Source organism: Sardina pilchardus, chromosome 2, assembly GCF_963854185.1.
Source record: "Sardina pilchardus chromosome 2, fSarPil1.1, whole genome shotgun sequence".
Taxonomy (NCBI): Eukaryota; Metazoa; Chordata; class Actinopteri; order Clupeiformes; family Clupeidae; genus Sardina; species Sardina pilchardus.
This window is the reverse complement of record NC_084995.1, coordinates 42,462,925-42,523,872: the sequence shown is the minus strand read 5'-3', so window position 1 is coordinate 42,523,872 and position 60,948 is coordinate 42,462,925. Positions and strand designations below refer to the sequence as shown.

The following is a 60,948-nucleotide window of genomic DNA, read 5'->3' as shown; positions in this document are numbered from 1 at the left end:
GAGTCCAATAATGGCTAGGGGAAATGTGACATGAAACAGGATCATAAAATGCTCTGAAGCCAATGTAAACACTGGGAAAGCTCTGCTATCTGATGTGGAGATATTGACAGCGGTGAACTAGGACAACAAGCCCCTTCAAATGGCAGACAAGGCCACGCACAAAGGGGAAGCAGTATTTTATTGCTGGTCTGTATAGTAAAATCCATCATAGTAATATTTTTTTTCATTAATGTTTAACACAGCAAAGTCTTTCTCTGTAGCAGCAGTTTAGCAACTTACTGTATTTACACAAAGTTTTCTCCTCTCACATGACTCAGAAATACAGGAGCAAACACTAGCTTGGCGGGAGGGAGGGGAGGAGCGACTGAGAAGAGTAGGACTCTATAACTCTCGCTAACTATTAACACCATTGTTTACATAAATAGGAATATATTCGGTCGCATAAGCATCACACTTTGTTCAACAAAATTAACCTATTAAAATGAAATAGTAATAAAATAAACCTGTTTTAATGTCAGCATTGTAAATGTGGCCACATTTTACCAGGAGACACTGTGAACAACTGTTGTGGTTTCAGATGAAAGGTGGCAGTGAAAAAAAGATGAGAATATTGCCAGTAAATTCCCAGGTGCTACATATATTGCACGTGGGGAAAACAATGTTGCCAATTAATACAGTTTAGAATGTTTATTCAGTAAATACTTCCAACAGACTTTTAATGATCTGATTGACTATCCATATAGGCTACAGTATACAAACGATATAGTACTGGAGTCTTTTATCGTGGTTTATGTTCACTAATGTCCCATACAAAAATACATATACTTAATTTGTGACACAGTCTGTTGCATTTTTCTGTCTCAAGGAGCTGATCCGATTTGGGCTACAATTGTGGAGGCCAAAAATACTAAAACAAGACTTGTACCAGGAAACCAAACAGACTGAGTTAATTATAAATTGTGCATAACACATTTAGTACCAGAGTTCATTATTCAATACCTGCCTACTATAGGCCGACTTTTGATTTCATCAGTGCCCGAGCAATGAGAATGTAAGGTCGTCTGAGATGTTTATTCAACCTAAATGTTCCCCCGTATAACTTCTCCCATTTTGCTTTTCTGTAGTGTAAACAACAGGTCACACCCATGCTCAGGTGAAATCCCACATCACAGTCACTCCCTTTACTAGAGATCAGTAACACATAGCCTACACACTGCACTTCATGTGGAAACCTGACATTTTCCAGTTTTCTGGCACTGAATGTGCCTGATATCTTTTGTTTGAACAAACGGTGAGGTATACAATAAATAAGGGGAGAGATTCGTCTAATGTGGCTGTTTGTTTACCCAGCTCCAAGCACCGACAGCAGATAAGGGCTGCAGCACTCTTTGGATCTGCTGGCTTAATTACACACAGGGCATTATACTCTTCAGGATGTCCTGAAACTGATACATACAATGCACCATTACTATGGTGACCAAATAATCTGTATGATGCCATGTTGGCGCTCTCAGGGGGTGTTGAAATAAACTGAGCGAACTTAGAACATTAGAACAGTGTGGGACAGTCTATAGCTGCAATGAACCTCACCAGAAAATGCTGAAGAGTAAAAGCCTCCTCCAGCATTCATGTGCGCGCGCGCGCACACACACACACACACACACACACACACACACACACACACACACACACACACACACACACACACACACACACACACACACGAGTTGCATAATAACATTGGGGCTTGAAACGATCTGTCTGTAGTGTACTTTGGTAACACCAAGACATACAGATAGGCCAGTGTTTACTAAAGCCAGCACATGATGTGAGGAAAACAAACACTCGCACTTGTGCCACCACAGTTGTGCTGCACTCCTTTTTAAAAAGCCCTCTCTGGTTAAAAAGCTCTCTGAAGATTAACTTGAAGGCAGTAGTCCTTTTAGTGGGCTAATTTAATGGACTGGTAATTTAGGCTATGTAGGCTATGACATTGGCCTTAGACATTCTCTGGCATTGGTAATCCTTGCGCAAAGTCTAGTGTGACGATGTATCACGATTGTCACATTTTTATAGTGATTGCTATAGGCTACTGAGTTTATAAACATATTTCTGCAGTAGAATTTATGTTTCACAACATATCACGTTTTTATTACGCCACCTTCGTGTTTGTTGACGGATGTCAGCCATTTTCTCTTGGCAAAGGTCGCTGCTGTCTTCCATGTTCCTCTACTGGAAACATGTTCCACAGTGTAAAGATAGGTGGCAGTGCGAGCTTGAGGAAGCGATTGGGAAGTGTACCATGTGGAGGAAACTGTAACACGCAAGCAGGAACTGAGTGGACCTATAAAGGCTTGAATTATGCTTTTGTTACTACGCTCTTCGGTGAGGTATTCCGTTGCCGTTTTTAACGCACAGAACATTTGTAAAAACGAAGCTATTTCACGACTTATCTCCCCCTCTCTCAGAAAAATGATGCATTATCAGACGGAAGAGAGAGGACGGCCAAACTCGACAGACTACAGGATTTATTTTAGTAAGTCGATAGCCTAATGTAGAGAAATGCATTTCATTCATCGCTCCACTCGCAGATGCATGACTTGCTGACGAATGCATCCCACAAGGAATGGTATCTCTGGACGGAGTAGCAGCTTCTTGAAATGGCCACATCCACGTCGTCGAGAAAACGACCTAACAACTTGCTACTATCAACCGTTACACCATAGTGGTGGTTACGACAATGTCTAAAGATTTCGAGTTATTTACTGTAGGGTAGCCTACACATTGAACGTTTATTTCATAAAGATTAGCTGTTTGAGTAGAGTAGGCTATCTGTTCAGATGCTACAATCAATGACCTCAGGAGTAGGTTAGTTTGTAACCTACTGGTGAAACCAATGTTACCACGTGGAATGTAACTTTGTATCATTTCTGTTTTGGAGTGTAGGCCTATAAACCCAATTTCCAATACAGATTTAGCATCTTAACTTTGAAGGGAAGTTCAGCAGATCTTACAAAAGCCTACATTTCATATGTTAACAAGTCTTGCCTAAGGAAAATTTGATCAAGCTTTGGGTCAAAATGTCACTGCTCTGCATGCAGGACATATCAGCTCTTGATGCATATCCTTTCCCTTTCCAGAAACCTCAGACGGGAAGTACATCTCCCCTTTCCATGACATTCCACTTTATGTAACTGATGAACAGGTTTGTTCTTAGTTTGTCCATAATTGAGTGAATTTGCAGGATATATCTATATATAAATATAAAAAAAGACGCTGTGGAGTTGTATGGCTTTCCTTTTGTGAAGCCTAAGCTTTATCTCATTACAGGAAAATGAGATACCTACAAAGAAGTTAAAGACTGACGATCAGGTACTGCCCATGAAACCCACTTATGATAAGTCATGAATAGCGCTTTTTGGGGAAATTGTCAAAAGTCAAACCATTAAAAATGATAATCTTATATTAAACAGCTCCTGTTTAACATGGTCGTGGAAGTGCCTCGTTGGTCAAATGCAAAAATGGAGGTAATTGCAATACAAAATCCTGTGGTGTATTTTGGCTTCATGGTATGAAAGTGTGAAGTACTGTTTGATGTTTTATGGTTGATGTTTTCTGTACCTGTTTGTGCAGTGATGCAGATCTCAACCCCATTATGCTATTTGTGCCCCCTAACCCCCACCTGCCAAATGCATTCTCAGTTCATTCCTGTTGTTCTGACACCAACATTTAAGAAAGTCACTTTCTTGGACGTTTGCCAAAGAGAATGGATACCATTCACTCAGATTGCTGAAATTACAATGAGTAATCTGTTAAGAATCAACAGTGTCTATAAATTGTTTCTCTAAACTATTCCATTTTAATATCAATTTCATGTGATTTTGGGATCTAGGAATAAAGAAATATTAATCGATGTTATGATTGAAAAAAAGAACAAAAAAAAACTGTGTTTCTTTGGTTTATCAGATCGCAACAAAGGAAGCCTTAAACCCAATTAAACAAGATATGAAAAAGGGTAAGCTAAGATACGTGGCCAATGTGTTTCCCCACCGAGGTTACATCTGGAATTATGGAGCTCTCCCTCAGGTGAGATTACTCTCCAGCATCAGAACAGGGTTGCTATATTATTGCATAACTTTGGCTTTGCCCCTGTTTATTAGTAACGAGGGTGGCTGAATGGGGTCTGCCCTGGCATTATTTACAGTTCTTTTTTACAAGGTGCCTGTAGAGTGATTTGTCCCGGTCCATCTGGCAGGCAGTATTGGCTTTAAATATTTTCAGGGAAATTGAAGGCTGAGCTGAGGCTCTACACACCCTCGGGTTCACTTATTAAAAAGGGGCTGCTTGCACTTGGCCCTTTGCTTTTAAAATAGACATGCATCAAGGGCCCCCCTTTCCACGCCATGCCACATTGACTTGCACTTTACATTTGAGCTGTTTCTCATTTCGTTGTTTAAATGCACACTTTTCTTTTTACACACCTATCACTCTGTCCTTTTTGTGTGCCTGTTATCTTTGAGTCAGACATGGGAGGACCCCAATCACACAGACAAAGACACAAAATGTGGTGGAGATAATGATCCAATAGATGTGTGTGACATTGGCTCCAAGGTGAGTGTTCAACATCCTTCGGTGTACTGGAATTGTTTGTGTATGAAGCTCAAGAATTTTTCCATATGTGTGTTCACCGATTCATCTGTGTCCTGCAGGTGTGTTCTCGTGGGGAGGTGATCCAGGTAAAGGTGTTGGGAGTTCTTGCCATGATTGATGAGGGAGAGACTGATTGGAAAATCATTGCCATTAATGCAGAGGATCCAGATGCCCCAGAGTTGAACAGTGGGTTTGAGTAACACCTCATTGTAATTATGGTAAAGCCATTTCATTGTTTCAGTGTAGTTATGGCAATGTCCCTTTTTTCCAATGTGGGAAGGCATTTCAGATGTACGTAAGAAAAAGCCAGGTCATCTGGAAGCTACTGTTGACTGGTTTAAGAAATACAAAGTGCCAGATGGGAAGCCAGAGAATCAGTTCGCGTTCAACGGACAGTTCAAGGACAAGGTAAGAGGGTTCCATTCTTTTAATTCTGAGAAATCCTGAAGATTCTCTTGCTGTGCACTCTATCATCCCGTTATTTTGAGTCTCTCCTGAGTATGAAAACCTAAAAGGGCGTTTGCTGTCCTTTGACCTTTGCAGGACTTTGCCGTGCAGGTCATAGGCTCCACCCATGACCACTGGAGGGCCCTAGTGCAGAAGCAGGCTAAAGCTGGAGAGATAAACTGGTGAGGACTGCTGTTGTCATAGGGTGTTTCTCAAAATCAAGGATCGGTCCTTCCAAGCCACTTTTTCAAGGACTTTACGTCATCAAATCTCGTCAAGCACTGTTCCAAAGTCAAGGATGCTTTCAAATTCTAGCAAGTACTGAGTCCTTCGTTCTGAGAATTTCGGAGAATTTTGGAGGATGCATCGACTGATCCTCGGCGCAAAGAATTAACCCACAATCCTTTGCGTATGGACGATTAGAAATTTTCTGACGGTGTGATTAAAAAAAAAAAAAGGGAGATGGAAAGTAGATGCAAAGAAGCAGTGCGTTTTAATGTAGGCTAAATACAATTTCTCAAGTATTTTGTTAATGCCATCGTATATTTGCTCAGGCATTTATATAAATTTATTGTGCATATACCGCTGCCAATTACCGGTATAACTTTCCATTGACACTAACATAATTATAAACTACGGATTGTGATATGTGAAGACCAAGTCGAATGTGGAAATACTGTAGGCTACTCAAAAAAGTTTATTTAGAGGAAAGTGCATCTGCATAGTTGTCGGAACTCCTGTAAAAGCGGCACAATTTCCATGGTTCAAATGAAGCGCGCAGCCGGAACCGGCGTGCACTTCCACACTCGCTAGGCTGTTCCATTGCATGTGATCTTGACGGCTGAGGAGGGTACTGGGAATGTGTGTAGCCTTGTCTCTCTAGCACCCGACTCGAAAGAAAGCATTCTATGAAGGATGCTCTCTTGACTTTGAGAAACACCGATAATGTCATATTGTTGAAGTACTTTCACACCTTCATTTTGTGTTCCTTATTGAAGCGGTCAGCCCTTTCATCTGGCAGGTGTTTATTTAAGCATTGTACTTAACTGTGGGTTCGTTAAACATTGATGATTAAGCATTACTGAGTAATATAATACCTGAATCAGTAATTGGTTGGAATAAAATAACAATTCGTGATTATACTATATATCTGGTGTCACCTGGTTTTAATGTGATGGATCTGTGTCTCAAAACAGCCAGAATGCCTCTGTCTGTGACAGTCCTTTCAAATGCAGCCAGGAGGAAGCCAGTGCCATTGTCCAGTCGGTGAGAGAGGTACACATCTACACACAAATTCAGACCGGATGTTGAGGCACAGGAAGTAATGTTTGTTCTCTTCTGTCTTCCACAGGCTCCAGCACATGGAGAGGCCTTACCAGTTTCCGCAGAAGGTATGTGGAGATGTGCTACTTAACCTATGATGCAATGTTCATGTAGTGTTGGCTAAATGGTTTAAGACATAAAGATATGTATTAAGCGTGTGTACACATTCAAAATGTTTGGCAGAAAATGGCATTTCAGAAAGTGAGACCTTTTGTTTTTGACAACTTTTTAAAATATGGAACTACATCCTTGTCTTCAAGTATTCTCATGTTTATATTTAGATTGTCATTTATAACCCTTAGTGAATGTTGTATATTTAGTTAAAAGATGTGTATGCAAATATAATGCTGTGCCAATACGGGAACTAGTAAATGTAGTAGTAGTATTTGTGTACAGTAATATTTATGAGTGACTCCCAGTAGAATGAACACATGGGGTAATTACATCAACTTCTTTGTTTTGTAGTGGATAAGTGGCATTTTCTCTGAAATGGTCTCTGATCAGAGGACACAACTGGGAGAAAACTACGCAGAAGCACTTACTGAGAAGGCCGCCTAACACAAGGTTTAAGTTGAAGTACTGTATGACTATATAGTGTCCACTCACTGCACAGCGTTATTTGTATGCATACAATTTTGTTTTATAACGTTTTAAGTTGATTTTTAAACTTTTGATTGTCCGTAATTGCAGGTCTTGCATATTTCTGAAAAAAATCTGATCTTTTTTTATATTTTCAAATTCAGGAAAAAAAATGGTCTCAGTATCATAGTATGGAAATGTTTTTGTTAGTGAGTTTCATGAAGATTTAAATGAAAGCTGCCAAGCAGTTTTCAGTGTGCCAAGATGATCGCTCCGTATTAGGTTGATTCATTCATGTGTTTTGTTAATTTGGTGACAAAAACCCAATGGGTGTGTTTCGTTATCAACCAATAAATAAACAGTGCAATACATGTCATTTTTGTGACGTACTTAGTAAATATGCATTTACACAACAACAACAAAAGAAGCAGCACAGGTTTGAAATGCTTTAAATAAATATAAATTTTATTAAAAACACCCACATCTCAGCAATATCAGGAATGATATAATAAACAGCTTTCAAATAAACTGCATTCAGTACTTCAGTACATTACAATACTTACAGTATTTATACCCATCCATATTCCATTTTAAGCATACCAAACTTCGGGGGGAACAAGGGAAGCAGTTTTATTAGGGGAAAAAAAGGACCGAGGCAGAATATATCTTTAACCTTTAGTGTCTAACTGCAAAATACCAACACGTGTACATGAACTGCTAGCTTAATTTTGGAGCTGTGCACTCTTGTGCATTAGTCAAACTCATAAAGTCATTCAAGTAATGTTGACACCACTCAGAAAAACTCATAAGCTTTTTCAAGTATGGCTATGCTTGTCACCCGCTCTATCCTAAACACTCCTCCCCTCTCCTCCACAATCTGCTACTGAAGCTGGGTCCTGTTCACCGAAATTTAACATCAAATTTTCACTTTACAAAAAAAAAAATGGAATTTCTCATCACTATTCATTCTGTCTAGTTGACTTATAGCTAACAGGGCTCTACTGTGGGGACTGTAAAGGTAGTTGCTGTTTGACAGTTTGCTGCGGCCTTTACATCAGCCACCGTGGTCTACTGATCAGGGTCTGTGTAAAAGACCGAAACTATCCATAGATAGAGATGAATCAATGATTGTTTATGAAACGTGGGCCGTAGGTACATCTGGTAAACTACAGATTCTACACATTTTTATGTGATGACAGGGATTTAAAATGACAAAGATAGAAACCTCTGTGATACAAACGCATGGTATGTACAACACATTTACAATCTACCTTTTTAAATAAATGTTTGTAATCTTTAATTTCATTAATTTCCTGAAAAAAAGAATTGAAGTGCTTCCAGAAAATGTTTATACATATTAGAATGGGGGAAATGTTTCACACATAACTGTTACCCCACCAAATATCACATTGAATTGAATGGAAGAGAGGGAGAAAAAGTATTATATAAATGTTTAGTGGTCATAAATAAATTTACTTTAGCTATACACAAGCACGCAAATGTGCATCTATGGTCATAACTGCCCTGGCTTTACTCTTTTCTTTTTTTTTAGTAGAAAGCGAGTGCTTCACTCATTTAGTCAATGCCATACTTTCCCTTTAATCAACTCAGTGCATATGATCATACCATCAAATTAATTCTTTTTTTTAAAGTTAACCGACAATCTACTAAAACATAAGTACAAAATGCAGGTAATTTCAATGTTTCTTACAAAGTTACTTTTGTGTGTTTTGTAGTATGTACAAATAAATTCATAGGGATTCATGATGCAAAGGCCAATCCCTGAAGGAGAGGAGACAACATAAATGACACGAGCAATGTTTATGTTGTGATGCACAGAAATAAGCTGAAGTATCCCTGATTTTGCTATTAGATCAAAGCTTGAAGTTCAAGTAATACTTTCTAATCGATCAAGTGTGAAGAAAGCAGGTAATGAACTTAGCCTTGCCTTGGCCTAAAGGTTTTGTGAGACTGTGGTAGCTGTAACTGTATTCAATGTGAAGTGCTGTGAAGCCGTAAGAAAAACTGACTGAGAGAAATAATAAAAAGCCTTTGTATCATAATCCTATTGCCAAACTAGTTCTGAGGTATATGACAAGTAGGTACTGTACATCATTCATAAGCCTTCTCACTGCCCCAATAAAGATTCTCACATTATATGTTTGTAGCAGGTCGAGTAGCACCATTTGAAACAAAACTCAGTTGAAACCCAAACAAGAAAATTACGTTTTTACAGTACTAAAATCTAAAGCCTAAATTCCAGAAAAAAGAATTAATTTACTGTACAAATATCAACTTTTTAATCATACAGCTAGATTACAATTATTATTTGAGGACCCCACAGCAAGCCAGCTGCCTTAAAAACCATGACGCTAACATAGACCTAACCCTGTTCCTTGAGCTTCACCCGCATGCCGTGAGGAACGTGATCATCAACACAACAGTCACATGACTAAAATTAACATGAAAGAAACACCGACTCCAGAGTTGTTCAGTGGGCCATCGGCCTAGAACTCTCATTTCTGACATAAAGATTACTCTCAAGGAAAACATACAAACCTCCTGGCAGATTTACTCTGACTCCTAGAAATATTACTGTTGTAAAAAAATGCACCTTTTGAATGGCTCAAAACACAGTAAATAGAAAGTACATGTAAAGGATTTGTGAAACCTTTGAAAGCACCAGACAGATTTCCTTTTGCATGATGATTCTATCGAGTATTGCAGGCTAATTCCAACCATGTTATTTATTTATTTATTTATTTATTTATTTATTTATTTATTCAAGAAATGAAATTAGCCTTTTTTAGTTAGAGACCCAATTTGGAGGTATAAACCCTCATACCTTCAATATCAAAAGCACTGTAAAATATGAATGTCTTTGAGGATATTCTGACATTACCCACCAACGAATCATAAAATAACTGTTTAGTAGCCTTTGAATGACAGTGTGTATGCACCAATTTGACTATGAAGGCATTTTAACATAAGACACTCTTTACCTGTAGCACCGAGAATGTGATCAGTGTTTACTGCAAAAAATCATCTCTATTTTGAGATATTCCTTAAGATGGAAAAAAAAAGTAAAGCCACCAAAACGAATTTTTTTGAAACAAATTGTTTCCAGTAATATGTGTCCTGATGTGTTGGACTTAGAGAAGCACCAGAGAAGTAGAACAGTGTGAATCCTGTAAAAAGTAACCAAATATTAAATAAATACCTCCTTAGGGTTAGTCAGTAAAGCTTGATCTCTGGAGGGGTGACCCGATCTGATGCGTGACTATGTCGTCAGTGGATCTCTGAAGCCAGCTCCTGCTCCTGCTGTCTGTTCCGGTGATGTGGTGTTTTCCTCCTGGGTGACAAGTCACTCACATATCCCAGAGAGAAAGAGGGAGAACTATCGAAAGCTCATATAGGCAGCGACACCAAGGGCATGTTCTCACTGCATTGTAGCACCCTGTCCAGCACCAACGACGAGTGTGTGTTTCTGCATGTGGAGACTTCACACTACAAGGAGTCCCGCTTGCCTACATATAGCAGTTGTACGGGCCTGTGACCTTGGTGAAGGCGTAAGGCGCCGTGCCCACGTATGTGTTGGTGGTGGAGGACATGGACCTCTCGGTCAGGGTCTGGATGAAGCGCTTGTAGGGGGGCTCCACCAGGTCGGAGTGCTCCGGAGGCTCACGCTTCACCTTCTTGTTGCTCTTGCTCGGTGTGCTCTCGATGCCGCGCTCCGCGTCCTCCTCCTTCTCCCGCGCCTTCTCCGCCAACTTGGCCTCCCAGAGAGCCAGTCCGTGTTTGGCCTCGTTCATGTTCTTGTGCTGGTAGAAGACCAGTGAGATGCGGGTGGGGTGGGTGCGGTTGGGCTGTTTGAGAGGCGTGGTTGCATGCAGCTCCCTCTTGGCGCACTCGATGAGGATAGAGCCGTGGCTGGGTGCCACGGCAACCCCACCGATGTCAGGGTCCAGGAAGTTGTGTTCATTGTCTGACCACACAGCCTCCTTCTTTGGGGTGGTGGGAATCGGGGCTCCAGGCTCCTGTTTGACCATTGCGCTATGCATGCTGCCATTGGGCAGCCCAAATGGAGGTTGGCCACCAGGCGTCAGGCATTCACTTCCGAGCGGTGGAAGCCCCTGAGGCATACCATTGACTCCATGCAAGCTCATTTCAGGCTTAGCTTGCATACGCAAGGGGTCCAGGCCTGGAGCAAACATCTGAGGATTCTGTGACAGGTATGAATTGGGGTACCTACTGAACTGATTGCCTTTGCTCACAGCTGCATAGTCCAAACTGGGATGGGATGAAGGAGGCCGGGACATGGCCTCCAAAAACTGGGCCTCAGGTCCCCCACTAGGAGGGTAAGAAGGGTATGGCCCTACTGGGTGAACCCCGGGCCTCACAGCGCAGTTGCCAAAGCCATTGACTTGCAGGCCTGGCTCACCGTAGCGTGGGGGATAGTTAACCCCATAACGCTGATGACCCCCGTACTGCTGCTCAGGGTACATGTGCGGCCTCTGCTGCCTGTACATTTCCAGGTGCTTTGGACTGCCGGGGTAGTAGGGATGATAGTTCTCCATGGCCATCCCCCCATTGCACTGATATCCTGGGTAGAGGTTGTTGGGTGTAAGAGCGTTGGGATAGGGGCTGGCTGGGCTTCCTCCGTTCATGTAAGCATTTGGTACATGTAGAGGTGAAGGGTAGGGACTCGCTGAGATGGGTGACTGCGGGTACAAGCTGCCCGGCTTCGGAGTGCTGGGGAAAGGGCTGGGAGAGCTGGGGAACCGGGGGTATCCTGCAGCGTGCGGAGAGCCGGGGTAAGGGTGCGGGGCGGCCTGCTGGTGCTGAAGAGGGTGCGGCTGCTGCCCGTGCTGAAGGGAAGCACCAAGGACACCTGTGAGGGAGGAGGGGAACACAGTCAGAAGAGAGAAGGCCGCACACCAGAAAATGCTCCTCAGTTTTTTAATGGTGAATCACCACGTAACGTTTTGGGCCCTAGCCCCTTACATCATAGAAAAACAGTATAAGAAATGTTAAAGGTGCCTCTACCACTATCTATGAAGTAGTGATACTAGATGGAAAAAAGGAGATGAACACAGAACAGTGTCAGTCATGTGATGTAGGCAGTGCAAAAGTATTATTAACCAGCACACCTACAATAATTTGGCAATTTAAACTCTCTGTGACGTTGAACACTGAACACTGTCCCACGATGGCACCTCCCTGCACATACCTGGTATAAGTGTGTTCTGGCCTGCAGGATTCTCATAAGTGCTCTGTTTCTTTGCTTGAGCGGATTTGTCTCCCTTAGAGTTCGGCGTGTCGGGGAGGCCGGCCAGTTTGTTAGCTGAAGCTCTCTTGGCGTCCAGTTTTTTCTGCCGGCAGGACTTGGCAGGCTCGGCAAGCATGCGCACTTGCCGGCGAAAGTTGCTGAGCACCTGGATGGCGCCGGTGCGGGTCTTCTCCAGCTGTGCCTCCTCACTGCCAAACTCATCAGTGTTGGAGGCTTTGTACAGTGGCAGCACATGCAACTGTTCGTCCTCAGGGATCTTTGAAATCTCACGATTGTCCTCCCTTGTCAGTGTACAAACCTGGGGAAGAGGAGCAAGTTAGTTCAGCCATATGCTGGTTTAAAATATGCAGATGAGGATACTGTCAGCTAGAAGTAAATGGATGAGTCGGGCGGGTGATTAACCAGACCAATTTAAAGGAATTTTTTAAACAATCAAATATGTGAGTAAATTAAGCCTATCAACAGGCAGGTGAGTAAATGAAGCCTATCAACAGGCTGGTGTATCTGTGGGCTGCCCAGTGTTGTTGCTGTGGAACACCTGATCCACACTCTGCCCCTTGTGTCAGTTAAATTGCCAGCAGAAATGACTCCAACCAGAACTTTTGGAAGAGTACAACAACATTATTCCTGGGAGACAACTGAAGGACTTAAATTGTAATCTTATCATTATCTATCATTCAAATAGAGGGACTAAAAATGGCCAAATATCGGCACCGAATATTGGCCATCGCCTGACACAGATCTCTAAAGATTGGCGTCACCCATAGAAGAACCCATCTCGGGTCAACCTCTGCGATTGGCTCTTTTTAGTCAGATTCTAGGCTATGGATGTATGGACCTAAAGAGAGCACTGTTGCTGGCCATCTCTGTTCATCTCCTGTTTAGAATATATACTTTTTTGATCCCGTGAGGGAAATTCAGTTCTCTGCATTTAACCCAATTTAACCGAATTAGTGAACACACAGTACACAGTGAACACAGTGAGGTGAATCACACAACCCAGAGCAGTGAGCTGCCTGCCCAACCAGCAGCGCTCGGGGAGCAGTGAGGGGTTAGGTGCCTTGCTCAAGGGCACTTCAGCCGTGGACTGGTCGGGGATTGAACCGGCAACCCTCAGGTTACAAGCCCGAAGCCCGAACCAGTAGGCCACGGCTGTTTAAGAAGGTATTACAAGTTTGAGAAGAGCTTACCACAGTGCTGCCTCCCTGCATGTTGTGTAGATCTCTGTGGGCATGCGCACAGAAGTCCAGGCAGGCAGTGACCCCAGAGAACGGTCGCCCCTCCTTTACCCCGAGCCGACAGTCAGGAGCCCGGTGCTCATGTTCCACCTGATGAAAAGCACACAGGTCAACTTTACCAGCCTCGACTGGCGTGTGCAGAGTTGTTGCAAACCTATCAGTACCCTGAAAACATTTTGATGTAAGTGAGTATTAAGTGCCACCACACCTGGTTGCTATAAGCATCTGGTGCCATCTTCTTGTACATGGGGCCCATTACCGTTGCCAGGTTCTGGAGGTTGTACTCCAACCTTTCCTCCTGTGAAATAATAATAAAAAAAAACTTTAGACACACATCCTGGAGACACAGTACCCTCCAGAATTATTGGTACAGTATCTCTGCTAAAGTTAACTAAAAACCGATATCAAAAAAATATTCTTTTGGTGATTTTATTGAAAGGAAGCAAATTTATTTTGAGAGAAAGGAAAATCTCATAAAGAAATAAATATTTGTAACAAAAACACGTTGCTCACAATTATTGGCACCACTACTTGTAATACCTTCTTAAACCTCTCTTTGCCAATAAAACAACTTGTAATATTCTTCTATGACACCCCATAAAGATGGAGAATACAAAACAAGGGATTTAAGACCGTTCGTCCTAACAAAACCTCCCCAGGTCGTCCAGATTCCTAGGTCCACACTTATGCAGTCTCCTCTTTGACACACCCCACTGGAGTGTAGATCAGGGGATTGCAATGGCAATGTCCGAAGCTTGCTTTTGTTTGCAGTAAACTATATATGTTTTGATCTGGACCTTTTTGGTTCACTGACCTGATGAATGATCCAATCATTACCAACTTTTTGGGCCTTGACAGAGATTGACAGATTTCCTTTGAAAATTTTCAGGTTTTTCATGATACCATGCACCTTAGTTAGGTTCCCATGGCCATTGGGAATACAAACAGCCTCACAATAGCATAGCTCCTCCACCATAATTTGGACTAGGCATGGGATTCTTTTCAGTATAGTCATTCCTCTATGTACGCCAAACGCACCTAAAGTGTTTTTAGTCAAAGAGCGCTATTTTCATTTCATTTTCAATAGACCACACTCCTAGACATTGACATTGTAAATTAACTGTCTGGACTGGCTTTAACCTGACATGCTATCTAAATAATTTATTAGCAGTGAGGTCACTTTTGAAGATTTTGGGGGACTTGGTGACCCCAAGATGATACCTTTGTGTGTAACTCTCCAACAGTGGTTCTCATGGAATTTTTCATAATCCTCCATAATGTACGTGGGGGCAAGATAACCATGGATCTTTGTCCAAGCATGTTGGTCACATTTTCAGAGTTCACAGGCATGCTCATTTACTTAAATAAGGTGCTATTAGATAGTAAAATGCTTCTGTTAGATTTTGTATGTAAGATTTTTCAGGGGTGGCAATAATTGTGAAAAATGTTTATTTCTTTTTGAGATTTTCGTTTTTCGTGGAATGAATTTGCTTCCCTTCCACGGTGGATATTTCCTCATTGTTTTCATTGTGGGAGTACAATAAATCACCAAAAGATTATATTTTATATTGGTTTTTAGTCAACTTTACCAAAGATGCCAATCATTCTGGGGGTGCTGTAAGCTTCAGCCTTGGTAGAGGCAAAGATGTAGATACAACATACCTCTTTGGGATCATCTCCGAGAAGCTTGAATTTGCGAGGTATTTTACTCCGGGCAAATTTACAACCATTGTAGTACATGCTCCAGGAGCAGCCGAAAGAGAAGGAGGCTCCACAGGCGTCAGGGTCAAGCCCTTGACACGCACACGTTCTCCTGGAAACAGCACAGAGGTCATATTTGTAGATGATCACATTAGTTTAATGCCCACTCCAAAACAGCTACAGTGAGAGTCCTCCCCACCTTTCAAATATATATGAATAAAGTATATATGACTGCCAGCATTAAGGATGGCCAGAAATATATAAAAAACATGCTTCCCTGGTCTGCCACATTAGGTAGCTTGATCATGCTGCTTTGTGGTAAATGATACAGAGCTAAGAGACATTAGAGTAGGTAAGACTGTGAGGTTAGGGCAAAAGCCTGACACATCATCTCCCACCAGAGCCTTTGTGGTGAATTATTCATGTAAAGTCGATTCTGATCTCAAAAAAAGAAGCCTTTGGTTCTTTAGTTAATGAATTATCTGCTGTGGACCATTTAACACCAAACTTTTCTTATAAACATTTTTGTAAGATTTTGGTTTGAATATCACACCAGAAGTGTTTTCTTCTGTACTTGAATGAAACTGTTTATGCTTCTTGTGTTCTTGTCTGGAACTGACACTATGTACAGTAGATGATCATTGGATATAAATATATGGATTGTGGTTGGTCTCTTACTCTTCATTGAGAGCACATCTGCGGTTGGTGAGGGCACCGTGCTTCGTCAGTGTGCAGCTCAGCTCCGAATACAAGCGGTCGGCCAGGTTGATTGAGATGCCCTCCCAGACCAGTATCACTATGACCAGGCAGGCTGTCTCACACTTGTGGCTTGGACGTTCTCGCACCAGCACTAACAGCTTCTCATCCACGTTGGCTCTCCTAATAACCTACAGACACAGAACACACACTCTTTATGCGTGTTTATGCTTTTTGTTAGCCATTGAATCAGGTGCAATTTCCTATAGTTTTCCATAGGAGGTGCTATTGATGAATTAACGCATATCTTATTCATAAAGTTGATTCCAGACCTACCCATTTGGCAATAGGGCACCCTTGTGTACTCTTGCCTTCCTTGCCTGTATACACAACTTTTTCAATCCTTATGGCGCTGCCAGTGAAGCCAGATCTGTGGGAGAGGAGGACAAGTAAGTACAGATCACACTGTAGAGACTTGAGACTGAGATGGGTAAATTATTCGAAAAAACGGTGAGATTATGGTTTTGAGCAGTTCAAGCAAAATTAAAGGTGTACCTCTTTTCCATCATTTCACGGATGCCGGTGATATTGGAAGCTGCCCCAAGATGAGTATAATACGGGCCTTCATCCTTCTCACTGATTTGCTCTGGAAAAATTTGGCAATGATAAATGTAATTGTCAAGATGATACCATGATAAAACATTTTATTTTATCAACAGGTGAGTTCAAACTAGACTGATTTAGATCAGACTGGTTTAGATGACTAGACTGGTTTAGATTAGACTGGTTTAGATCAGACTGGTTTAGATGACTAGACTGGCAGTTTGGTATGTGACTGCAGTGACCGTTTGATTGAATAGAACAGCACAGCAGTAATGGACTCACCCAGGCAGTGGCAGGGCGGAATCTCGTACTGTGTCTTCACAGGCGTGTCCAGGAGGTTCTTTATGGGTGTATCCAGCAGCTTCATGGGTGACTCCATAAAGCTTTGTAGCCCAGGCTCTCTTTTCACTTCGGCTGGCTTCCTGTCCTCACTACCGAACGCGCCAACGTTTGTTGAGAGCACAGTCACCCCGCCTGACATCTCCACCTTGACTTTATTTGGGGACTTGACCACCAGTGACTTCTTTTCAAACACGGGCGAGAGCTGGTACTGCCGGAGCTGCTGCTCCATGGTGGCGAGGATGCTCCGTTGCTGCTGCTGCTGCTGCTGCTGCTGGCTCTGCTCGCAGGTGGATGGCCGCTCCTGCTTCACCATCACTGGCCCTCCACCGTTGGGTAGCCTGCCCTGCTGCTGGGGCGGCATGTGAGGGGCCTCAAATCTCAGGCCGTTCTCTTGCTTGATGGCATGACGGAGGTCATTGGGGCACTGTGGGACACCGTGCCTCTCCTGCTTCTGCAGAAGGTGCATCCGCAGGGCAGCGTGCCTCTGAAAGTCCCCGTGTGGTCCAGGGCTGGTCAGGGCGTCGCGCTGATACTGGGCACAGGACTCTGGGTGTTCCAGTTTGGGGTACATTTGGCCCGGCGCCTGCTGTGGCGAAGGTGGCAGCATGTGACTTGATGGTGGCTGGGGGAAGTCCATGTGGTTTGGCATCCTGTTGTGACTGTGAGGTTGTTGCTGCTGAGGATATTGCTTCTGAGCACTGGGACCGGGGCTGTACTGCTGCTGCTGCTGCTGCAGCTGCTGTTTTTGCATCTCCATTGCTTTGTTGAATTTGAAGTTGTCCTGCATGCTAGGCCCGTCTGCGCTGCCAAACCCAAACATGGTCGGGTCATTTTGTGAAGGCTGAGATTTGGGTCTGTGTGATGGGCTGGACAAGGGTTGCGGAGATGGCCCTGGTTGACCCCTGTATGATGGAGACTTCAATTGCTGCTGTTGTTGTTGTTTCTCTGACCTCATGTAGCTTTCCATCTTGAGGCGGTTTAAGAGCTCGGGGTCCAGGGGGCCCTGTGACGGGTCTGATGGCTGGGGTGTCATGTTTGAGGTGCTATCCTGAGAGCACTGGCGCTGAAGTGCGTTAGTCACCTGGTGACCCTCGTGCTGAGAGTGGGGTGGAGGGTGTTGCAACGGTTGCTGGTGAGGGGGCATGAAATTGGGCGACAGTATTTGCTCAAGGTCTTGGTCTTTGCATAAGTGCTGCTCTTGCTGAGCGCAAAACTGGTTGTCTGCCCGCTGTGGTGGAACACTGCACTGCTGGGGCATGTGCTGGAGTTTGGGTGGCCCTGGCAGGGGCCCGGTGGGCGAGGCTTTAGAGCCCCTCGGCTGCCAGTCGTGTGATTGACAGTCCTGTTGCTGCTTCTGGTAGCCTGGCTGGTTAAAGCCCTGTGGTAGGAAGCCCTGTGTGGAGCTGGGGTCATGTGACTGCCCCTGGGTCTGCTGAGCAGGTGGAGGCTGCTGGTCCACTGGGGATGGAGGGGGGAAGCCTCCCCACATGGATGGCATGCTAGGGGACTGTGTCGAGCCCTGGGAGTTCAGGTCAATCCAGCCCATCTGGGAACAGGCCTCTGCCCTCTGCGACATCTCCTGTGTGTGGGTCAGGGACAGCTCACCTTCAAGCGTGCCACATTGACCCTGCATGGGTGTCGAACCAGCCTGGGACTCTGGCTCCCTGTCTGTACTCGTCCGTAGGGAGGGGATTGCGGGATGGGACTGACCAGGAGCGCCCTGCAGGGAGGAATGCTCAGCTGGGCCAGGGAGGCCAGGCTGCTGCTGCTGCTGTTTCTGCTGCTGCTGCTTCTGCTGCTGGGCACCATACTGCATGTGCAGCTGGCCTTCAGGAGTGCTTGGGGGCCCAGCTGAGCTGCTGAAGGGCCCAAATCCATTGCCCTTGTTTGTGTTGTGAAGAGGAGTGCTTGAGTCTAATGAGGGGAGGTAGGGGCCCTGGTTGAACTCCGTGTTGGGTTTGGAAAAGATGCTGGGGCCCTCTGGGTTACTGTGGAAGCACTCCGAGCCGTTCTGGGCCTGCTGAGAGCCAGGGCTGACCCGCTGTGGTGGAACCATGCCAGGCGCCTGGTCCAGACTGTGAGGTTGTTCTAGGTCAGGGATGTCTGGTAGAGGGTGCTGCTGCTGCTGCTGCTGTTGAGGGTGCTGGTGGTGCTCCCCTCGAAAGCTGCTGGAGAATCCGTTCATGTACTGGGTGTCAAAGCCACCGTTGCCATCATGCAGCTCTGGGGAGATCCTGGCCTGCTGCTCAGAGGCAGGCATCTGGGGTGAAATGGGGTAACCTGAGGTGAGAGAAGGCGCCTGGGTGTTCTGTTCAGGCCTCTCACTAATGACAGCAGAGCAGACCTCTCTGTCTGCCTGTGACTGGCCAGTCTGCGGGGCGATAGACACCTGCTGAGGGTAATACTGAGAGAGAGTTTTTTCTAAGAGGTCACCGGGCGAGCCCACCATGGAGGGTTGGGTCTCTATAGCACCATTAGAAATTGGCACCGATTTACTCCTTGAAAGCGAGAAGATGTCCCCGTTGGGGAGGTTAAAATTTCTTTTGCTGTCCAGTTTACCGTCCTGCACAGCATTGTCACACTCGTAGTCACCTGACTGCGGCGGCGGCAGCTTGGTCAGCTCTGGAAACCCATCCAGCCGGTCCTCGGCTCCGCCGGACTCTGTGCTCTCCCACGCTGCCGTCTCCTTGGTGCCGTTGATGTGTGGCTCGGCCGCGCGTGGCCTCTTGGGCTGCTGGGGCCCGAGCTGCGGCTGCTCGCTCAGACTGTGCTTCAGTTCTCCGTTCATGCCGTACACCGCCGCCGGGTCAAATAGGCCCTGCATGCTCGCAGGGCTGGAACAGTTCTCCCGATGTCTCTTCATTGGGTTGGCTCCCAGGCTGCTGCTGCCGTTGCTGGGCTTGAAGTGGCCCCAGGCGTCCCCGTTGAGTTGGTGTGGAGAGCCCGCTTCAGGCGAGGGGGTACCATTCTGCAACTGGCTGATCAGTTTGTCTGTCTGTGGGTGTGTAACGCCAAATGGTGCTATACTCAGACTTTCTTCCGTCGCATGACTGGCCTTTTCTGTTTCCATCTGGTCTGATCTGAGTCCATCCACGAGGCTGCCCTCTTTGCGTCCTGAGAAAAGGGAACATAAATATATATTGATTATGAACTGAGTATGGTACAGTAGACAGGTATGTTGCATACATATGCGCATAGATTTAAAGTATTCATTTCGCATTAATTCATATGGTCATGATATCATGAAAATGTTATGGGAGAACAAGGCTTGTTTGTAAATCACACAGGAAAACACCTGTATTCAAACAGAAACCTTGCCCTGCACTGCCCATCTTGGACATTTCTGGTTTGGGGGTATTAAGTAAAATTTGCAGCCAAAACATTTGCTATAGAGCTATAGACTTAAACATTTAACATAAGATGTAACTGTGTTGCAGTACATAAAAGTATTGTATTTTGGGGGGCGCTGTGGCACAAGTGGCTGCAGCATTCATACCACATTTGCATTCAAATGTTCATGGGGACTCAGATTCTAGATCCCACCCCATCTCTCTTCCACTCACTTCCTAACACTCTTCCTTATCCAATCTGAATATGAAGCCTAATAAATATATTTGTAAAAATTCTGTATTTGTATAAATGTCTTCTAGCCATTTATTAAAACAATAACACATTTCATTTTTGAATAGGATAAATGGTTCCTCTATATTAGTATATTTTCAATCGTACCATATGGCTAATTGTTAAAAGATTTTAGTTTAAGAAACATCTTCCAGAGTATCTTCCTATACAAGACACATGGGATTAATAGCAATGATGAACTTGATTAAGAAAAAAAGTCAGGAAAGATGGCCTGGCAGGCAGCATTCTTGGCATGCTCAGCATTTCCAGCAGCACACGGTTGGACCTGAGCAGCTGTCGGTGTGGCCCAGCTCACGGGCAGCTCACGGGCAGCGTGCTGTTTACAGAGGGAGGGCCGGCCCTTTGTTTGCCAGCATACCAGCGGGCCCTGAGCTCCTTTTGAGGCAGATGCTCAAAACAAAGGCCCATGTCTGGATCTGGCTAGACACTGACCTCATTCCCGTTAACCGGCAAGTCTCTAGGGGGCCAAGAGTTTATATTGAAGGAGTTGCAGAGCAGCGGATAAGGCTTGGGTTACAACTCGCTTTTGTCCCAGGCTGTTTTCCTTTCTCTGAATTTTCACTACTTTCGAATAATCTGGCAGGGAGACATTCTAGACTCAAGACTTTCCTGCTCTTGTAAGAATAATGGACAGAAATGGAATACAGCACGCATCTGCGAGGTCTAACATCCCAATTCCTTCCAACCTAAGTTTAATAAAGGACTAAAGAATAGAATATAGTGCCTTGGATCTTTTCTCTCTTTTTTCCTTCCAACCTTAATTTGTATCTGCTGCAGTGTCTACAGATGGCAGATATGGCAGTGGGACTCTGCAGCGCATCAGCTGTTGTGCGGTGGTATTCCACACCTTCCAGCCCCTATTGTAATCCCACCCCATGAATAATTCTGCTTGCTTGCATGGCAGGGGGTGGGAGGCTGAATCACTTATTAGTCCAGGCAAGGCGCGCTGTTATGGTTCCACTATGGCTACGCTACAAGGAAAGAGATCTCTGACAACAATGCAAACCTCAGAACGTTCAGAATTTTCAGGCCAAGTGGTTGATACTGATGTTGGTGTTGCTGACCTAATAGTCTTTTGATCTGGACAAATGTGTGATGTTCATTATGACTTGCTGCTGAAAATGGCTTGCTCTGCAAGTCTGTGCTGCCCAATAGGGCATAGTGATAATCAACTTGGACAGCAGACACAGGAGGTCTGTGTGAAACTGATGGCATTACCATTAAGCCTGTTAAAAAGGCTTAAAAAGATGAGTGACGGTGGCGTAGCCCTGTCAACAACGCCTTGTAACAGTGTGGAAACTGGGCATTCTTGAAGTCACTTTCAGTGGTGGAGAAGTTTTTTTTTAATTCCTATATTGCCATGTTATAGCATGATGTGATTTGTTTGCGTGTGCGCGCTGTCTTACATTGTGATCTATTCACTGTTGCAACTCTAATATTACTAGGACTGCACCTATCTTCTACTCACCATCTGAATGTTAAAAACATATAGCAGATTAAAATGCATAAACTGCAGATGAAGGCAGCTGACTATACAGATACGGATTGACATTTCAGTAGAGGCCCAAACAGTATCTCTTCCCATCTTCTGCTGTGCGTGCGTGCTTCTCTCTCTCTCTCTCTCATTCTGCGCTCCCCTCCCCCAATGCCAGGAGCAGATATAGAATTCTGTGATGCCATTGATTTCTAACTGCCAGGCTGTGATTATTAATGTATGTCACATCCGCAGCATCTGTGAAACAATTACAGCGCGCAGACCCCAGACCAAGCCGCAGTCTAATCCATCATAATTATGCGACGCCTCTCCGCAGACGCAACGGGGCGGAGCTGTGCCCAAGAAGCGGCAGATTCCTGTGAAATATCCCGGTGACTGGCGCAGCCCTCGGACGAACAGGGCCACTAATGTTTGTGGACAGCGCCATTAAGGTGGAGAAACACTGTCATCCCGGGGCTGGGATTCATGGGTCTTGGGAGCACAGGCTTCTGTGTGGCGCTCTCCTCTGCGAGGGCAGCCTGCACAGATAAAGGGGGATATGGGGAGATGCTCTCTCCAGTCATCACCCAAGTAGCCTTATGACTGGCTTCCTCACAGTCCACTGTCACTCATGTTGAAAACCTTTCCATTGTGCAACAGCCCAGGGCCCATAAGCCTTATAGAGGGAAAAGAAAAAAAAATCCCAGCATTGCATTCCCAATGCTAACACACCTTGTTGGATGTCTTGCTTTGCCATCAAAATAAATCGATCTAACAGGTAAAGAAATGTGCTGGTGTGCAGAAGTGCTAAGGGGGGCACACCACACTTCTACTGGATGCTGTGAGGGGAACGCTCAAATACTCTTTTACTAGCAGATCCCATCCACCAGAAATATATATATGGTCCTAAATCAGCCACGTTTCTCTCTTAGCTTCATCCACATACACCCCTTGAAATCTGCGCTCAGCACTATTTATGTGACTGGCACGTAAATCATGTCCTCTCCTGCGCAGGGCCATAGGACACAACCACTGTGCAGCCATGGAGAGATAAGAAAAACATAGTCCCCAACCTTTGAAAGCATAATTGAAGCCAGATTTCGATTCCCACGAAAACCTCTGCAGCCCTCCCCCCCTCGCCTTGAACTAGGGCTGAGCGGTCTATAGGAGCTGTGGAGTGCAGTAAAAAGGAAAAGAAAAAAAGAGGTAATAAATGGACAGTATGGCTGGAAAGAGTTGAGGTAGCCGGGCTAGCATAGTATGTTTCATTTGGCAGCGTGATACTCCGTCATTGGAGCTGATTATGACATCTGGACTCTATTACATTTGCTCGTGATCATAGGAGAGGAGCTGTCACCTTCAGAGCTGCAGCTGCTACATTGCACACGTCAGGGCTACATACGGACACGAGAATCACTCGGAGAAAACAAAAAAAAAAAGCCTATAAGTGACCTTCAATTAAGGCCATCTTGTGTATAGGGCAAGGTACACAAGATGGAAAAGGTTTCAAGGATTTAAAGATGAAGGATCAACTGTCAAAAGGAGTTGGAGTCTACGCAGAACCATATAGCAAAGGAGTTTACTGAGTGCACAGGAACGCTAATATAGAACAGATTACTACAGTCCTCAGCAAATTTATTCCAGGTGTCTGATTGGAAGGGGAGCTTGAAGTAGCACCTGCCGATTTAACTTAACATGGACAAAACTCTGACTTCACACACAGAACGTGTCATAACCGTTCAACATGTCTCTGCTATGACTTCCATAAAAAGGGGAAACATTTCAGAGTAAAGAAATGAGGCTGTTCTTGCTCTCACATCCCTAACCTTTGCTTTTTTTTTTAGAATCTGCATTTTTGTTAGACTGTAAAATGACATCTGAGAAACACAGTTAGCGCTCAGCCATCAGGGCCCGCAGAGCAGGCAGGCAGGCACGTTAACGATGTCCCCCCGCATGTCATCCTGTGCAGGACGGGTGCCATACACCGCCCCTGGTGTTAAAGTGCTAAATCTTCCACTAACGAGCCAAACCACCAGACTCTGTTTGGAAATGGGCTCCTCAGTGACAGCTCTTCCAGCCAAGCCTGAAATGGCCAGCTGGAATGTAACCTGGATCAAAACACAGCCATGGCAAAAAAAAGATGGCACAGTACTGTTTAAAAAATGACATCAACACATTTCCAACAGATTTTGTTCAGTCTCTAGTTGTCCTGTGTCTGTCAGAGGTGACCAGTACTTTTATGAACTAATTAGGCTAGGTTTCAAATAGTGGAAAACAGAATGGTTTAGATTTGTTTACATATATCTAGATCTAGATCTCTGTATGTATCTGCCACTTACAGGCAACAGCAAACTGCTGACTTAAAATCGAGCTGAGTATTACGATAACAATATAGAAGTTACAAAACTAACATGACATTCGTTTATACCTCTGATTCCTGCCAAGCTTATAATTGAGACTGAGCCCAGCGCCTCAGAATAGATCCTCGAGGGCTGCATGTGGGATGAATAAAGCAGAACCGGCGCATTGGTTCCACTCAGACTGTGTTATCGGGCGCTCCCGATGACGCCTCCGCGCCAGGCCCAGCAGCGTGGGGATGAGCTGCTCTCGGCTGCTGCCAGCCCCGGTGGTGGCGCGCGGGTACAGTGGGTGTCCCCCGTCTCTTAGGCTCGGCTAATGAGAGGTGACATGCCCCCTTTGTTGGCTCTGGGGGGGGAAACCATTTAATTTGACCTGAACCCCCAGGAGAAGAAAGCCACAAGTCACATACAATGGAAAAAAAAAAGTTGATTTCTCTGTGTGACTTCTATTCAAAACCATTGTAATATTCCAATTTAAAATAACCCTTTTTTTGAAAAAAAAAGTACAGATATTAAAAACAGATGTACTGTAGTAGATAGTTGTATCTGTACATTGTGTCAGCTCTGGAGCCTGGCTCTTTCTGATAGCTCTTTGTGGTGGGCTATCCCACTTGGCTCTGTAGCCAATCCACTCTGGAGGGCCACTCCAGATTTTGCAGCCAGCCCGGGACAGCCAAGCAGCTTGTCACAGTTGGATACACCCACTCCGAAAACAAAAAAAAAAAATCTCTGAGAGCTGAGGATAACAAAGCCAGAGATCCCAGCTGAGCTCTGTGTGCACTCTCTCACACACACACACACACACACTCACACACACACACAAAACAAAAATACTCATGTTGACTACTCCTACTCTGAAACAATAGGACTGCATCCTGTGTACAGTTAATTAAAAATATATTTTTAAGCTTCAAATTCCTTTGCTGTAGCTAAGGAATTACACACCAACTAACTAGAAAACAGGCATTTGTGTGGCATAGCATTGATTTATCTGCATGTTTTCTTTGATTTATTTTCCATCTGACTTGTATCGCCTTTTAACATTCTTTGTAATTTCCATGTGGCGTGACTGCCATGACTGTTTTGAGGTGTGGTTTGTTTTCAGTGTGTTGTGTTGTCTATCCTGTCTTCCCTCTTTTTCTCCCTGATGTGACACTCACTCACGGCCTGTAATTATGCACCCAGCCCCTCTACTTTTCCCAGTCTCTGGAGTGCCACAGCCCTTTTCCTGTGGCAATTCAGAAGGGGAAAAAAAAAGGGTCTGTCTGGACATTTATTTTTGCACACCTGTAAACTGCTCTGTCCAGCGCTTTAAGAGGCTTGACAGGCTGGGCACTGCGCGGCCTTTGAGACTGTGTTTTAGCCGGTATTTATAGCTGCTCAGTGGGTTGCTGGCTGCTCGGCCCCAGGGCAGGGGTGGGACAGACGCAGGGTTATTGGGGTTTGACAATGTGGAGCCCGGTGCCAAATAAGAACTCACCACATGCTGGCGGCTGTAGAGGAATCAGGCAAGCAGTTGGTGGGCCATGTAAATAAAGACCGAGATATGGGATAAGACTGCATTTTTGTCTGGTTGTTGTGGTGTCTGTGTTGTGGTGATCCTTGGGAGGACCCCATCTTAGAAGCCCAAGCTAAATGCCTGAGAGACCACTGCTGTGACTTTGACTGTTTTGTTGCAGCACGGTGGTGCAATGGGAAGAGCTGATTCCTCATGGGAGTGTAGCATACAGGTAGCCTACATTAAATGTCAAAACACACTATGTTGCTGTCAAACCATGATCAGAAATAGGACTGTTGAGAGAGAGAGAGGGAGAGAGAGAGAGAGAGAGAGAGAGAGAGAGAGAGGGTCGTTGGGTCGATACTTGGCAGCCGTACGTGACATTCACTGATAACGACAGCTGTGAGGCCCGTGGCTGTGCACTCTCAGGTTCAGGCCCTGTGAGGCCCGTGGCTGTGCACTCTCAGGTTCAGGCCCGGGTGGCAGAGAGCGAGGGTCAGGGCCTACAGACACGTCCAGGGGAGATACGGGAGAGCTCGTAAATCACACGGCAGCCACCGTTCCTTTCTTTTCCTCCAAAAGCTCCAAAAATAAAGCATTATCTCGAGTGTGTGCTTCCTCTTTCTGCACCCAATAGCCCCATAAGCGTGCTCCTTAGAGATGATAAGCACAGGGAAACACACTTGAAGAAAAGAGGGGTAGTAAATTTCATTTTAAAAAAAAAGAAAAGGAAAAAAGAAAAACACCACTTCCTTTGTTGAGTCGAGATCACAGGTCTGTCTGAATCTAAACCCAGCCCATAAAAGCTGTGAAGGTAGTTTTTGTCTTTAGTGTGGGTTTTATGTTTTACTGTTTCCCCAATTTCATCTCCATGATTGAGGCCAAACTTCCCCATAATGAAAGAAATGTTGGTTAGCATGAGTAACTGCTAACACATTGAACAAATTTGCTGTGCTGCCGCTCAGCTGTTGTTTTCCTTATACTGACAACAGTCAGTAGAGCTCCAGAAGGTCAGCTAATGCTGTTATAGGCAGGTCTTGCTCTGGTCATATGTTACATGTGATTGCACTGCTCAGTGTCCAGCCCTGGGCCATTTCAAAACTGCCTGGGAAAACAGGGGCTGCTGCTGAAAGTATTTCCTCAATTGTGTGAGAAGGACTGTTTTGTTTCCGATGGTTTCCTCTGCACACAATTAGCCACTTCATTATTTCAACAATGAATTCAACATATTCAACAGAATCCAAGTATGTTTTACTCAGTTAACCTATCACATTGCACAAGACCATATGAATGACTGAGGGCACCGCTGCAATGCACTGTACTGTACTTTACTGGATTAGTGGCTTAGAACAGCATCAGAAGTCATGCAATACATAACCCTGCAACAGTAGCATTCGTTTGGCTGCTTTTACATTCACTATAGTTGCACATTTCTGCGTTTTACATAGTGATTGTTGATGTAGTTACCTTATTTAGTGTGTGTGTGTGTGTGTGTGCGTGTGTGCGTGAGTGTGTGTGTGTGTGTGTGTGTGTGTGTGTGTGAGTGTGAGTGTGAGTGTGAGTGTGAGTGTGAGTGTGAGTGTGTGTGTGTGTGTGTGTTATTATGGGAACTGCTGGTCATGTTGCTCTAACTAGTAGGCATTTCTGACTAAAGGGTTCTAAGAACTTCTACACTGTTTTTAGAACTGTTTACCGGTTTGCATTCTCACAGTTTTTTAAGCTGTTTGCCGGTTTAAATTCTCTCCATCATTACTCTGGTACAAAGGGAAATGAGGCCAGCTTTCCAAGTGATAACAGCAAATCAATCAATCAGTGATTTTATCAGGCAGACTAATTTACCATCTAACTGACATCATGGTCGCAGCCTATTTCTAACATGAACATAAAGTAATAAAACATAAACTAACTGACAATAAATACGCTGTGAGTAACTCCAGTATACATAGCCTACCCTATTGTGCTGGAAAATGTAGCCTACTTGTGTCTATCCAGGTTGAATACATTTTTACAGGCAGATTACATTACCATCAAATTGACGTTAGAGTAGCAGGCAGATCAACATTGCTGTATTCTTCTTAACTGCCCTGAAGGCATTTATTGCGTGACAGTAGCCAGCCTCTGCAACTTCCTCATGCAGGTCTTTTTTTTTTTTTTTTTTTTTTAATGTTAAGCACATTCAAAGTTGAATTATTTTCCATGGATTTTTTTTTTTTTAATCTACTGCCTTGGTTAAGTTGGCTATTGTGCTTGACCAATCAACATGTAAGTACATCAGTCACGGCTCCTACAGTATGTGCTGGAAAATGTCCCCACCCCAGAGGAAGTAGAATGTTAGTTAAAGTGGTAGTTTCTCAAAAGTCAGTCCAGTGCGCACACACACCTAAAGCCTGCTTCTTGTGTGTGAGTGAAACCTCATCCTCGGCGCCCTCCCTCTGTGTAATTGGGTCAGATGAGTGGCATGCTACAGCGCTTTAAATCCCTCACACCAATATAGAGCAGCGCTGTGGCCCTGGCTGCCATTCTGCCTGCATTACTGAAGGCTCCACACTGCCATTCAGCGCGCCGTAGTAAACAAGCGCTGCCTTCATCAGGAGCACTGAGTTCAGCTCTTCGGCTGGCAAACTCGGCAAACTCAAGCAGAGTATCTATAGTATCTCTGCCTCCTATGCAACCACATACACTCAAGGTAATAGCACATGTCCAAGAGCTTTAGTGACTGGAGGAAACATTAAAGCCCAGTATGAAACTACTGATTGGTTGTGGTAACAATCCTGAAAGCATTTTTAGTGTAGTGACACAATGTATTCAATTTAAAAATACCAGCAAATTGGCTAAACATTTAGCATGAGCGCAGTGAAAAAAAAAATGTTGGAGCATTTGTCAGTGTTGGCTGTGGAGACGGCCACCCGTGGAAGATCAGTAGAGCGGAGTACAGATGTGGTTTTGTTCCTCACCTCACATTTGTAATATGTGTCACATGTGCTGGGGACGGTTATAAAGCACCTCATATGGCTAGCCATGGCACACAGCACTCCCAACATGTGACAAATCCGCCGTTTGGGCTGCCAACAAAAAGGCTTCTGTGTCTGCTGGTGGGGGCTGTTACTTCTGAGGCATATTTGCATGCAGTTTTCCTCCGCATGGCCTGCCGTGCCAAGAGGCCTGAGATGAGAGAGGCTTGGCAGGCTGTGGGAGAGAATAGTAGTGGGCATGTGTGTCTGAGAGAGGTGAGGGGAGGGAATAGTGGTGGACATGTGTCTCTGAGAGAGGTGAGGGGATGTAGAACTGGGCAGCTGCAGTGCATTACGGAACACTGTGGAAGTTAATGTGGTAAATAAAGTTAAAATGTTGTGTAGTATTGTGTCTTTGTAGGTAGGCCAATTTATGTGGCCCAAAGCCATGCAAACACAATAATATTGAGTGTGTCTCAGTCAAATGACACACTATACTCTCATTTGTGCAGTGTTGCCCTCAACGTTACCCTCAGTAAAAACAAAGACATTGTTGTCTCACGTATGTGCTGGAGGGATATAATAGGTGACTTGGGGATTTGCTCTCAGTGACCATGCAAAAATATTTACTATTGCTAAGACCACACATTCACTCTCATTCCATCCAGGCTCATTCAGCTGAACTGTAAACAACAGCAGAGGCCCAAACAGCTGCTTGGGCAACAGCACACATGCCACAGCCGCACCAGCCCCACAGACAACAGTTGCATCCTGCTGCTGCCCGCTAGCCTGGGGCAGCCTCTGGACACACTCTCCACTGCTCGAGCTGATGCCTATCTTTTGTTGCTCTGCCATTGTCCTTCCGTCCGCTTCACCTTTTTCTGTTGTAACCCCAGCGATGGGATCTGCATATCAATGGGAGAAAGGGAAAGTTCCCCCTCTGGAACTAATTGGTGTTTGTCTCAAACCACCATATGGTCTGTGAGGTTTTCAACCTATGTGTGCTTTTAACTGGATACTCCCAGTTATAGGTTTACAGGAGGAGGCCATGGGTGTAAAACAGATTTTTCACTCTCAGAGTATTGTTCTGCAAGGGTCTTAATGAGGAGGGCAAAGGTGGTGACGGAGCTCTTGGAAGACACATCACCAATAACACTGACTAACTGTCATATGCCGCTATTACATAGAACTATTATGTGTGGAAATATTCAGAGCAGGGGGAAATCTAAGGTTAAGCATGCCTACCTATATTGTATACAATCTCATACATATCTGTATTCACCTTTTAAATTCCTTGCAATTGTACACCCCTCTCCACTGTCCATATGAGATATAAAGACAACTGTAAGTTGTTCGCTGATAATCTCTCCTCTCCTTTCTTTTCTTTCCTTGTACAGTATGAAACGGTGCCCGGGGTATGTCCCTAATGACATCAACACACATGGTAATACCATTCTAAATCCTCTTTGTGTTCTCTTGGAGGCCAGAAATCTGGAGACTAGATTAATAGATTACCTCAAACCGGGATGGATATACACTCCTGTTTGTAATTTCACCCCTGGAGAAGCCCCTCGAAAGAGAGTGGGGCCCAGAGCAGCCTTCATTGTTCTTTGTTGGTAATAGGAGGCAGATGTGGCTGTGTGGTACCGATCGCATTGAAGTCCTTTGTGTTGCTCTGAGCATGGAGTAATGGTAATGAACATCAGTCAGTGTGTGCCTCCCATAACCTAGCTTTGACATGGACTCAGCAGCAAGGAAATCTACTTTGTGTGGTTTTTGCTTGGAGACGAAAGGGCCCCACTTCAGTCACTGCAGCCCAAAATGAATTAGCAGTCGTTGCCACCAATGTGGCCCAGAGAAAGAGATACAAAACGGCATGTGATGTCTGGTTTCCATGAGCTTTAATATCGGAGAAGTAAAAACAGCCCAGATGAGGGCTTTAGGAGTTCAATGAGGACTTGCACGGCGCCTCTGTTCAGCTGCCAGGGCGCTCATTGATAACCAGTCTGACAGCTTTTCCCAGTCAGTCATATGACGTCAATCCCCTGACTCCGTATCGTGCTTTTAAAGCTTGCGAGGCAAGATTTTCTGGTTACAGGTTGAAAAAAGACAACATCTGAATCATTTGTACGTTAGCTTGGTTGCACAGCAGGTTACCGCTTCTATGGGTAACACAAAATGTGTCAATGGCCTACTATCTGTCTCGGTTTCTTTTTTTAAAACAACATGGGGCCTCAGCTTTAAGGTGTTATTTCCCAAACCAGGCCTCTTCGTTCTCTTTTGTTGTGCCTTTCCCCTCCACGTCAGTGTTTTTGAAAAACATCACTTGAACTAGTTAAAGAGGAGGTTTTTTTTCCAGGACCTAACTGCTGATATCACATGACTGCTGTTATGACTGAGCCCACCACCACTACTATGCTGCCTTGCTGGACAACCATTGTGATGTGGTCTGAGGGGTGCTCAAGTGTTAGTGCCTTGCATTCGTTTGTGCTGCTCTGTGTTGACAGTCTCTACCCCACCTCTGCTGAGGTCTTTGAGGTCAGCAATGGTGGGTAGTGGTTGATTATTACCTCACATCAGATCGTGTGACTGTATAACTGGGGCTAACCTCCCTGAACCAGTCGACCCTGACAAATAGATAGGGAGAGAGAAGGAGAAAGAAAGGGAAAAATAATCACCAGAGCTGTATTTGTCTTGTTTAGATAGGCATTTCTGGGGATTGTTTGGATTTGGATTAGACCACCATCAACTAACAATAGCAAGAGTCTGACCAAAAGCCTGTATGAAGCCAAAGATTCAGCTGTCAGTTTGTGCGCTTATGTTTGTGTGCAAAGGCTTCATCACACTGAGGATCTAATTAAGAGGTGGTCTTTCTGGGCATGCACGACACATCACCACATGAGACACTCGGGCTACTCCCCACCCCCACAACGCACACTCCACTTCTCCCCTCTCGCTCCATTCCTTTGTCTGGAAACCAGTCAATATATCTGACTAACTTGATGAACTGTGCTCAGTGCAAAGTTAATTTCTTTCAGGGTGCACGGTAGCCATGACGACCACCTTATTAGTGCTTCACAGCCATCTGCTCCAAACATTAACCTAGTATGGCTGACTAGAGTGAGCTAGCTCACTCGTGAACAGTACACAATGAATCTCCTCAGATCAATATTGCTCCCATTTTAAAAAAGGAGCATTATTACTCTCAGATGACTTCTATTCTATAAAAAACCCATATAATGTTATCCATAGCCTCTCAAGAGGAAATCCCACATTCTATAATTAATTGGTAATGCTTTTCACTGGCCCCTTTTCAATGTGTATGGTGAGCCAATGGCTGATGTTTGAAGACTAGATAAATCAAACTTGCTGAAGTATTAGCTTTATTTTGATATCTGCAATTGTAACAGCACAACCAAAAGATCTCTTTCTTCAAGAAAGACTTGGTTAAATGTCTGATTTCAGTTTGTGTAAATCCAAGCCCAGAAAAAGTGTTCACTTAAACAGGAAGAGGAAGTTGGTGGTAAACATGGGTCAGTCACATGAGAGGAAATCTAAACACTACACCCATGAAACAGCAGCAAGCTGGAAACCCCATACACCAACAGCTACTCCATTCATTTGCTCCAGACAACTCGCCTGCATCTGATTCCAGTTTTAAAGAGCTGCCCCCACTAATAAGCGCAAACATACAGTTGATTCAGCTATTTAATGGCAAGGAATTCCTCCCCTGAAACAGAGCCTTAATTCTCTGATTGAACTCTATTCCATATGAGTAGGGGGACAGGAATAGCTGAATGCTTTGATGTCCAAATGCAGTAGATGGTAAGATAATCACCAATGTGTTCCGCATCCGATATTGGCAAGGAATGTATCAATATCTTAGCTCTCATTGGTTTCCAGGCAGCCTGACCTCAGCGACTGTTGCCATGGTGTCTTTTCCCCTCCCGTGAGTGCAGGCACGTGACACAAGCCGTCTCCTTGTATGGAGGCTACGGCTGCTCGCACATCACTCAGAGCCAGGGGTGGGCTCACCGTGAGTCAGGCCGTCCAACAGAAGGGCACACACACACCACAAGACATCCAGCAACAACAACAAATACACGTCATGTGTTCTACTGCTGGTGGTGTGGTGCTATTCAGTAGGAGAGCACAGTGGAATTCATCAACTAAATCAACTTGTGACACACAAACAGTGAGCTGAATGCCTCTAACATGAAGCTAAGACGGGTGTTGGAGCGAGACCAGGACTCACACCTTGCAAGAGCTCCAGTGTACACACAGCACTGGCAATGCAGTCTGTTTCAAAGGGAGTAGCGCTCGGGCTGTCATGTGGGTAGATTAAGCTAGATTATTTGATCAATAGACAGGGCTGAGGGAATGCAAACCTGTCCGGACAGGACTCCACATGTCACTCCAACATCTCAGCACAGGGAGTATACTAGCACCCGTACTGACACCAGCATATTCAGATTCAGAATAAGTCATTTAAAAAATAAACAAAACAAAAAACATTACATTGTCAAAAACAAACCCATAAAGCACACACACGCGCGCACACACATATACACACACACACACCTGTCAGTGGTAGGGGACAAACCAGACTAGCCAGCTGTCATGGCTTCACATTCCTGAGTGGAAACCTAATATTGAGCGTTGTATGCTTGAGACCTTCAGAAGTAGCTAGTGATGTCACTGAGAGACTATGGTAAGGTTACGCTCTTGGATAGCACTCCTAGCCAGCTGACTCCCATTGGCGTGAATAGAGGGCCTAAATACCACCCTCCCCCTCCCAGCCCTCCCTGGGCTGTGTGACAGCCATTTTAGACAGGGCAAACATTTGAATGTGTTTAGTTGGCTGGAGTTGTCAAGACTCCCATCTCTCACATGGTGGGGGGAGGAGCCTGCTGAACGTCACATGACTGATGCATGATGAGGACAGGGTTGAAGTTTCCCTGCTCTGAATCACAGGCTAAGCTTATTAGTCATTTCACCCATTACCTCCAAAGACTATTGGGTGCTTTCAGCTTTTCTTTCAAACCGGTACACTGTGAAGTAAAGGACTTTTGAAGGTTTGACTGCAAGATCTGGCCAAGCCACCTCACAATCAATGTTAAAATGTTAGTGTGAAACAATGATTGGCCTACAAAAAAATGAACTGAGAGTGTGTGTGTGCAAAAGCATTCACAAAGTGTCTTATGCACATGTGGTGTATCCCTCTGTCTGCCTTGACTTACAAAACCAACTCACAAAAGTCATTTTGACATAAATGTCTACTTACAAAACAATAACTGCCAAATCAGTAGAACAGTATCTGAGAGATAGGAGTCTATCTAATACTAACTGGCAAATGTTTGTATCCATTTTTCTGAGTGAAACAAGTGACCCCGTTCTCAGATATGCATGTTTTCAGTTCAGATAACCTTTTTCTTTGAATTTCCACATGCGGTAGCGTAATGTACCCACACAGTTTTTGGAAACCACATTTATCATCACATGAACACCTTTTAAAAGAACATCTACCCCCAGAAGAAGACCACAACTCACAAAGGAAGTGAACACTTGTCAGGGGGAAATGTTGATAATGAACAAATCACAGGTTTATAGGACATGTGCGATCTGCCATTTAGCCGTCAAAAGAAAATGGTCACCTGATAATCAATAACTTTAGTTAATAAAGCCACATTTCAGTCTAAGAGGATGTTTTCATACTGAACTGAAGTGTTCATACTGCACGCCTTAGCCAGCCCTGTCTGGGCCTCCACTAAGCGGTGACGCTGCTGCTGTCAGACAGACAGCTTCTCCGTGAGCCAGCGCTCGTGGCGTGGACACATTCTATATTTCAGACACTACCTTGGCCAGCAACGCCACACCTCCCAACTCCACTACCCCCACCTAACTCGGCACACACTGTCACACACACACACACACCCCACCCCTTCTCCACCTCCCATGCCGGGATGGTGATGTTCCCACATCTAGAGCGGGCGGGTAGATGGCCTCAGAGATGCTACTCGCTGAGGTGGTTACGTAACGAGCGTGCCAGAATGCTGGGATAGTGTTTGTAAACAGAGCGGCCATGTGCGCTCGCTCACGTGGAGTGAGTGAGCTCCGAGTGGTGCCCTTGCCGGCTCACCCCTGAGGTAAACCCTGACACTGATACGCTCCTGTCCAGCTCCGGGCGCCGGGCTCCCACCCTGGCCGCGCCACACACACACCCCGCCGCCACACGGCCAACGCGTGCCAGCGTGCCAAAACCCACTCCAACAGGAAACGCCCAGCGCTGGGGTTGCCTTGAGATTCCGCAGCGCGGACATCGTTAACGTTACACTGGGGGAGTGTCCGCAATTATGAGCTGGAAGCTGTCTTATGATGACTTAATCAGACAAAAGAATTGTGCAATGTCACTCACAAACCGTCAGGAAGGCCTAAGATCAGTCTGTGGCTTCCCCCACGTGGATTGTGCTGCTTCACACGTTTCAAAGCCACAATGTTTCAAAATGAACACGGTAGTAAAATGAAAAAGATGGAAGTGAAATTAAGACACACAGCCAACCAGGTCTACAAGGAGAGCACAGAGGCAGGCAGGCACATAAAATGGCTTCTCAGAGCCTCTCCCCAGTGGCTGCTGCAGAGATGAAGGCAACAGCAGCAGGCAGATCAATACCACCTATCTCTCGATTTGGAATCAGGGACCCAGCAGCTGGTTACTAGGAAACGCTGAAGCTCTTTGAACTGCTCTAAACCTGTTCCACCATGTCATGATCCAAATGGCCCCTGGCTAGAAATATGATGCACTAAGCTGACGTCACAGGTCAAAGGTCAGCCTGGCTCATTGTAGCAGGCAGCATTGTTGTGGGATGCTGTGGTGGTGGAACATTCTTACAAAAACAGATATAGGTGGTGAATCGACTGGAATGTGCAGGGCCCTTTTGAGGCTGCACACTATAGAGGAGTCTCCTCCACGGTGAGCTTATCAGACTGTGCTGATTGATGAGAGCTGTCCGTGCCTACCTGATTGATTTATCTGACTCGCCTCCATTAGACAAAACCTCCCCACTGAGGTCTCCACTGCTCTGCTGTATTTCCATGTATGGATCAAGCATAGCAAGCTAGCAACATAGCTGTGTTGAGCACAGCACATTTTTTGTTGTTGCACAATGTATTAGTACTGAGATAAATATTGTTTTTCTACACAAGATGTTTAGAGAAATAATTATCACAAAGTAAATTGAATCATCGGTCTGTCTAGACATTCTGTCAATTTAGGAAGGGTTGTTTCCAAATATACTTGTTGGATTTAAGTCCATACATAATGCAACCCAATGTTGGCAAATATTTAAATTCAACCACTGTAGTAAATTCTTCCCAGTTAATTCAGATGTTTCATTGAATAATTTGACATGGTGCTGCTTGACTGTGCAAAGACAGATAACTTAATCTTTAAAAACGCAGACTTAAATCTATCCCCAGTGTTAGTAATCGGAGATATCTGAGAACAGTCTAAGCTTTGTTGTGAATAATAAATAAGTCTTTGCTTTCTATTCTCACAAGTTTAACCAAATCAGAAAATGATGCATTGCTGAACTCAGTGTACCCACAAAGAACACAATATATACGATATCAACATGTCTCCCACAGAGTGAGCCAAGACAGGGCAAGTCTATGGAGCTCTCCCCGACACAACAGCCCTGAGGTCAGACTCACTTGCGCTGGGCTGGAGTGTGCAGCCATGTTGACGCGCAGCAGTCACCGACCATGCTTACCATATCAAAACAGGGCCATGCCATGGGCCGGCTGCACTTACCCACCATGCTTACCATATCAAAACAGGACCATGCCATGGGTTGGGTGGAGCGCTCTGCCATTGTTACATGGAAGGCTCCTGACAGTGAACTCTCAGCACAGTGTACTGGAAGCCTCAGCCCCATACAACCACAAACTCTAATGGATTAACGCAATTTGGTCTCTTGTTCTGGATTGGGCGGCGTGACTCTTACACTAATGCTAATGAGCGATAATAACTGCTCTTAGTGCAGTCTCACAGTGACTTCACCATACTTGGTCTTTGCGTCGCTTTTTTTGCCATGAATGCAGAGAGCTTTAGATCCAGACATGTGGAGAGTGAGCGGTTCAGTGGAATGCACAGATCTGGTGGAATGTTTGTGTTTAAAGGGAGGGCACCAGGTAACAGGGACCGCTACCGTTTCTTTATCAGCTCTCCAAACAGCTGGATTGGCTCTCTCAAACTGTAATCCTTTGGTGAGGAAATTCACATCTGTTAATAGACCATTCAACAGCAACCCTTTTGTTGCAACACATGCTGGATAAATGCTTTATAACATGTCATTATTACAACAACACAATCATGTTAAGGTTGAGGTTTTGTGTTATTGAGTTTTACTGGGTATGACACTGGTGCAGGGTTGACATCTAACCAGATTCCTTCATTAAAGAGACCTTAACATGGGCACCTCCCATCTCTCAGAGGTTTGTAGCACCCTGTTAGGGACTCAAGGCTCTAACCCCTTGCAGGCGTGAGCTTTTTTAGCATATCAAACTGCCACTGTGAAAGTGCAAGGAGGGAATACACATGTCAAATACACAAACCCCAGAGAGCAGAAGGGGAGCCCTTCATCAGTCATATTCTAATGGCTAATTATGATGTTAATCCTAATGTTAGTGTAAGTGAGCTCAGATGCTTCAGAGAAAGCTCATTTGCAATTCATTTGTTCAAGGGGTCTTGGCTGGGGTTGTAAAAACAATTTACCATGGTTAATATGTGTAAAGTGCCGTGTGAGAACCAGCCCACACAAATTTAAATCTTTTATTACTGCTCTTATTAAACTTATCACACCCCATAGTTAAGTGTAAAGTTCATCAGCAACAGTAGCACAAAGACAGAACACACCAGAAACCACCCTTCTCTGTATTTACAGATACATACATTTGGGTTTGGTTGTTTTTGCAGTTTTAAACTTTCAACTTTAGGCACTAAACAGTGTAGTTGGACAAACACTAACATTAAATGACAATGTAAACACCTTTGTTGCTGGAATAAGTTTGCTGCAATTGACTGTTTAAGTTTGCTCTTAGTTTTGAATCTGTTAAGAACTAGGTCCCTCCCCCACACAGCTCAGTATGGAATCTGTCCACAGCATACTACCAGAGAGAGGCAAATATTCTCCAGACCCCTGAAACGGATCATGGAATGTGAACTTTAAAGGCATGGAATGGAATGGACGTGGAACATACACATACAGTGGAAAATGCATAGCCAGCATTTTTTTTTTTAAACCACATGACTTTATTTTCTTCAAACACTGAAAGGATTATAGATATCTCCCAGCACTCTGCATTTTCAAATCTTGTTTGTTTGTGTCTGTCTACTTTTAGATTCCTTTCATCGTCTAGAATAAACATATGTAGTAAAAAGAATTTCTCTTTTAATTGTTAAAAGAAAACCCTCCCAAATTCCCTTCCCAATTCCTCAGCTAATGGTGCCTAGGGATTGGGTTTCATTTCCTTTAAAGCTCCTGACCTTGTTGTCTTCCACCACTACAATTCCCCTCTCTTTTTTTCTCCCCTCTCCTTGGACTACGCTTGCCTTTGTGTCTGCTTGTCATTCATCAGTGAATGCAATGAAAGCTGATTCACGAGATGCACAAAGCCAGAAGCTACACTATCCCCCGCTCAACTCCACTACAGGCTCACTGCCATTATAGCACCACTGCCCCCAAAAGAACACTCGCTCAAAATTCCCTCCATTCACACTGATAAGCAGGAAAACATCACAGCACCTGCATAGTCATTACTAAAACACACTCATGAAGGAACTTTGATAGATTAAATAAATGTATAGCTAAAATATCTCACCATCCAAAAAAGAACAAAAAAATCAGCATAAATAGTTTCCCTTCCAAAAACACCCTCTTCAATAGATCACTCCTAACACAGATATCCAAATAAGGACAACAGGCATTTAAGAGATAAGATACATTTTCAACTGGGGGCTTGAGTGTTCCATTAATAGCAGATGTATTTGGTGATAAAGCCTCAAGAAAAGTAACCAGCAGCTATTCAAAGGTCACCATTTTTTATAGCAGTAAAATTCCTTAGACCAAGAAGTGTCTAGTGGACCATAGCAAAGGATTAAAATCACTGTGATATCTCTCTATTTCTACTAGCTGAAAAAAGAAAAAAATGTCAGCCATGTTGGAGAGCTTTATCTAATATCCCCTCCTTATTATGTTAGCTCTCGGTGCTACTGAGGATATTAGCATGCCAGGGCTAAGCCTACATTAGCTGAAAATACTCTCAAGCCAGAGGGAAACAAGGACAAGACAAGGAGAAACACAGAAAATAACTCTCACCTCGGTTTACGTCCCTCCACTCTGTAGAATTCCAGCAAACCGTCTGGCTCTCCTCTTTAACAAATCCTAAAGGGCAGCCATCTTGCTTCCTCCTGTTCTTCTATGAAACAGACTATCCTCCACATCAATATTCATGGGCCAGTCTGACGTCTGCCTTCATCATCAGAAGGAGAAGCCCGGCGTCGACGCTGTTGGCCACTTGGAGCACACGCACACACACTCGGTCTCACACACGTTGACACACATACACAAGCACCTACGTACGCACTCACTGTATGCAGTTCTAGCTGAGGCTGTGGCTGGCTGACTGGACAGTGGTGTGCATGTGGATCTGGGAGAGCCTGCTCTGCTGGCAAGCTGAAGTAATCGCAAAATCACCTTCCTGCTGAGTCCTTCCCACACAAAGGGCCAGGGCTCCTTCTCTCTCCCCCCTCCTTCTCTCAGCCGTACACAATAGTGCACACTGCTGAGGCTGGCCCCAAGCACTGGAGTGGATCACTGCACAGGATATGGCTCCAGCGAGTCAGACCGCAGAAGGGAGGAGGGAAAGACTAGACAAAACAAATGAAGAAGCATGAAAGAGTTATTCATGAAAAGAAGAGAAGCGATAGTAAAAATATCCAGTGATGTTTGTCTTCTTAAGGACTCAATCCTTGATCCAACAGAAGCTCACTTTATAGTCCCATGCTGTCCTCACTTTGTGAAGAACAAGATTAAAAAGACTTCCACTCCACAACTGTGGGTTTATAAGGCTGACAAAAAGCACCCGCCTCCAAGAAACAGGAAGGAAGAGTGAGTCATACTAAGACTCAGCAACATGCGGGCTGCTGTTTGCTTTTTCTTCTTCTTCTCTCTCTTTTGGCCTCTTTCACTTGCGACTATTTGCAGGGTTCTGTGTGTAACGGTGCTGGTCAGGGGAACTCCCCTCTGGCATGGCCTTTGCCTCCTGCTCTGAGTGCGGGGTGAGAGACTCCTCTTGTCCCCGAGAGGCAGCCCTGCCCTCGTCTCCACAGCCACGCTCTTATTTTGGCCCAGCCTTGGCTCTCTGGCTCATTTTGGAGCAGGGGGAAGACAACACTCCGACCTTTGAAAGGCTCAGCAGAGGCAGCATATTTCTCTCTTTATGTGCGTGCCCAGGCCCACCTCCTGTTTACATTGGCCACGTGGGCTTCAGCACGCAGCCTGTTTGGTGGAGACGTGAAGGAGGGTGGGGGGGAGTTTAAAAAGACTAATTCAGCAGTGTGAACCGGTCGAGTGGAGAAGACAGAGTTTGTGTGTGTGAGTGTGTGTGTGTGTGTGTGTGTGTGTGTGTGTGTGTGTGTGTGTGTGTGTGTGTGTGTGTGTGTGTGTGTGTGTGTGTGTGTGTGTGTGTGTGTGTGTGTGTGTGACAGGCATTTACACGTGCGGTGATCATGGATGAGGTCTGATTTTGAAATGAAATGTTATACTGGCTGCTAGGTGGCAGTGCTTATGCCTGTTTCGTGGAATCTACTCTAAATCAGACATTCTTCAATTCAAGATGACTACACAGTCAGTAGTAAGCTTGTTTGTTTAGGTGACAACACTCAAACTCCAAAAGAACAATAATAATGTTATTACATCATTAAAACAACAAAAGCCCACTACCACATAACCAATCTTAAAATAAATGTAAAACAACATTTGTTGCATCATCCAAAATGGCTGCCAGCACCATGTGATGTGCTACATTAAGTGCTTTAAATGTTCTTTTCAAAGCCTTATACTGTAGTAAAGTAAGCTACATTTACACACACACATTTGCCTGCTACGGTAGTGTATTGATGTTGTTCTGAGACGATAGAGCTTTGAAAACGTCACTTTGTGCATCACACAAAAGTCAAAAAAATAAATTGAATTGAAAGTGAATATTAAAATGAAATTAAATAAAACAAAGAAACAACAACAAAGAAACATCCAATCCATCCCTATTGATTATTCCAGTCGCTGAAATAATTTCGAAATGGTGCTGCACATGTGAAAGTTAGCAGTCTTTCTCTCTGGCAAAGAGAGGGAAAAACCTTTCTGTCCTATGCACATTTAAACAGGTGGTTCTTGTCTGAAAATAATCTGCCTTTGGCTCTTCTCCAGTTTTAAAAAGGAGACCCCGCCCCTTTCCTGATGGCCTGCTATGTCTACTAAACTGCTTGGTTGCCCTGCCTGCCTTCCAAGTCAAGCTGCAATGACATTTGTTGACTCAATAGTTTCAGGCTGGGAGCAGAAAAGGAGATTTGTTTTTACTCACAGCGGAGGAGGGGCAGAGAAGAGGGAGGTTGAGAGGGCGGGAGGGGGGGCTGGTTTAGTGGTTCCACCAAGACTACCGGGACAAGAGACAGGTCTCACAAAAGACTGAATGTGAATCTTAAGCTCTATTCATTTTAGCTAGCACTGTCATTGTGTGTTCCGCTCTAAGCTAAGATTTCACCAAGATCAAAATTGTGGGTACACAGTAGTGATAGTAGTCATACTAACCTGTTAGCTATATCACACAACAGAGTTAGTTATGCACAAAAGACATAAAACAAACTCCCAAGCCTGTATCTTATAGCGCTCTCCTTTGAACTAACCTCTGGACATTGGCCAGACCCCTATTGGCCTCTATTGGCGCTGGTGATATGTATAAAGACTATCTCAATAAGGCAACTTACACAACACCCTGCTGCAGTGCCCACATTCTGCTACTGTCCAGTCACAACCCAGATGAGCTGTATGAAGGAGACAGGAAACCGTTATCATTCCTGCCAAGTTCCACCTGAAGTAAGGATGTTCTTTATATAGCACAACAAAAGCTAGAAGCAGTAGAGCTGCATAAGAACTCCAAAAAAATACAGCACGTGATTTTTCAAAAGAACAGATAGTCCTCTAGGCCAGCCCTGGGTCCATGCCCAGAGAAGAGCAATTCATATAGACGGGCAAACTTGCCATCCATTTACGAGCACATGCATACAATCATATAGCAGGTGATAGAATCATAAGTGTAATAAAGCATTAATAGAATACATGTGAGCTGCATAGCTGCAATAGAGTATTAATAGAATATACATGTATGTCCGGTTGGTAGCCTAGATTGTGGAGCCAGTGGCCTATATTGTGTGGTTGTGTAGGATCATGCTTTATCCATTTCACAACAAACGTGTGATAAGGATGGCCAGGGTAAGAGGTTTGCTTCAAAAGGCTTCAAACATGAAATATTCTTCAAGTGCTCTCATTTGTGCTTTTTTAAAAAAAAAAAAAAAAAAAAAACAATTTGTAGCAATGGGGTCATAGCCAACTCTGAAACAGGAAGAGGAAGTGTGTTGGAGTGAACATCTGAAACAAAGTTAACATCATCTGTAACACCAATCAAGTTGTGTCATCATTGTGACATGAGAGCAAGTGCTCCAGCTGATAAGAGGAGATGGCGGTTAGATATTAGGGAACATCCAGACCAGGAGTGCAGTTCCTCCTCTTGCTTCCTCTGTGCTGGGATGGCTGGACATGTCATTTGAGTACACTTTTGACAACAGCCCATGACAGGGAAGGATATGATGCAATGAGGACATTGGAAGTCATCAGCTAGCTGGTTGCTAGTATGTAACTGAATACTTTCATAACTGAATGTAATTCATAAATATATATTTGTTTGCATTATTCAATGGCATTTTCCTCTGTAGGTGAGCCTTTTTAGCACACTGCCTTTAGTAGTAGAGCGCTCAGGGCTGTTTTCAGGGTAGAAATTGTAGACACTTCTCTGTGGCCCTGAGACCTGGGTGAAGCTTATATTATAGTAGTATTTGATGCTGATGGATCAAATACTAGGTGAATGGAAGACAACATATACAGCATTTCCAAAACTACAAGAATGCTGAAACTATAATTCAAACAAGTTTACATTTGGTTTGCTACCCCCCTACTGCCTTTGTTTTGTCTGTGGCATTTTATTTTATTCTCAGTCACGTCCCTCAGTTAAATTTTATGAATGTATAAATTGCCATCAAGAACAAGGCAATATCTCAAAACGCCTCAGCGAGCCCAAGTCCTGAACCCCCTTGAGAGAGCATGAGGTGAGAAAACTCCCTCTCCTCAGGAGGAGACCTTGATCAGGAGGCTGAGCGCGTACCCAGCTTGTGTAGTGTGACTAGTGAACCAGAAGACTCTTGCTGTGCTCACCATGGACTAGTCATGACCGCTGATTCAGAGGTGTCAGGTACGGCAGACCGTTTCTTTTGTGACTCTGGCCCTGCTGCCAGTTCCATCAGCTTTCAGGGGTGAGCACCCCTGACCCCAGTGGTGGGGAGGGAGGGAGGGCTTCACCCTAAATTACTGGGGGGCAATCAAGATATGGACACACTTGTCACTTGGGTGAATTCACACTTCGTCTTGATGTTAGTGCATTAGAGGGAGATTAAAATGAACAATTAACTCTTTTTTTACTCTGCTGAAGTGGAGGGGACGTGGACAAGGCTCAGAGCCCCTGCTGCAGTTAGGCCACTGCTCGGGGCAAACTAACAAACCCCACACTTCAATGAGTCCGAGACATCAGCTGTGGATCAGTAACACTAGAACACACTGAGCTAAGATACTGGAACACACAGCACGGCTACCTGTTGTGCAGCCCAGATGTCTTGTATCCCCAATCATACCCTGATGACTGACTTGATATTTCAAGCTGTTTTTCAAAACTATCACACTGAATCACTAAACAGCATGTAAACAAATGACATGACTTGTAGGTGATTTCACACAATCTTCTAAAATCGGCAAGATGTGCCAAAGAGATGGCCATATATGCAGTGGGTTGGTCCTGATCGTTTGCCTTGGCCCCACACACAGCCACTGCCACATACAGTGGAGAGGGACCCAAGTGGTTCACACATTGGCCCCAGAGCTGACAATTTTCACAGCCCATCAGTGACAGTTGACACCACACCTGACATGTTTACGCAACCACACACACACACACACACACTGCCTCACCTCTTAAGACACCCCCCCCCACACTCACAAACACACACTTCCACACCATCACAGCACACCTCCCGTGCCAATCCGCAAGTGAGCGCAAGCTCCTCTCTAACAAGATGTCACCTCCAGAACACCCCCTGCTGTGCTTATCTTAAAAGACAAGGGAGAGTCGTTAGTGCAAGGCCTGCATGGCCTAATTGCTTAAGTCACAGCAGGAGATGGGGAGGGGGTTGTAGGGGTGACTGGGGGGACTGTGGGGACAAACAGGGGGGCAAACAACACTGGTGCTGCAGCCACCAAGACCAAAACAAGGAGCCTCGCTAAGAATCCCACTCGAATCCTCTTCAACAAATGCCCTATTTGTGTTCTTACCGTATACATGTGGGCAGAGGATACAAGGATGTTTATTTGTGTTTATTTTGTTTGTTCAGTCAGGTTTTTCTCCTTTAGGATTCTCCGGCCATATGACATTGCCCTGGCCTCTGCTCTAAAGCTGTGCACAGCGCTCTGTCTCGCGGTGAATAATCATTCACAGAGGTGCTCCTTCAGGCACAACACTGATTGGACAATGCTCAAAGAGGACAACCCCAGTTCCCATGGCGACCTCCCTGCTAGAAAGAAAGGGTGTGTGTGTGTGTGTGTGTGAGCGTGCGTGCATGCGTGAGCTATTGGTAAGTGTTGGGGGAGCAGCAGCAGGCTGTGTTTCCCGCACTCAGAGTGCAGGTGGCTGTGGGCAGCTCCTCTGGTCAGATGCAGGCTTTTATGGGCCTCCATTCAGGCGGCGGGGGGAATGGGAGTGGGATGACCGCCTGCCTATTATTCCCTCACCTCTCTCCTGGCCTGCCGGAGCTCCCCCAGGGAACGGGGCTCCACATGATCCCCAGACTCTGCGCTTCCCGTTGGGATGCCATGCTGCTCCGGGACCCCGTGTCCTCCAGCCTGTCCGGCCCTCCGTCCACATATGCCTGAGCTAATCAGTTACTCTGCTCTGAGCGCGAGTGTCACTCAAATGTATATATCATCAACACACCGTCTACTTAAACATCATCCAACAGTAAAAACAAAAACGGAAATGAACAACGCAGTGGTGACTGAGTGGATTGAATGGAACTGAAGTTTTATCATCTCAGATACAAGCTGCATGTAACGAGTAAGTGTGCTTTCTCTGTGTTGGTCATCAGATTGGCCAGCTGATGGCTGAATATGCATGTAATGAGTAAGTGTGCTTTCTCTGTGTTGGTCATAAGATTGGCCAGCTGATGGCTGAATATGCATGTAATGAGTAAGTGTGGTCTCTCTGTGTTGGTCATAAGATTGGCCAGCTGATGGCTGAATAGAAACTCCGTCCAGCTGAGAGAGAGGGGGCTGGAGCCTGGAGCTCAGGTTACTATTGTTGCGTGGGTCACACCTGGGCTCTCACACATCCAAAGGTCAGAAGATCCCTGCTCTCTGGGCAGACTAATTAACCTGGCGGCAGCAGCGAGGCCTTTCTGGTGCCATCTGGTCATAACACCACAGCATAATACCGCGGCTCGTCAGGAGACATCTTGTGTCTTAACGACGCAGGACACAGAGGGAGAAAGCCCCGTTATTTTACAGTTTTTTTTGATTGCTTTGACCTGGTTGAAGAAACTGGTGACCTCTCAGTCTTCATCATCACTCTCTCAGCAGAGCAAAAGACACCTCTTGCAAATGAGTTAACCCATTGTCATTGTTTTGACACACTTCCCGCACCCTTTTGCAAATCAGTTAACGCAGGTGTCATTCAAGCAATCCAAACTCCATTGCTTTAGCTGTGGTAACCAAACAGAAACTATATGTTCCCATCTCTTAGAAACGTCTTGCCCAGTTTGAAATCACTGAAGCACCTGTTTGACACTGCTTCACATAACTTTTCAATTTGCAATCAGTCTGCAGGCTTAAAAGGTGCCATGTTGTGTGTTGTAACTTGCAAGCATGGATGGTCAAGGCAGATGAGAGTGAGAGTAAGAATTGACTAGAAGAGATTTTTTTTTTCTTTACAGTATTGTACAGATTTATTTTTTTTTCCTTATGTCTTACACAGTGATGGATTTTACTGGATTTTTTTCTTTCATACGATATATGTGGTTTCTGTTGGAATATTTCATTTCTTAGCCACAATCTCTCTCTCTAAAAAAAAAGAATGAAAACTGCATTCAATAACATTTTTCAGAATCATTGTATATGATTCTGGATCTATTTTTTGCAAGAAAGCAAATTGGCACTGATATGTAAGCTGCTGACCAGAAATGCAGCACTGATTCACATTGAGAGCTGAATTTTGTATTTTGATGCCCCTTGTCTAATGACTGATTGGAAGCGCTTATGCACTTGTGTGCAAGTTGTGATGTTTGAGGGCAAAATTTGCTTTTGGTCCATATTTTAAATGTTTTGGAGGAGTTAGAGCCTTTTGCAGGCAAAATGAGTCATTTTGACCATTGGTGCCACTGTTTAGGCCTTTGCGTTAAGAGTTTTGAAAAATGGCTTTTTGAGTCGACTACTGCGTCAAAGCAATCAAAAAAAACTGTAACATTCTTATGTGACTTCTGAACGAGGAGGAAATCATGCCCCCCACTGGTGGAACAAAGACCTACAGCACCACCAACACACTCAATCATCATGGGAACCTCAGGATTTATAACCTAAAATGAATGTGGGCTATTGTTTAAAATATCCCTCTTATGAAAAACATAATAATAGTTAAAATGCTCTTTGGTGGATTAGTTATTGTTATAGAATTATAGAATAACAATAACTAATATTATTTATATATACTGTATGTATATATTCTGTATGTATATACATATACATACAGATATGTTATTTAATCTAAATATATATTTAATTTCAAATGCATGTATCCACCAAAAGTGGAGCATTGAAGCCTCGTGGCCCACCTGTGTGGCAGAGGAAATTCACCAATTGTTTGTCACATGTCAGCATGCGCTCACTGGGCATGGAGCTCTGTGCTGGTGTTTGTGCGGTGGGTGTGGAGCTCTCTGTGCTGGTGTTTGTGTGTGTGCTGGTGTTAGTGTGTGTGCTGGTGTTTGTGTGTGTGCTGGTGTTTGTGTGGAGCTCTGTGTGCTGGTGTTTGTGTGGAGCTCTGTGTGCTGGTGTTTGTGTGTGTGCTGATGTTTGTGTGTGTGCTGGTGTTTGTGTGGAGCTCTGTGTGCTGGTGTTTGTGTGTGTGCTGGTGTTTGTGTGTGTGCTGGTGTTTGTGTGTGTGCTGGTGTTTGTGTGTGTGCTGGTGTTTGTGTGGAGCTCTGTGTGCTGGTGTTTGTGAGGAGCTGTGTGCTGGTGTTTGTGTGGTGTGTGTGTGGAGGGCTTGGAGCTCTGTGTGCTGGTGTTTGTGAGGAGCTGTGTGCTGGTGTTTGTGTGGAGGGCATGGAGCTCTGTGTGCTGGTGTTTGTGTGTGTGCTGGTGTTTGTGCGTAGGGCATGGGGCTCTGAGGGGGGATAGTGAGGCCCCTGTGTGTAGCCAGCTGGCACGCGACATCTGTGTGTGTTAATCCCTGCTCCCTATGAGGGTCTCTGTGCCACACACACACACACACACACACACACACACATGAGGGGGACCCTCTGCACTCCAATCTGCCTCGGACTGGTACTGTCTCCCCACACACTGAACCCCAACACTCCTTCTAACCTAGAGGGACGGCACCTGTTCTTTAAACAAAGCACTGCTGTGATGCCCCTCTCAACACGGAGCGATATGTAGGAGCAAGAAGAGGTCATTTCTATGTGAATCTATATTCTCAGTTCAGCCTCATGCTTTTGCAGTCTCCACAGCCCCTGCACTGAATACAGCCCTAAGTGTCTACACCCATTTATATGATATTCATTTTGTGGCTCAAATGTGTTTAATAACAATACCATCAGCATGCAAACAATGTCTAAAGTGACTGAAATAAAGTGGATTCTGATTCATGGAAGCATTTACTGTTATCCACAGCACTGCAAGACTTGGAACTTGTGATTAGTAACACATTTCTGACTCAGGTCAAGTCTTATTGTGCACTGGTGTTGGTTAAGGTGATATTTCTGACTCAGGTCAAGTCTTATTGTGCACTGGTGTTGGTTAAGGTGATATTGTGCACTGGTGTTGGTTAAGGTGATATTGTGCACCGGTGTTGGTTAAGGTGATATTGTGCACTGGTGTTGGTTAAGGTGATATTGTGCACTGGTGTTGGTTAAGGTGATATTGTGCACTGGTGTTGGTTAAGGTGATATTGTGCACTGGTGTTGGTTAAGGTGATATTTCAAATGCCTTCTCCTTTCACTGGCCCTCTGTGTGCTGAGGCAGTGGTGCTGCCTAGTGTGTGTGTGTGTGTGTGTGTGTGTGTGTGTGTGTGTTGTGTGTGTGTGTGCGTGCGTGCGTGCGTGTGTGTGTGTGTGTGTGTGTGTGTGTGTCTGTGTGTGTGTGTGTGTGTGTGTGTGTGTGCGCGCTGCAACAGGCTGTGGAGCGGCTGGCGGTGTGTGCAGCTGTCTCCTGCTGCTTATCTCTTGGATGGCAGCAGCTGAGCTGGGCCTTTGGATAACACTGACATGAAGTCATCTCCTCACCTGCTGCACACACACATGCCCCCCAAAACACACATGCACACACACACACACTGCATAAAGACACTTTGTCCTTTTGTTTCAAGGTCACCATTTAGGTCCAGTGTAATATAGCTGAGCAGTTTTCTCCTAATTCTGAGACAAAATGACTTGCTGGCTCGCAGTTGAACAAAATCTTGGCTAATGATCTAAATGGTTTTGCTTCTGGTGAGTGGGAATTCTTAGCCTGATCCAAGAACGCATTTGAATATGCTTTGGCAAATACCCATTGCCAGTGATTTCCGAAGTACGACATCCCAGGCAACGGCCCATCCGGCATGGGTAGGCTCTATCGGATCACAGGCAGAGGAGGGGGGCGGAGGATGGTTGGCACCGCTGTATTGGCTACACTGATGATGTCAGTATTAAACGCCACTGATGTGAATTTGATTAAACGAGTGTATTGGAAACCTACATTTACAATAACAAATTGTTTGTTGTACTTCTGAAATGATTAGGCAACAGTTTAATGTACCATTTCTGGTTTAATTTCACCATGGTTATGGCCACTGATCATTTAAAGTCAACAGAGTCTGTCCAGACCAACTCTGAATTGAGAATTTGTAACTGAAGCATTCGTAAAGTATCTGTCTAACTGCAGCCTAAAACATTAGCATAAACTTGTAAACAGGCGAAGCTGCTTCGGGTATAAAAGGTAAAATCTGGTATTTTCCAACGAAGGCCTTATTTATTTATTTATTTATTAAGTACAGATTTTCAGTAGGGACCAAATGTTGAGAATGGATGCAGTATTGATTAAGTGTACTAATAATGTGGGACATGGCAAGAGAAAGATATGTCACTGAATGCAAATACGCATGTATGTAATTAAATTAATTGTACATTTGCTGAGATAAACAGACACATTTCCATATAGGAATCATGTCCATGTCGGCCAACTCTGGCAGTGGCACTGAATCTATTCTGCAATATTTGATGACATGATGATGACACCCACAGGACTGTTCACTTAGTCATCAGCGCTATTAGCATGCTAGCCTGATGCTGCACCAGTTCTCAGCTCTTCTGTCCCTTCTGAAAGTTTGTACTAAAAATAAATAGTGTTCTCCTTCAAGGCAGAACCTGTTTCTGATTTCATCATGTATAAAAGTAGTGACAGGCAAAAATATGTAAACATACAAATTGCATCTGACAAAAAAAATGCTAAATAAATGTCAGACAGCATACATCTCAAATACAGTGCACAGACAATTGTCTATTTCTATATTTTGTTGGATCTATCTCAGGCAGTGATGTAGAATTGGCTGATGAGAGTGATCAGTAATGTTGTGGGGAAGTGTCTGCCATGACTGAAATGCAGCAGACACTGTGTGGCTCTAACACCATCATGTGCTTGTACTGGTGATAAAAAAGTCATGACACCTGGACTACTCTCTCTCTCTCTCTCTCTCTCAGAGGTGTGTCCTTGGCGATGACCTTCCTCGGTGTCTGTCCACTCTGTGTGTGTACCATGAGTGTTTGTGTGTGTGGTTGAATGCTCATAGGCACCAGATGGTCCAGAAATCAATTTCATATGAGTGTGTGCTTGAAGGCAGAATGTGGGGCTGGCAAATATTTAAACATAAATATTTACATTAACAGAAGTGTCCTCTCCTCGTCTTCCTTCCACTCTGCATACACACACCACACGCAATAACTAACATTTCCCATCATGCTGTGCCTCTTCTGCAGCACCTCCATAGACAATGTCTGCTGTGCATTCAGAAGCATGTTGAACTGCCATTACAATAAAAGAAAACTGTCCACATAAAAGGATGTAGATTTTATCTGCAAACACTCCAAAACAGTCTGTCTGACATTTGAGCTCAAATCTCACATCAAATCTGACAGCATCGGAGAGAAAAGTTTTTATGTCGTCCACGTCCAGTGGTCAGCTCTGCTTGTTACTGCGCTCGCGTGTCAGTAGACGGCACTTATGTGGAGCTTAATGATATTTCATTCAGCAAGACGTCCCTAAGTGATTTCATGTGCAAATGTGCCGCGCTCCTGCCTCCCCACGGCTAACAGCAGCAGTCTCATTAGGACTTTAATTGGCAGAGTCCCAGGAAGGAAAAGCACTGAACGGGGTCATTAAACTCCCCATCAAAGAGGTGGGTCTGTTGCTTTCATTTTTTTAATACTCACCATTTCATTCGTTTCAATGGCCATAAACGCCACTTGGCTCCTGGACACTGGCAGAAATGGATGCTATGAGAGCAATAGAATGATAGCAAATAAATAAATAAGTTGGCCACACAAATGAGATGGCGGCCGTGTCCATATGTCTGTTCTGGTGCTGCTGAGTAAGCACTGCTGGGTCGTTGCAGCTGCAATGCTGCAGAGTTCTGGAACCGTCTTCCTGATGACATCAAATGTGCTCCAACTTTAAATCCAGACTTAAAAGCAATCTGTTCTCAGATGCTTTTTGTTAACTGTTTTTTTTCTTTTCATTTTTTAATCTTTTATCTGCTCATTTGTAAAGCACATTGAATTACCAATATGTATGAATTGTGCCACAGAAATAAACTTGCCTTGCCGAGGTCCCAATTAAATTTTAATTACATTTACTACAGATAGGGCAGGTGTGTTGATCAGACAAGTGGGAAGCTTAATTACTAATTAAAGCTCTGGTCAACACTCTGGCTTCTCTGCATATGAATCTGTGCACCCTATTGTCTTGTCAACACCGGGGTTAGAGATAAAGCCATGCTTCAGTGTAAACCTATTTGTCAGGTGACATAGCCTACTGTATCTCATGCTGAAATGTCACTCTCTAGCGCTGGCTTCCTGAGACACTATGCAGTGGTGTTTCAGCAGTCAATCAATGATTATTTGATAAATATTTGTCATTGCCTGCTCTGATTTAAAACCCAAGGTATAGAGGCTGTAAAACAAAATTAATGGACAATGTCAAGTGCTTTCATTCATGAATTGTGTGTGAGAGGTATACATTTCACCACTAGAGGGCAATGTGACCAATGGATTAAATCCAGCGTGGTGGGAAGGATCTCTTCGGTGAGGAGCCAGAGTCCAACACAAAGAAAATGCAGCTGTAGCAGCACAGAGCTGAAAATAAAGAGATATTTAGAATTTTGAATTTGAATATAAATGTATTTCTGTCAGATATACACATCCAGCAGCATTCTAAGTCACACATGAGAATGTAACATGTTAATTATTGAATTTAATTCTCAAGTAAATGTCAATGAGTGTTTTACTTAGTGTTCTGCAAACCCATCAGTGGATAAACACTAGAATTCACCACCCCAAATCTTAAAAAAAAAAAAGGGGAAAAAAATCCCATTTCACTTAAGGCACCCAAAGTAGGAATTCCATAATGAATGTAGGATCACCCAATGAGTCCAGTGGGAGCCCGACCCCACAAATCACCCGGCGACACCCGCGGCACAGGAGGCCAATAAGTCAGACAGCAGCCACAGGTCCAGCCGGCGCTCAGCCTCCTCCTGCCTTGCCTTGCCTTGCCTTGCCTTGCCTTGCCTTTAATAAGGGCTGCTCCATAATCCAAGCTCTATCTGGAGATTTGGCACGTTGGTGCTCACTTATTGTGAGAGGGACTCACGCTTGTAATCGCTGGGAGGGGGGAGGGGTGGAGGGCTGGCGTTGGTGATGAGCGAGAGCGGCGCGAGTGCAATCTTCATTTGATAATTGAAAAGCAGAGAGAGCGTCCCCTGTCCGGCTGCCACAGAGAGAGAGAGAGAGGGGCTGCCTGGCAGCAGCAGCACAGCAGCAGCAGGGCCGTCTGCAGTGGGGGGGGAGGGGGGGGGGGCGAGGTGGGTGGGGGGGGGGCGTGCGAGGTGGTGCGTTGATGGCGTTCCCTGCTGCGCCCCGTGGCGCTCACGCAGGAGCCGAGCGGTAATGACCCGCTCCTGAGCCGCGCCATCATCGTCTCCGCAATTAATTCCTGCTCCTCCGCGCCGGAGAAAAAAAAAGAGAAAGGAAGAAAAAAAAGAAGAGAGGGAGAGAGAGAGAGAGAGAGAGAGAGAGTGCGCTTCTCATTATATCACGGTGCTAAAGCCCCCAGGTCTCAGCTCGCTCCCCTCCCCCAGCCCTCTCCAGTCTTCCCCCATGTTTGTTTTATGGCCTGGGCTCCGTATATCAGCGTCCGTGACGGTTCATTCTCTGTCTTTCCCCTCTTCCTTTTCTCCTCCTCTCATCTCCCTCCATCTCTCCCCACCACAGACTGACTGACACCTCGCTGCTCCAGGGCTGCCCCCCCCCCCCCCCCCCCTCCTCCCCCCATGAAGGCTTGTTACCACAACCCCTTGTGGCATGTCGCCATGTTTTTATTCATACATACATTTCCTCTGTGTGAGTAGGGGGGGTCACATGACACCCATCATGGTGACCACCACACTGTGCTATGGCGAGGCCACCCTGAGAATAGGTGATGAGCAATTATAACACAGCACATTTCAAATCCCTATTGCGATGCTCAGTGTTCTGTTCACAATCATTCACTGCTCCATACTCCAGAGTCACAGTACTAAATTCATCAGTTGTATTTCATCAGTTGATGAGGTAGACTGAAAGGTAGTCTTCGTCATGCTTAGAGTCTGATAAATCTTTGCAAAGATAACAGTTAAAATGTCATTGGAACTAAAGACCGGCTGATATGGGTTGAAAAATGGAACTGAAAACCAACAGCTCTAGGTCTGAAAGTTTAACTATATCGATTGGGGTTTGGGTTAAATTGTGGATGTTTCATATCGCAAAGCAAAACAACACACTTGCCTCCCATAGATAATCACAAACATCCTTCAGCTGGACATTCATATCAGCATCTCCCATGTCCTTGGCAGTTCTGCAGTATAACAGGGGCTCCCATGTATTATTGCTTGAAGATAACTGCAATATGGTATATGTTTGGTCTAAAACTAGCAGGCTACCTATCTAAAAGCATGCAAAACCTTGCACACACCTCTAGCAACCCAGGTGATGGATAAAAGCTGGTTGACGTGTTGACTGTTGTTGCTAATGTGGCACTGTAAAGGCTTTTCTTAAATGCGCGTGAGGTGCTCTGATCTGAAGCCCAGATGATCTACATGGTGCATAGCCTAGACAGCAATGACAGGTAGGTATGCCTATCTGTCCTTCACCTGACCATATATTCCATCAAATTTCATTTGAAGATAATATGAAAGCTATACAGTTACTCATAACATCATGCATCAAAAAGTGTTGGAGAAAGTGTCCGAAAATATAATAAAAATGTGTATGCAACTAAATCTTATTTGGCACAATCATTTTTTCCTTCTCTATTTTCATGCTGTTGTCAGATTGCCATAGTTGTAACAGGGGGTTACTGCACTAACTGACTGCTCAAACTCGAATGCATCGCTCTAATCAATATGTGCATTTTCGTCTTACATGGAAACATTATGGAGATAACTGACAGTGGCTGATTTGGAATGTGTCAAAGATTCATAAACACGTCTCAACAATGTTCCTTCCATTCACACACTACGTTTGATTTTACATCTTAGTGAATGAGATCCTATATCTTCGAAAGAAAAGAAATCAAAAGAGACAGAAGGAAAACAGCAACGATAAGTGAAAACGATAAGGAAGTATAGACATCCTGGTTTCCTCATTAATTAAAGGCACATCATGCCTGCTGCACTGATGAGGGCCACTCTGGGGACGTGGGCCACGCAGGGCGGAGGGTAAATGGAGCTTGTCTGTCCTCCAGCTCCAACGCATCTGTTAGACGAGTCAAACGAGGTCCCTATCCAACGCTACAGCCAATAGAAAACAGCCATGCTCACTAGGCCCCTATCCAACGCTACAGCCAATAGAAAACAGCCATGCTCACTAGGCCCCCATCCAACGCTACAGCCAATAGAAAACAGCCATGCTCACTAGGCCCCCATCCAACGCTACAGCCAATAGGAAACAGCCATTCTCACTGACCGGAGGTGTCCAAATCTGACCCTATGTGAGTAAAGGGACCAGGGATGGCAGTGGCACGTGAGAGATGTGTAAGTTCTGTTTTTTATTTTATTTTTAGTAAGTATATTTTTTGGCCTTTTATGCCTTTAATCTGATAGGATAGTAGAGAGAGACAGGAAGCGAATGGTAGAGAGAGTCGGGGTGGGATCTGGAAAGGATCGCAGGGCGGGAATTGAACCCAGGTCGCCGGCGTGCGGTGCAGGTGCCCCAGCCAGTTGCACCATGACTGGGGCCATAAGTTCTGTTTAAGACTAAAAGAACCAGGAGGTTCAGGCTGATGCCCTGGGTGTAATGACATGGATTTGGCGTTTCCACTGTGGGGAGATTAAGAGAGGGGGGGCAAACTAGACATGTCTCAGAAAGAGAAGGATGACATTAAACGGTGGAGGGTTACGAAGAAGAAGGCATTAAAAAGCAATTGTATTTCATCAATAGTTTTGAATCAATGACACAATTCAGGACAAGTCGCAGAAATACTTGTGCAATATATTTGTGAGTATGCCTCTGAGTAACTGTGTAGGTGTGTGTGAACACACACAGTGAACTGATCCAAAATATTTGTGGTGGCCGCACGGAGCAGGTTGTAGAGCACTTATGACATTTTATGTGCACCCTGTGAGCATTTGAACATCCTCACTTTGAACTTTTTCCTAATCGAGATGGTATGTTTTTTTATGATTATCTGTTTTCTACATTTTAGAAGAGACACACATTTGAACTCTGCTCCTGGGGGACAGACAGATAAAGTATTACTGCCCTTTCCATTGACATTTCTCTGGCAGAGGGAGATAGTGGGTGGTGTATGCAAGGAACTCAAACTTTATTTTCGTTATATATCTGTTGCTTTACATCAATGCTTCAGTTTGATGTGATATACATCCCATAATCGCCCCTTCACAAACACCTGGATGGGGCATTTGTTTTCCTCTCTCTGTCTGGAACTGATAAACCTAGTAACCCAAAGAGTGTCTGATTTGACCGTTTATGTTCCATTCTCAGCAGCAATGCTTTCCCAACAAAGCCATTGTTTTTGTAGGGGGGCTGATATTGCAGCAGATAGGCCAGGACCTTGTGCAAGGCTCTCTCAGCGCTGAGGGGGCTGAGGGGCAAGAGTGAGGGGCATGGCTCTCTGAGGGGCAAGAGTGAGGGGCATGGCTCTCTCAGCGCTGACGGGACGGAGGGGCAAGAGTGAGGTGCTCTCTCAGCACTGACGGGACTGAGGGGAAGAGTGAGGGGCATGGCTCTCTGAGGGGCAAGAGTGAGGGGCATGGCTCTCTCAGCGCTGACGGGAGTGGGGCAAGAGTGAGGGGCATGGCTCTCTGAGGGGCAAGAGTGAGGTGCTCTCTCAGCGCTGACGGGACTGAGGGGCAAGAGTGAGGGGCATGGCTCTCTGAGGGGCAAGAGTGAGGGGCATGGCTCTCTCAGCGCTGACGGGGCTGAGGGGCAAGAGTGAGGGGCATGGCTCTCTCAGCGCTGACGGGACGGAGGGGCAAGAGTGAGGTGCTCTCTCAGCACTGACGGGACTGAGGGGAAGAGTGAGGGGCATGGCTCTCTGAGGGGCAAGAGTGAGGGGCATGGCTCTCTCAGCGCTGACGGGAGTGGGGCAAGAGTGAGGGGCATGGCTCTCTGAGGGGCAAGAGTGAGGTGCTCTCTCAGCGCTGACGGGACTGAGGGGCAAGAGTGAGGGGCATGGCTCTCTGAGGGGCAAGAGTGAGGGGCATGGCTCTCTCAGCGCTGACGGGGCTGAGGGGCAAGAGTGAGGGAGGAGGAAGGAGACACACTCTGTCTTGGCCACACTCAGACTCTGCCGCGCAGGCTTAGCAGCGTGTCTCCGCTGTGTCAGTGTTTGCCAAGGCTGCTTGCCCACCTGCTTGCACAGATGAGCCGTGTGGCTCCATGTTTGCAGATACTGGCGGGAAAAGCACAAGCGTTTCCCCACTTCCCACCCCGTCCTCCATCAACCACAAAGTGCTGCGGCCCTCCAAAAGACACCGTTGGCCTGCCAAGCTGATGAAGTCAAACATCACAAGGAAGCACCTGGCACCTAGTCCCTGCCCTCCTCTGACCACCCTCACCACCGTTTCCTGTCCGTCCTGAAATTACTGTCTGTCGATTCCTAAGCAGACTGACCGCAATGCCAATACCCTAATCTAAGTAATTGAAAAAGTAAACAGAAGTATTATATAACATCACTCATCACCATTAATATCAGAGTCCAGATTAACATCAACCAAATAAAAAATAACCATTAAACGGATCTAAAATGGGCATGTTATGTAATTTTGACAATGTGTGACAAAAATGCATCTCTATAGACCAGATAGAGGAAGAGTATACCCTCTTCAAAAACAACCACCCAGCCTTTTTCCTGTATTTCACATTCACAACTACAGTATAACTACTATCCCTAATAAACTCCTGCTGAGGATTTGCAGATTCCTTTTCAAAGATATCATCCCAGGTTATGTGAAGAATACAAAGCCTATACTGAACACTATTATATATTTCTACGCCCTGCAAAATGTGAGATAAGCTAAGACGCCATGCGCATCGCAACTATATTTTTGAAAAGTTCTACATGTATCTATCGCAGTTCAGCTGAAATACCATGAACATGAAGGTGGCTTGTGCGCATAGCTCCAGAAGAGTCCACCATATATAACATTTCTTCCCATTTTCTGATTCCCTCTCCTCGGCACACCTCCAAAAGAGCCTCCTCTCCATCACAGATGGGGTGTGTTTGAGGGAGCACTGAAGGAATGTGCCCAGGTAGTGCAGATATGGATACTGACAGCAGTAGCTGGGGTGTCAGATAGGCTGGGAGTGTACACTCCAATTAGCGCTGGCTGGCGCAGCGCGGCTGGGTGAGCGGGGAGGCAGGCAGGCAGGGTGGTTCAGGGCGATATGTATCATGTCACCGGGGAAAGCTAATGTGTGCTAGGTGAGGCGCCATACATTACAGCAGTGGAGAGGAAATGAGGCGGGTTTCTAAATAAACACAGCCAAGGTCGACGCCGTGCCGAGGCGCTACGTGCCTTAATCTCGCTCTGTTTATTCCCCCCGGTCTCTCCCTCTCTCGCTCTTTCCCTCTCTCACTCCCTTGCTTTTTTCCCTTCTCCTTTTCCAGCTCAAGCAACGCAGGCAGGGTGATCTCATCAGAGACACCTCCAGAATGCACAACAATCTTCGCTGTCAATCAAGTCTTCTTCATGACTGCTCATCATTTCATTCAGAGCCTGCTCTCTTCCAGCCTATTTCATGCACACCATTTAGCCTGGTCTTTAATAGTGTATTACAGACTAATGCTCAATATCCTCTATTCTAATCCTCCATCTTTATTTTAAACTTAAATCTTAATGAAAAAATATATAGGTACAATTTGCGTATTTACATTTGATGCCAGCATTGTGCAGCTGTATTGCGATGTAACCATTTTCTCTGTTTTTTTGCCTTGTGAAACTGGAGGTGGTCGAATACAACATTGGAATAATATTATAATGCTACATTCAACTGTTTATTCAACTGTTTATCTTCTACGGAGATGGCATTTAAAAAATAAAATCATTTCTTAAATCCATTTGTATAAATGTTTCTATTATGATTAATGAAACATACACAACTCAAACAATAGAGTAGAGAATAACATACTAATACACTAATAATTGTATGTGCAATACTAGGATATACTCATATTCTTATATTATTCACACGCATGTCTGCATACACACACACTCTCTCTCTCACACACACACACGCACGATAGATCAGGTGGGGTCGATCAATGAATCCCCGTCGCGGTGCCTCACACTCTTGCGTTCCGTGACCTTACTCCAGAGGGATCTTATTTCCATCGACTAAATGCTGGCTACGCTTAAATCTGGCATGGCCGTTATTAATTACTCCTTGGAGTTCGCTTAAAATCCAGGGAGGGGGGAGGGGGTGGAGTGTGGGCAGGCATACAGCCAGGAATAAAGCCTGCCACGCGGGGCCCATTCCTCCCAGCACTCTGACGCTCACTCCTGCAGCTAAGCCCCGCTAGAGGTTAAGACCACCTAGGCAGATTTCCCCGGGGGGAAACGGATGCTCCGCAGATAAAATGGCTCGCCGTCAGAGACGCCTGGACAGGTGGAGATGTGCAGAAGCGTGATTCCACCGGTGGAGACTCTTCAACTTAAATGTCCTGATACCACCCACCAGGAGACAAGGAATTCACTATAGCCATTACATGGTGATTGACTTTTCCTCAGTAAATGCAAGGCAATAATGTGTGAAAGACAAAAGAAGGGTTTTCCTCACTACTCCAAGAGGCAGTCAACTACCATGGAGTTGATCTATTTTTAATACGATCACGAAACGTCATGAATTCAAAAATAGATACAACAGATACAAATAGATACTGTACAGTGCAACCTGGACGTTTCAGACCCTTTCAAGTTTTCCACATTTTGTTATGTTTCAGACTAATCTTAATATGGATTAAAATCCATGTTGCACTGCATATTTCGACAAGCTGATAAGGTTATGAAAACATCCACCAAAAAAATATGAATAAATTATTTATTTCTGGTGAAATTGGATGAATTGTGCTTGTGGTGTTTGGCTAATAACTTTGTGTGGAAAAAAAAGAAACAATAATATGAATCAAGTCATTTCAGCCATGCAAACCTGTCAGCTCCCTACTCCCTATGAAATACAGTTATAACTTACTCAGGAAAAGATGTCCACTTCCTTGTGTTTTCAGTCCAGGACATCCTAGAACCGTTCCACAATCAAACCTAATGAAGACAATACAACATAACATAGGATACAATAGCAATACACTTGGCTTACGACAGCCGCAACATGTGTCGGATGCTATACCAAGGTCATTAGAACGCTCCTATGAAGTTCGTAGCACTTAAGAGCTTCGTAACGAATCTGGGAAACGCGGGCAATGTTGGTAATGGCAGAGGAAAACTGTATCAGCCAAGTCTTAGTCTTAGCTATTCCAAAAAGATATACTGGCAGATGGATTTGGTAACATAGCAACAATAAACACTTGACCGAAGCGCTAAAAAAAGGAGGTTGAGGGCGATGTCAGTGCTAAAAACACGATTGGTGGACACCGGCCCTTTTGATTGTGAAAGCAGTCTTTCCCAGAAGCGATTTGGTTTTGTGATGTAAATGTTTTTTTTTGGTGTTTGTCAAAACATTTGATAGATATTTTGTGAATGATATTTTGTAAATGATTTTCATTTATCCTCAAACGCCGCATATAGTAGAATGAAGTAATGAATTATAAAACACAGCATTACACTCAATCATGTATTCTGATTGGCTTTTGTAATCTTGCATTCTGAGTGGCTGCCAAAACCCAGCTTCCCGATTGGCTGTTGGAATCCAGCATTCTGATTGGCTTTTGGAATCCTGCATTCTGAGTGGCTGCCAAAACCCAGCATTCTCTCAAAAATCTCGGTGACTAACACACAACAACCAAACTTGGTGTGTGTAGCTGAAACTATATACGAAGTGACATAAGCCGGCACTATGGAATCCTTGGACCACACCCGGGGCCAAGCCTTTGTCCATGACCGTTTTATCTGACACCTATCACAAGTCTCACATTTCATGAATTTTCGCCCATGGGAACCACCTCAAAAAATACAAAATCCAGTAGGATAACAGCATCTATAATAATAATAATAATAATTCTTATCAAAAAATTATTTATATGCAGTCATGTTGGAACAGGAAGTGGCCATCCCCAAACTATTCCCACAAAGTTGGGAGCATGGAATGAAGGGGCCAAGCCCAGTTTGGGGATGGCCCTTCCTGTTCCAACATGACTGTGCACCAGTGCGCAAAGCAAGGTCCACAAAAACATGAATGACATTCATGTTTGGTGTGGATGAACTTGATTGGCCTGTCCTGCACAAAGTACTGACCTCAACCCAATAGAGCCTTTGGGATGAATTAGAGCAGAGACCGAGAGCCAATCTCCTCATCCAATATCAGTGTATGACCTCACAAATGCACTTCTGGAAGAATGGTCAGAAATTCCCATGCACACACTCCTAAACCTTGTAGAAAGCCTTTCCAGAAGAGTTGAAGCTAGTATAGCTGCAAAGAGTGGAACGACGTCATATTAAACCCTATGGATTAAGAATGGGATGTCACTTAAGTTCATATGCGAGTCAAGGCAGGTGACCCAATACTTTTGGCAATATAGTGTATGTAGGCCTATA

General features: G+C 44.8%; 2 protein-coding genes across 3 annotated transcripts; one reads left to right on the top strand and one right to left on the bottom strand.

Moving 5' to 3' along the window:
• Positions 1 to 2,010: 2,010 nt before the first annotated feature.
• Positions 2,011 to 7,375, top strand: ppa2 (inorganic pyrophosphatase 2). 2 transcript variants are annotated; one of them, XM_062530669.1, is made up of 13 exons: positions 2,011 to 2,385; positions 2,469 to 2,536; positions 3,141 to 3,205; positions 3,331 to 3,372; positions 3,474 to 3,527; positions 3,967 to 4,086; positions 4,525 to 4,611; positions 4,710 to 4,836; positions 4,931 to 5,058; positions 5,194 to 5,279; positions 6,294 to 6,363; positions 6,449 to 6,488; positions 6,886 to 7,375. In XM_062530669.1, exons 2-13 carry the CDS (start codon positions 2,473 to 2,475, stop codon positions 6,906 to 6,908), a joined length of 906 nt encoding a protein of 301 aa, XP_062386653.1. In that variant the 5' UTR covers positions 2,011 to 2,385; positions 2,469 to 2,472; the 3' UTR covers positions 6,909 to 7,375. The 2 variants fall into 2 exon arrangements, with proteins under 2 accessions (XP_062386653.1, XP_062386652.1); XM_062530668.1 differs by having other exon boundaries at positions 2,011 to 2,536.
• A 71-nt stretch (positions 7,376 to 7,446) lies between these two features.
• On the bottom strand, positions 7,447 to 39,595 carry tet2 (tet methylcytosine dioxygenase 2). Its single transcript, XM_062530666.1, has 10 exons — positions 39,171 to 39,595; positions 16,810 to 19,983; positions 16,480 to 16,570; positions 16,261 to 16,354; positions 15,907 to 16,115; positions 15,190 to 15,340; positions 13,736 to 13,825; positions 13,480 to 13,617; positions 12,230 to 12,587; positions 7,447 to 11,890 (listed from the first exon to the last, which is right to left on the bottom strand). Exons 2-10 carry the CDS (start codon positions 19,937 to 19,939, stop codon positions 10,527 to 10,529), a joined length of 5,625 nt encoding a protein of 1,874 aa, XP_062386650.1. The 5' UTR covers positions 19,940 to 19,983; positions 39,171 to 39,595; the 3' UTR covers positions 7,447 to 10,526.
• Between the last annotated feature and the right edge of the window lie 21,353 nt (positions 39,596 to 60,948).

Excerpts from the sequence above, each read along its gene's own strand:
- ppa2 (XM_062530668.1), top strand. The coding sequence starts at position 2,362 with ATGCTTTTGTTACTACGCTCTTCGGTGAGGTATTCCGTTGCCGTTTTT. Across the intron at positions 4,612-4,709 it reads TGTGTGACATTGGCTCCAAG|GTGTGTTCTCGTGGGGAGGT; the intron begins GTGAGTGTTCAA and ends TGTGTCCTGCAG. Across the intron at positions 6,489-6,885 it reads CTTACCAGTTTCCGCAGAAG|TGGATAAGTGGCATTTTCTC; the intron begins GTATGTGGAGAT and ends TTTGTTTTGTAG.
- tet2 (XM_062530666.1), bottom strand. The coding sequence starts at position 19,939 with ATGGAAACAGAAAAGGCCAGTCATGCGACGGAAGAAAGTCTGAGTATA. Across the intron at positions 16,571-16,809 it reads TCCGCCCTGCCACTGCCTGG|AGCAAATCAGTGAGAAGGAT; the intron begins GTGAGTCCATTA and ends AAATTTTTCCAG. Across the intron at positions 13,618-13,735 it reads CAGATGCTTATAGCAACCAG|GTGGAACATGAGCACCGGGC; the intron begins GTGTGGTGGCAC and ends GCTTTTCATCAG.